Below are 72,089 nucleotides of genomic sequence, written 5' to 3'. Positions count from 1 at the left end.
ATGGATGTCAACGCCTGGTCAGTATCCCATGCGCGAAGTTCCACCAGTGTGGATGCCAGGTAACCCTGGTGCTGCCCCGCCGATTTTGCCACACTTCCAGACGAAATCGGTGCTCTTCGATGGAACGAATGACAACCCTTTTTGGAGGACACTTTTTCTTTTCTGGTCAAGATCTTTTTAGAGAGGTTGTATAAGGGTGACACTGTTAATTTTTGTAGTTGTGTCGACGGGTAGACATTTCCCATGGCTGGTGATTGAATCTTATCTTTCCTCGTGTTTTCGGTTGGCCTCTTCCTAAAAATGGACCCTGATGTTGTTGGTAGAATCCTCTTCTATTGACATTTCTTCGAGGCTCTGAATTGTCGCCTTCATTCCCGCTCCCTGAGGAGGAGGTGTCCGAAAACGTTAACAAATTGCTGGATGATCTTCCTTGATAACAACTGCCATGCCCGAACGTCCCATACCGCCTTCCCCAGACCCAACCCCCCTCCAACTGTCCCCCCCCCTATTTCCACCCCTCCGGTGTGTTCAGCTGCCTTTCCAAGGAACACTGTATAGGTGTTGCGGCTGGGCCTTCAACTTTTGGCCTCTGGTTTCTTGTGGAATTCATCCACCAGGCGGAGGACCCTAAGATATTTTTGGCATGTCAGCTCGTTGAATTCCTGGGTTAACAGTGAGACTAGTGGCTGCCATGTCTCCCTGAAGGAGTCAGTAGTTTGTGTGAGGAAGGCCTGTATCCTTTCCATGCCCATAATGTACCAAAGTCTGTGGAGCCACCCTGTATGCGTGGGCTTTCGTGAGGTACTCCAAAGAGAGAGGATGTGCTGCGTTGCTGCCCCTACTGCCAGACCCATTTGCCTCCCGCATATTGATTTGAGTGGAAACGTGATTTTTTTTGGGAGGCCCAGAACCGTGTAGGCGGGGGAAGCGAGGGATTTCTGTTTCAAAGTGTTGGTCTATATCCCGGAGCACCGCCTCCCAGTATTCCTGCACTTCCGCACATTCCCACACCAAGTGTATCATTGTCCCAGTTTGGCCACAACCCCTCCAGCAGTTGGGATCACAATGCGGGTTACTCTGGTGAAGCCGTGCCGAAGTCAAGCGCCAATAGTATGCCACTTTCACTGCCGCTTCCCAGCTGGTCACATTGCTGGCTGTGTGGTGGGCTCTATAATTAATATCCTGCCATTCCTTATCTGTGAGTGTGCACCCTATCTCTTGCTCCCACCGTCTTTGACCTGCGGATCGTATTGTGGGCGGGGGGGCCAGTAGTTTGTATAGTTCCTTGATAGCCCGAGTATCGGTGTTTTTTATGACGAGCCACTTCTCTTACACAGTGAGGTGCCGGCTAACATGTGGGATGATATCCTTATTCGGGAGCCAGTGTCGGAGCTGAAAGTATTGGAACCGTTCTCGTATGGTGTCTAGTGGCATGAAGCCCTCTGTGTCGAACAGATGCCCGGTGGACCTACATTCCGACCGTCGCCATTGGGGGAATGAGCTGGGGGCCATCCCAGGTGGGAAGGCCAGATTATCTAGTAGGGGTGTCATCGGCGACGGGACAGATGTGAGATTTTTGGCGACCGCCACCGCGTCCCACACCTGAAGGAGTGTCCGGGAGACAGGAGATTTTTTGATGTACACCGGTCTGTCCGGCCGTGCCAGGAACGGGACTCTCCATAGTGGCATGCCTGCCATCGCTCTATCCTGGAAAAACCAGCGTTTCTCCGAAATCGGGCAGGACCATTCCAAGAGGTAGCAAAGCTGTGCTGCCTAAAAGTATCTTTGGAAATCCGGAACACCCAGTCCGCCCTCAGTGGTTGTCCGCATGGCTAAGTCCCGGCGGAGCCGGGGGCGTTTCCCAGCCCAGATAAATTGTTGTATGGTGTTTCCTTGATATTCTTGAAGGTGTTTGCGTGACTCAGGTCTTAAATTGAAATCAGACTGTAGATACGGATAGAATTTTTTAAGGTTAAAGTTTCCTTCGTCCTTTTCAAATTGATTTCCCTTTTGATTGATCGTATAGTCTTTGAATTCCCCAATTTCTTTTTCCACTTTTTCTAGTAACGCTTTCACATCTATTATTTGTTGGTTGGTTGAAGTGGCACTTTCTAGATTTGCGATTTCTTTTAGTTGTAATTTCGACATCCATTTGGCAGTCTCTATCGTTAAGACCATGAGGTCACGGCTGCACTTCGTTTCTATATAGCTATATCCTTTCTTATAGATCGGATCTTCGGTAAAAATTACTGGTACATTTTTTATCTGGAGGCCTCCAGGAATTGTACCTGCTCTAAGATGTTTTAAGAGGAAATGACCATGGAGATCAGTGCATATTTGTTTTTTCTTTAATCTGACTAATTTGTCAGTTTCATTCTGACTTTGCGCGGAGATGCTTAAAGCGGCAGATGCAAAAAGAGGCGGGGCTCCTCTTAGTTTTTAGATATGATCTTCGGTATATGCGAAGGTTTCCTTTTCTGGCATTCCACAATTAAACAAAAACACACCACTGGTTGAAATAATAACACAATCTCAACTCCCAATTCGACCGATGCAGGACCTCAATCCTACTACACCAACTTTAAATTTCAACCACACTGATTGAACAAAGTCACCAGCTAGGGCAACCACGCAGGCCACCGCCTGCTAACTGAACAAAAAAGCACCACTGGGTTTGGGCTCCCAAAAGTAAGGCCAAGCCACTGACCAATATAAAACTGAACAATTGCCAATACTGTTCTATTAAATCCTTCTCTTTTGACAACACATTTGAATTAAACTCAATGTGGGTGTGAGACTTACACTTCACTCTAAATTAATCACTTAGTTTATTTTCACTTTGAATTCATTTTTGGTTAAATTTCACCAAATTTAAATTTTCAACATCTACAATACAAATACAACAACATTTTGATAAAACATTGAGTTATACATATTCACAATCATTCAATACTCACAGTCACTCAAAAATCAAACATTCCACCACTTCACATACACATACACAGCTAACACACTTTATTTACAATTGAATATTAATTACAATTTTATACAACAGCCATAGAAATTGAGTTTGTCTAATTTTCTTAAGTTTGGAGCAATGTTTTTAATTTGAAGATCTTATGGCTCAACAAACAATGGTCTACGCGTTTCGAACTCCTACTTGGTAGGGAGTTATAATCAGGACCCAAAGCTGTGGAAAAACAAAAATCCTTTCTTAATACCTTAACTCTTTCGCAACAAAATATCAAGCGCTTGACCTCTTAGCTACTGCCTCTTACCTTAACTGAAGAAAGCCTGGCTAAATGTTAGCCGACACTCAACACTACAATGAAGAAACAAGACCTTACAATTACTACTTTGAGCAGTACCATTTCATAGAACCCATCCAGTTCACCTTTTGAAAAAATACTTACAATAATCCAACTTCACCCATACACTTCTGACTTTGTACTTCCTGTCAGAGACCTAAAACGACAATGAATGGAAGCCCAATTGGCATACATTCAAAAAACTTGAGACAGCTTAAGAAAGTTATCAGCCGGAATTGGCATTTGGTCAAAAACCTACACGAAACATTGAATAATGTTCCGCTGTTTACATTAAAAAAAGAACGCAGTATTGCCAACCAACTAGTAAGGGCAGCCCTTCCGCAAAAAAAACAAGTCACTGTGAGGTCATTTGTAGGCCTACCACCCATACAAGGACATCATAGGTGTAGAACCTGCATCTGCTGTGCAACTACTGAAGAAGCTTGCGTTTTCAAACACAACAACATCTTTTGGAAACATGAGTCATTCACCAATTGCAAGTCACGGTACGTCATGTATGGAATTAAATGCCCTTGCAGTATGTTGTATATTGACAAGACCAACCAAGAAGTGAGAACGAGAATCACTCAAAACAAGTCGCGAATTTAAAAAAACATCCAAACGGCTCCACTAGTTAATCATTGGCGTATGAATAACCACACCGAAACTGATCTCAAGTGGACGGTCATCTCAAAGGTGGAAAATGATCTTAGAGGTGGCGATTTAGATTAAAAACTATCAAGGAGGGAAGCAATGCTCATTGTAAAATTCAATTCGGCTGTCGATGGCTTGAACGAGCTAACAGAGATCTACAAATTGAAATAATTGGGCGGCCCTATTGAAACACAGGCCTACACACTACTGAACAACTAACAAGCCAACGATTATGCCATCATTCCAGTTTTCACTGGTGTTATCACACACCCTGACTCCACATAAAGTCCAGCCTACTAACTTAAATCACATTTTCCTAGCCTAGAGGCACTCTTTGGGGCCCTACCTCCTGCCACATGATCTACCGTGACTCCAACTGTGCTCACCAAACTTGACAACGAATTAGAGTAAGGACAATGCGATCAGTTCTCTTGTAGATTATAACATCAAAATAAAACAAAAAGATGGCACAAATCGCGAAGGTGCTCTCCATCGGACAACTACAGTTCCCATGGGCTTGCTGATTCTGAGGACCAGTTTGAACAAACTAGCAGTGAGATTTTTTCTCCAGCACCACATGGAAGAAACATTTTACCAAGGAACTGGCAGCATTATTATTATTTTTTCATATTATTCTTTCAATGTCAATCTTAGCTTTATTCGATTTCTATACAAGAATCATAAAAGCAACAGCAGTACATAAATATACACCAGTACATTTCATCAAAATTTAAATAAATCAAATCGATAAAATAAATCGGCTAAACATTCTAGGGCGAGATAATGAGTCAAATTGATCAGACGTGGAGATGAATACAGCCACTTGGTACAAGACCACTCCTGCCCATCAAGTAGTTGTCTGTGGTTTTTGACATTTCAACTAGACATATAATGATCTAGGGTAGAAGTCACTTATGCTCCTGATAGATATAGGACCATCTCCTATTTGAGGCTGCCAAGATTGGAGAAAAAGAACAGCGTATTTAGTCCTGAATTTGACAAGTACCAGATCGCCCGCCAAATCCTTGCGCAGAGGTCCTAGCCAACCCACCCTTCTGACACTTAGTATGGTGCCATCGATGTTGGGTGGTAGAGGTCTATTTTTGGTTAGCCAAAACGTAACCTTGTTTCTTAAGTCCATATGACTTTCGTGTTTCCCCCTTATAAGTTCAGGTACTCCCGAGAGGATGCACACAATAGGGGCGGCCTCTGGAGGCAGATGTAGATGATTGGTTTTGAGCAACATATTGTTGTGATTGACCACTGTTCCCTTATTTGATGTCAATTGTTTGTTTATCCCTACTCTAGGGCGAGAGCTCCGGGCAGTTGTGAGAGGGGGATTAAAAATTTCGACATGTGGAGTTACTAGTTGGTTATGAATGGTCTTGGTTTGTATGGAGGTTTCAGGCATTTCTGTGAAGGCTGAGCGCTGTGATTGAGTGGATACTGCCATTGTTTTGACAAGTAATGAATTGGCCTTAATGGCTTCCTCAACACCCGTGAGCCTGTCCCCTAAACTAGCCATTTTATCCATCAACGGGGATATTATAGTCTTAATCATGTTCTCGATCGAAGCCATTAAAGAAGCATGGATAGGTGCATTCGATATAACAATGTTGGGAGTATTGGGTGGTACGGGATAAGGATTTAGTTTCTGATACTTGGCCTGACTCCCCAATTGTTTGACCCCATCTCTCTCCCTTTTAGCGATAGTGAGCTGAGGGGTCAATGCCGGATGCGAGTTTTCTTTTGGTCGTCTTAAAGGGGGTGCATCATGTATACTGTGAATTGGTTGAGGTTGACTGCAAGGCCGAGGAGTAGTATTTGCTATGGCGCAGATAGGGGAATTAATTTGCACATTGTCTGATTCCACAGGGACGTACGTGGATTTACACATATTGTTTAGTTCCTCCAGTAAAGATATCTCTGGAGCAACATCAGCAGTCTGTAAAGGCGAGCACATAGGGGGCGAACTATCCAGGGCAGGGGATCTCTCTATTCTCTCTAGTTCTCTGACAATGGGGAGCATTACCCTCTTTAAACAATGGTCCATCGTTCCTCTGAACAAGTCACTGTGGGCGGAGATATTTCTGGTACCCCCCTTGTAGGTCATATCATCAGCCGTCTTCCAATGAAACCAGTTCAACAATACCACTATGATGGCGAATGGGAAGGGAAGGACCTATTAGTAAGAGGGGGATAGATAAAGGGTAGCAGTACCTTTAATACTATTTCTTCTTCTCCTCCTTCAGAACTAAGGGGAATGGCCCCGTCCCGGCCTCCTATGGCCTCTGATGGCTGCAGAGGGCCCCACCCTTGTCCCGGGCTTCTCCCGCACGCGATCCCGCAACGCGGAAGGAGAAGCATCCTCTTGTGCGCCTCCCGGCGCGAAAATCAGGTGGTGGGCGGCGTCCCGGTCCAGCAATGACTGCTGGTAATTGGAGTCCTGCTCTCCCCGCTCAGCAGCCGCGATGACCAGAGCGGTGGTGGGGGAGAGCAGCGGAGACTGTAGGGCTCAGGTGAGTAGTGTGCTGCGTGATCCTAGCCCCCTGGTGACAACAAGGAGCTCCCGCTCCACCGAAGGAGCATCGTCCTCTTGTGCGCCTCCCAGGGTGAAAATCAGGTGGTGGGAGGCGTCCCGGTCTGGCAATGACTGCTGGTAATTGGAGTCCTGCTCTCCCCGCTCGGCAGCCGCGATGACCGGAGTGGCGGCGGGGGAGAGCAGCGGAGACTGTAGGGCTCAGGTGAGTAGTGTGCTGCGTGATCCTAGCCCGCTGGTGACAACAAGGACTCTTTCAAATTCCAATCATTTGAATTCAACTACTGTTTTAACAAAATGATGTCCAAGCAGACAGGCGGCACGAACCACAAAGAGGTTTTTCACCAAAAAACTACATCTTCCATGAGCTCGTAGACCCAGTTATGCCAGACGCTAATTACCGCAGCGGCACAAGGGTTTCGATCACACTACAAAAGGATTATTGTTGTACACTTTTTTAACTCTTTCAAATTTTGAATAGGTAATTTATTTTCCAGTCCACAGCAATGGATATTTGAAATAGATGTCGCGAACTACGAAGGAGCCCGCCTACGATAAAACTACAATTCCCATGGGCCCCCCAACCAGGAAGTTCTTCACATAAATCACAGGCATTTGCATGGGCGTCCTTAGTGCGCCATTGAATGCACATGCTGACCCCACTGGGCCGGCATCATGAGCAGTACTTAGAGGTAAGATTGCCTCCCCGGTTCGTTCCTCAGCATTCCTCTTGATGGCCATTCTTCTTTTTCTAAACAGTCGTTTGCCTTTCCCCAGGCTTTCTTGAGTGCCCACATCTACGAGTTATTAAGGAGTGACGATCTAGAAAATAAGTAATTCCCTTTGCGAATACCGCTTTTTGGAAACAAGGCTGTCTCAAGTTTTTTTAATGTATGCCAATTGGGCTTCCATTCATTGCAGTTTTAGGTCTCTGACAGGAAGTACAAAGTCAGAAGTGTATGGGTGAAGTTGGATTGTTGTAAGTATTTTTTCAAAAGGTGAACTGGATGGGTTCTATGAAATGGTACTGCTCAAAGTAGTAATTGTAAGGTCTTGTTTCTTCATTGTAGTGTTGAGCGTCGCTATAATTTAGCCAGGTTTCTTTAGTTAAGGTAAGCGGCAGTATCTAAGAGGTCAAGCGATTGGTATTTTGATGCGAAAGTGTTAAGGTATTAGGAAAGGTTTTTGGTTTTTCCACAGCTTTGGGTCCTGATGAGAACTCCCTACCAAGTAGGAGTTCAAAACGCGTAGACCATTGTTTGTTGAGCCATAAGATCTCCAAATTAAAAACATTGCTCCACTCCTAAGAAAATTTGACAAATTCAATGTTTATGGTTGTTGTATAAAATTGTAATTAATTTTCAATTGTAAATAAAGTTTGTTAGCTGTGTATGTGTATGTGAAGAGGTGGAATGTTTGATTTGTTGCCTACAACTCCCGGCAGCCCTTGAGGTCTCCAGCCACACCCCAACCACGCCGCGCCAGGAGGCGCATAAAGGGCGTCACCGCTACACGGAGCTGTGACACGCTGTTCTGCCCGATCTGATTACTGCTGTTCTGACCTGCATAGCGCCAAAGGGGAAGGCTCCATCAAACTAACTGATCCTCGGGCTGTAGAGACCGCCTACCTGCCACCATCCTGCTGTTTCCCTACATCCGACAGCGGGACCGCCGAGTGGAGCGAGGCGAGGGGCTGCCTACAACTCCCGGCAGCCCTCGAGGTCTCCAGCCACACACCCACCACGCCGTGCCAGGAGGCGCATAAAGTGCGTCACCGCTACACGGAGCTGTGACACGCTGTTCTGCCCGATCTGATTACTGCTGTTCTGACCTGCATAGCGCCAAAGGGGAAGACTCCATCAAACTAACTGATCCTCAGGCTGTAGAGACCCCCCACCGCCTACCTCCCGCCGTCCTGCTGTTTCCTTACATCCGACAGCGGGACCGCCGAGTGGAGCGAGGCGAGGGGCTGCCTACAACTCCCGGCAGCCCTCGAGGTCTCCAGCCACACCCCCACCACGCCGCGCCAGGAGGTGCATAAAGGGCGTCACCGTTCCCTCTCGCGGGACGCGAGCAGGACGCTGGGCGAAGCCTGGGCCAAGGGTGGGCCCGTCCTAGCCTGTCACAGACCGGAGGAGACTGGGCTGGGCCCACCCCCCTAAGAACCTACACAAGGCAAATCCCCGATTAGTAAGTAACCCTGCGAGCATATGTCATCTATGTTCTCAATTTAAATCAAGCTCACTCTACTGGCATTACTGTCTATTAGTACACAATGACTACCAGAGGCTCTAGGAGCAAAACTTTAAAAAACATGGCAACTACTGTAGGCCCCATTGATCTTTTCATCACTAAAGTGAATCAAACCATTGATCAAACGGTAATGCTGATCGACCGACGAGTATCCTACGAACTAGACCAAGCAAGACGCTTGTCAATGGGCATGCTAGCACAAGCACGCACCCCAAATGTCCTACCACAAAACAGTATTAACTTGGAAACAAATGCGGACATTCATGTGATTCCGAATACCGTTGATCTATCAGTATCTTTACAACTGTCAGACTCACAATTGAGCCAAGGTCTCGAGCAGACCCCTGGCATTTTTGCAAGCCCGCAGCCAACACTAACTGAACCTATACAGAGCGAATTAAGAGGGATTAGGGAAGGGGCAATCCCTAAACTGCCGCATCATAAAGAAACACTCCCAAAAAATTCAACTAACACAGCTGTAACAAATTTAGACTCTGATCCACTTCCCAAACTGTGTGACTCAAATAACGATCAAAATCCAAATAGTGGTAAATCTAACGCTTCCACTGAATCTAACAGCAATACCAACTACGATGTACTCTTAGTCGAAGATCATAACGACAGACCTAACTCTAAGCAGATTCACAAGAAGCCGGTGGCTCCCATTCCAACAAAAAATGTCAACAATGCCAAAACACAAGCTTCCTTATTAAAGGAAATAGCTGAAATAGTCAAATATCAGCTACAACCTATCCAAAAAAGTTTAGAAATCATAGAGAAGCAAGTAGCAATATTAGTTGCTACTTCAAAAACAACCTCTAACTTAAGAAACAAAGAACACCTAAACTTACCTGGACTCAACGTCATATCAGGCAATGCAAAGCCTACAGATAAACCAAAACAATCAGCCATTAGCACGGCTACAACAAACAACACAATCGCAAAACCAGGAGAGTCAGCTAAAAAATCTAATAATTTAATTCCTTCACCAAAAAATAAGATCCCGCAAGAAACTCTCAAAACAGCTATAGGTTCACAAAACAAATCACCAGGAAAACTTTCCAGAGCAAATGGCCCTGAAACAAAAGCTCTCCCAGCAAATACCTCCTCCATACTCCCTGCATCAAATACCCCCGTTACGACCAGACACAGAGACAAACTAACAAACCAGAACGATTAAATAAAAAATGGTCCAAACTAGTAAACCTCCCACCGGAAGCAGCACCTTTCGTTGTCATTCTAACTGGATCCCAGAATTAAGCAACGACACAGAGGAACCAACTTGGTCCTTATTAAATAAAACTCGCTATTGGCTAAACATTAACAGACCCAATCACCCAAATAATATCACTAGAATCACTACAGCAAGAAGGGCTTCATGGATAGGTCATCAACCAAAAACAATACCCGGTGACTGTATAATTTTCAACCTTGAAAACCCTCGTGCTGTGGACTACATATGTTCTTGGGATTCATCGGGAAACAGTGGAGGAATAATGGTAAAATGTCTATCCTTCTTCTATCCTCAACAAAACCATCGCTCTGAGGACTTTAACTGGCCCCCAGAATGGTCTTGGAACCACCCTGATCACGAACAGAGAAGCTGGAACCAGGGAGACTGGGGCCAAGGAAACAACCACAGGAGTTTGCACCAGGGAGAATGGGGGCACGATTATAATGACCGGGGTGACTGAAATAACTATGGTAGGAGGGCACGTCAACTACCTCATAGGGATCCATGGTCTGGAATACCAACTTCTAACAGCTATAGCTGCTTAGATATGGTCGACTGACCATCATCAGAGACTCGCATTACGACCTTTCCGTATAACAACAGAGCTCACACTAACAGGCCAGTCAAACATCCCAAGAGCAAGATATCTAACAAAACTCATTGTACATCAAAAACCAGGCAACATGAACTAATAGTAACGACAAAATCTCAAATCATGGTAAAACAGGCTAAAGAACGTCAATGCCTTACTAAGGCCAGTAGCAGACCCTTAATTATGTCACAAATTGCCCCAAAAGAGCGGACATACGCGCCAAACTTGAACCTGGAATCTTCCGTCATTCAATCAAATGAAGAAATCATCGCTCAGCCAAGCCAACCTGTCAATACCAGCAAAAATCACGACAGGATCATGTTATTCTGGAACGTGGCGGGACTAGCAACCAAATACCTGGAAAAAAGTTTTCTAGAACTGGTCCACTTGAATGATATAATCTGTCTTCAGGAGACATGGCTTAACGATCCAATCCACCTTGTGGGATACAGAACATACTTCTCCCAGGCAATAAAATAAAACTCAGTGAGAAGTAAAGGAGGCTTAACTATATATATCTCCAACCTCTGGCCGTGTCGCGAAATAACTCCTGTATTACTCCATCAGAACTATCAGATTATTAACATCAAAGGAATTAATCAAGAGGTTTACACCCTCATAAACTTCTATAACAACATGACCCTAATGGAGATGTCTAAGGCCTTAAATGAAATTTCTGACAAGACTAATGACTTAAAAATAAAATATGCTAGAGTCTCACATACAATAATTTGGGGAGGAGACTTTAATCTTCATATATGTAATAAAAGTGACGCCTCTACCTGTGGGATTACAGACGAATATGGAAATTCCCTACCTCATTTTTCCCACACTGCCGAAGGCACCAACATGCAGGCCATCATGTCTGAATTAGATATAGGGTTCGCAAACATGTTAAAAACGCCTATAACTCAATTCACCTCAACTTTTCATGGCAGAGGTTTTGAAACGTTAATAGACTATGTCCTGATATCCAGTAACAAAGCCACACGCATAAAATCCTTTGAAGTGGATAACAATGCACTTAGCGACCATTCCCCACTTAGACTAACGTTTCTAGAACCAGATCTTCAAAAGAAAACAGATAAGGCCTATCCCGGTTTGCTACATCAAGAAGCATTAACATTGGACAGATTAAACGGATACACCCTTAAATGGGGTAAAGTAGATCAAGAACTTACCAGTGCGAAAATAATCAAAACATGTAGTAACGAAATTGACAAATGCCTAGACCCTTCTACAAACCCAACAGAGATCATGAACAGCTATAACGTAATAGTGAAAACCATAAGCAATGAATTAACCAGGCCCATTAAACAAAATAATACCTCAAGAAATGGCTGGTTTAATACAAAATGCACAAAAGCCTACTCTGACTTAAAGAAAGCTCTAGCAAAAAAAAAAAAGAAACAGAGAAGAGGTAATTGAACTAAGAAGTCTTATACACAGGCAATCAAACAAAGGAAAAAGGAGATACAAGCAAATCGCTGGACCCAACTCCTAAAAAGCAGTACCCTAAAAGACAGTGCAGCCTTCTGGGAAACAGTCAAAACCCCTTTTCTAACAGATAACAACGATGGCCTCTCCTTGGATGTTGCCATAAGCGCAGAAGACTGGGTACAACATTTTTCAGGGGTTTTTGGAGAGGTCGAATCTACAGATCCAACTTCCCTAGATCCTCTCTCGCCGGTGAAATACCCAATAGAAATACATTTCATAATCAACGAAACAATGAACGCCATAAAGGCCGCTAAAATTGGCAAAGCACCAGGACCAGATTCTATTCCCATGGATATTTACAAATTTCTACCAGATCTATGGTCTCCTCTTTTAACCAAAGTGTTAAACGCAGCAAAAGATACTGGCCTTCCTGACTCCTGGTCAACATCGATCCTGGTCCCTATTTTTAAAAAGGGCAACAGAGACAGTCCCTCCTGCTACCGCCCCATCTCCCTCCTGTACTCTATCGGAAAGATGGCAGGGCGTATACTTCTTTACCGACTCCAGGAGTGGTCAAAAGAGCAAGGGGTACTCTCAGACCTTCAATATGGGTTCAGGGCAGGTCTGAGTACCGTGGATCAAGTCCTGAACTTAACACTACTCGCTGGAAAATATGTAACAGCAAAAAAGTCCTGCCTACACATGGTCTACGTCGATCTCACAGCAGCCTTCGACTGTGTGGAACATTCAAAGCTTTGGACAATAATGCTGCAAATGGGGATCGAACCATCCATAGTAGACTTTCTCCGTGAGTTATACACCGGAGCCACGGGAAAGGTTAGATTTGGGACAGCAGGACAATTAACCAACAGCTTTCCAATTCAGAAGGGGGTCAGACAAGGGTGCGTGCTGGCCCCCTTCTTATTCACGCTCTACACGAACGGTCTTGAGGCTGCAATGCTAAAGGGCATTAAAGATCTCCCAGAAGCCGGTCGTCGGCAGATTCCAGCGTTACTTTATGCCGACGACGCGGTAATTCTGGCTCGAACACCAGTCCAGCTTCAGAGGGCTTTAAACAACTATTGCACCTTTATGACCAGTTTAAACTTAAAAGTGAATATAAGGAAAACTTATGTAATGCACGCCGGTAACAAAGGGAAAAAAGTGAAGAAAATCTACGTGGACAATTTGCCCCTTGAAAGAGCCAATACATATCCTTATCTTGGCATCACTATTGATGAGGCGTTCAATTGGAGAGAAGCATTCAATTCCAGAAAGTTAGCCCTCATAAGAACAGTTGGTGCCTTAAAAGCCTTTTCTCTTCGTTTGGGAAAAAGACCTCCGAATGAGATGATTAAGATATATAACGCAAAATGCATCAGTACAGCCACCTTTGGAGCAGTAGTCTGGGGTACAACGAATGTTGAACAACTACAAAAAGTTAAAAACTCCTTTCTAAAGTTTCTATTGGCTGTTCCAAAAAGCACAACCACATTCGGCTGTCACCTCGAACTTGGGGGACATTATATATCTGACATCATCAAGATCCAGCCTATCATGCTATGGCGCAGAATATGGGCCACGGACGAGTGCCATCTCACAAGAACAATAATAGAGGACTGCATGAAACTAGAGAACATGAAAAAGATAAAATGGTTGGTCTATGTAAAATCCTTTTTTACTGATATTGGCTTCCCGAGATTCTTTGATGACCCACTGTCTGTAACAGACATATCAAAAAAAGAACTAAAATCACTTTGTCTGTCGCATTTATCTGAACTACGGATGCTGTGTGAAATAGGCAAGCCATCAGTTCAACAAAGATTTCTTGACACTTGAAATCTCGTAATGAATAGGGTTCACTATTTTTTAACTTGTATCCCCAACCTAAAACTCTGGAAACACCTTGGATATAGGTGCTTATCAGTCCAAATTCCAGTCTAATAGCAGTTGATGGAACTTTCATATCAAAATTGCGCAATTTATGTAAAATCTGTCCTTCAGTCCTATCTAAAAAACTCCAGTCTTTTACAGGATTCAATAGCATAAAGCAAAGTTGGTGGAATTCTTGCATTAAAAACCAGCAGATGTAAAAAATGCCTTCTACCCTTTGTACTATAAAAAATGCACAGACCGTTAGCATGGGACATAGCTTTACAGGAACTGTGTTCAATATGAAGTTTATTCTTCGTATTCCTCACTATTATTTTCCCTAAATATAAATATGAATCAACCACCTCCAGCTTTTCAAGACCAATTTGCCATTTGAAATGTCTTGATTTCCTACTTCTGTTACCTTTCATGATTACAATTTTACTTTTTGAGACATTGATCTTCAAGAAATGTGCCATTGTGTAATTCTGTAATGATATCAGCTTTTCATTTAGCCCGATAGGGGTAAGATCCTTCACTACTATATCGTCTGCATAAAGGAGACATACCAAAGGACGGCTGTCTATCTTTGGTGCATCTCCGTCTCGCTGAGTAAAACAGTCGGGTAAATCTGCTATATATAAGGAAAACAAAAGTGGGGCTAATAAACAACCTTGCTTCAAAACGATTTCTATGGGAATTACAGATGTTAAACCTTAGTTTCCTCCCATTGATACCTGACACCAAGTTTGAGAATGCAATGCATTAATTAAAGACAGCAGGGGAGCAGGCAATCCCATATTATGTCATTTCCTTCATAGTAAAGGCCGGTATACCTTATCAAAGGTCGTTGAAAAATCTATGAAGGCCATATAAACATTTCACCTAGGAGATAACGTGTATTTCTCCTCAATTAATTTCAACATGGTGATGTTATCCAGGGTGGAATGATTTTCCTAAAACCTGCTTGTTCTATAGGGAGTACATTATTCTCCATGACCCATTCTGTGAGGTGATCGAGAATACAGCATGAAAATATTTTCCCCACTGCATCTAATAAAGCTATTTGCCGGTAGTTACCTGGATGAGTTCTAGGGCCCTTTTTGTGCAGGGGGATCAAAATACTTCCGAACCATGATTGAGGTGTTTTCCCCTGAGAGTAACACAAATTAAACAGTGGGAGTAAGTACTTCGCCCACAAGAGTGGCTCCTTTTTAATTACCATCATGGGGATTTCACCCGGACCCATTGCTCCAGAGGATCTCATTTTTTTAATAAATCCAACCACATCATTCAATGAGTGTATATAGTTGGATATAGGAGTTTCCAAGAGGTCAGGTGCAGCGAGGACAAAGCTGGAAGAATTAACATTCGCTGAGTAGAGTTCTTAAAAGATGGAATATCCAATATTTTTCCTTTAAATGGAATGGGGAGAGATTTAACTCTTGTGCCATTTCGTTGCGCACACTACATCACCAAATACGATGCAGTGCGCGCAGCGAAATTCGTTTTGTTTATTTATATGTTTACTTACCTGTTAAACTCCGTAATCCATACATTACTACCCTCCACCCTGCCCCTCCTCTCCCACATCACCGCCCTGCAGCAACTCCTACTGCCTACCGCAGCTGGTTACCCAAAATGCGTGTTTGCGAGATATTCCCCCCCGAGCACGCAAAACAGCAATTGTGAACAGGAAAAAATCATTGCGAACAAGCAATTCCGCGTGTTCACGGAATTTCTGCGTGTTCGCAGAGATTTTTTATCGTTTCGCGGAGATTTGCGTAACGCGATTACGCAAATTCTGCCCACCACTACCAAAACCTCCAGCCTACTCATAATCAGGTTTATTATAAGCTCATCCAATATTACTTGAACGCTGTAAAACATCTCACCACCATAGAATTAGACATTTATTTGACATGAAACCATTACTTATATGCTTTTCTTTGATTATGATAACTCCTACTTTAAAACAAAAGACATAATTTAGGATTTGACAAAGCAAGAGTTGATAGGTTGAGGTCTGAGTCTACCAGCCATGTGGTTACACCGCCTTCCTCAAACGTGACTGTGGAACAGTGAAGGTATTGGATCCTACAACTGGCCAGCCTGGATCTCAACAAGTGAAAAAACAGAACTGAGTGGCTGGTCAGGATGATTAACAAAATTTTTCAAAAATCACGTAGCCAATATGTACTACGTGACCAGTAGACCTAAATTCCAAGCAAAATTTATTATCAATTAAACTTAGATCACATTCGTTTCAAAAGTAACAGACAAAAACGGAAAACTGTCGATACAGGTAGTTCAGCAACATGCAATCGTATATAAAATATATAAAAATATCTACAAATACACAAATGTGTAAACAAGTAAGGTGAAGAATCAGACAAAAAAACATATTACACACCAAAAAAGAAACAAAAAAATACTGTTTCAAATCAATTGCAAAGTACAAAATGCTGTGATAAGCAATGCATTACTTGTGCATGGAAAGAAACGAAACCAGTCCTTAGAACTAGAAACCAATGGGCAGGCGGAACTGAGATGGAAATTGCCTGCCTGCCTCACAGGGCCTGTGGTCGAAAGTTTTTAGGGTTTCACAGCTAGGGCTCGTGGGAGTGGTATGATTTGTAACCAAGCTGCACCCCTTGGTCTTGCCACAGGTTGGGGATGTTGACGCGTTTCGAACCTTGAAAATTGTAGGTTCTCCTCAGGACAGGGACTGGGAAAGGATTAATCTAGAAGAAGATTAATAATTGGTGTCAGATATATACTGGGTAACACTGCATGCACCTACTCTGACTCGGCGTTGTAAGAGGACAATCATTACCTGCACAGCGGGCAAGGAAGCTGCCGGAGTGTAGGTATGCCGCAATTCAAATTGGAAGTCTAGGAGAGAAAATTGGAGAGTGCACAGTGCGGTCAATACCCCTTGTGTCAGATGGGGCAGCGTGCACCTAACAGTTACACACGGTTTAAGAAGGTGGATTTCATACCTGCGTTTGATAAAGTGATAGCCGGGAGGCGCAAGGCCCGTGGCGCGGTGCAAACTCATTAGGGGGGCCGGCTCACATGTTGGGCGCTGCTGTGGTGGGCTGTGGTAAATGGCAACGAGACAGAGAGAGAAATGCTTTTGAGCAATCCAAATTATAAATGGGATCGCAATGGCGCTGCGAAGGGAATAGGAGGTTAGCTCCTACCTGTACATAGAAGTGGAACCGAATTCGGTGGGCGGCTAGTCGGAGGACCTGAATCTGACCAGCAAGCGGGGACCATTCAACCGCGACCCGCTGAAACCAAAAGAGATGCAAATTAGCGGGGGCGTCTGGCAGGGAGTCCGCGCAACAGTGCGGTTCGTGTCAAAAACCGCCGTGGGACTTACTCGTATGGAGGAACTTGTATTCCACTGCCGCACCTCGGGAGATTCAATCGGAGAGTCTGCCGGGGATCCCGCCGCGGTGGTTTAAACAAACCAAGTCAGATTACCAGGAAGTGCGGAGATCGAGGAAGGACTACACTCACATAGTTGGAATGCTGGTAGATGTAATCACGGTGTGACTGTCATTGTCGGAAGAATTACTAACTGGGAGCGTGGATGTATAGGGGGTGATATGGGAGAACCGGCAGGGGCGGGTGCCCATTCTAATTGATGACGGCACTAAATGTTATCTCACAAGATTTTAGGAGGGGGGGCGCGCGTCACAACTCGAGCAAGGGTGATGGGAGCCTGGGTCACCAGAGGTACATCGGAGGCTCGTGTGGGCACTAATATACATTGAATGGGCGCGGCCTGTATGTGCATGGCAAACAGGGGCCAAAGGTATGACGACCCTTAGTGACAGTGGATACTAGCGTTCTATTGGCTGAGTGGCTTATTACAAGTAAGCATGGGCGAATTTTGCGAATCTCGCGTTCGCGAATTTTGCGGATTTGCGAACTCGCAATCCGCAAAATCCGCGAATTCCCGCGAATTTGCGGATTTTTTTTTTTTTTTGTGTTCGCGCGTGTTTCTGCCAGTTCGCGAGGGTTTTTACAATTTCGCAATTTGCGAACTTACCTGTCGGGTCGCAAGTTTTGCGAACTTGTTGTTTCTACGTGTCCAGCCTGTTTGGGACACTCTTCTTCATCACTGCCACTCTCTGTCACCACTGCCACTCTCTGACTACTCATGCCACCCTCTGGCCCACCCATGCCACCCTCTGTTTCATCACCACACCCTCTGGTTGTCCAGTGTACATTATTTTCGGCAAAGCAAAGCACACCTTCCCTGCCTCAAGTGACCTGAATTAATTTGGGGCTGATTAATGTGTCACAGAATATTTTTTTAGCTGGCACCTGCTTCCTTAGTGCTCCCTGATTAGTGATCTTTTGCACTTGCTAAGTGCTTTCATTGTTGCAAAATTAGTTACAACACCTGCCCTGCCCCAACTGACAATAATGAATTAGGGGCTGATTAATGGATTTTAACTTCCAGCCTGGCTCCTGCTTGTCTCCCTTAGCTGTAATTCAGGACCTTTGTGGCATATGTGTAACTATTCTGAGGTTCAGAGCAGGGTCACATAATAGTTGCAACTGGCAACTGAACTCTGGAGGGGCCCCTCAGGAAGCACTACAGGAAATGGCTACTAATGATGAGCCTGAACTTTTGAACCTGGTAAGTAGTTTCAGTTTTGCTAAGATCGCGTTTCTGCAATTTAGCACTTACTCGCGGGGTGCGAAGTTGTACTGGCAAGCCGCGAACTCACGCGAACAGTGCGAGCAAGCCATAAAATCCGCTGCTCGCGGATTTGCGGATTTTGCGGGAGATTCGCGGATCTCGCGGATTGCGAATTTACCGAAAATCCACAAAATCCGCGAGCAAAACGGATTTTCCGCCCATGCTTAATTACAAGGGAAACAGCCTGGTATGTAAGTAAGTGTGGCACAAATGTAACAGTCCTTTTTTTTTAACAGTGTCAAAGTGACCCAGAGCACATAAAATACATAAATCTCACTGCACCCCTGGTTTCCCATTTTCTGCAACAAAAACACTCCTCTCAGGATATAAGATGGACCGTCTTGGCAGTCATCAGAGGGGGTAGTGGAGATCCCAACCTCCGTCTGTCCCAAAAAGAGGCGTATCTTATCCTGAAATTTGACACATCCAATTCTGGTCTCAATGAAATGTCCGGAATTGCCAGTCTATGAGCCCCTTCCGGACTGGGATTCCCGTCCTGCCTAGATCGGTTGAGCTGTGTTTTAACTGTGCTGCGTCCTTTCATCATCTCTGTCTATTAATTCTATCCATTGTTTCATTCAGTTCTTTATGAGCTCATTCTAATTCTCTGTTCCTAATTCCTACATTCCATGCCAGATACAATCGTTACATCCCACTATGAGATAATGTACTGGTGGGGTATATCCACGTGTTCGACACACAGTAGACAGTTGCTGCTTTCTCCATGCAGGTTAAACTGTGGGGCTATTGTTATATCCACGTCTGTGAAATGTTGGTTGTGAGATAACATTTAGTGCCGTCATCAATTAGAATGGGCACCCGCCCCTGCCGGTTCTCCCATATCACCCCCTATACATCCACGCTCCCAGTTAGTAATTCTTCCGACAATGACAGTCACACCGTGACTACATCTACCAGCATTCCAACTATGTGAGTGTAGTCCTTCCTCGATCTCCGCACTTCCTGGTAATCTGACTTGCTTTGTTTAAACCACCGCGGCGGGATCCGCTGCAGACTCTCCGATTGAATCTCCCGAGGTGCGGCAGTGGAATACAAGTTCCTCCATACGAGTAAGTCCCCCGGCGGTTTTTGACACGAACCGCACTGTTGCGCGGACTCCCTGCCAGACGCCCCCGCTAATTTGCATCTCTTTCGGTTTCAGCGGGTCGCGGTTGAATGGTCCCCGCTTGCTGGTCCTATTCAGGTCCTCCGACTAGCCGGCCACCGAATTCGATTCCACTTCTATGTACAGGTAGGAGCTAACCTCCTATTCCCTTCGCAGCGCCATTGCGATCCCATTTATAATTTGGATTGCTCAAAAGCATTTCTCTCTCTGTCTTGTTGCCATTTACCACAGCAACGCCCAACATGTGAGCCAGCCCCCCTACTGAGTTTGCACCGCGCCACGGGCCTTGCGCCTCCGGGCTATCACTTTATCAAACGCAGGTATGAAATCCACCTTCTTAAACCGTGTGTAACTGTTAGGTGCACGCTGCCCCACCTGACACAAGGGGTATTGACCGCACTGTGCACTCTCCAATTTTCTCTCCTAGACTTCCAATTTGAATTGTGGCATACCTACACTGCGGTAAATTCCTTGCCCGCTGTGCAGGTAATGATTGTCCTCTTACAACGCCGAGTCAGAGTAGGTGCATGCAGTGTTACCCAGTATATATCTGACACCAATTATTAATCTTCTTCTAGATTAATTCTTTCCCAGTCCCTGTCCTGAGGAGAACCTACAACTTCTAAGGTTCGAAACGCGTCGACATCCCCAACCTGTGGCAAGACCAAGGGGTGCAGCTAGGTTACAAATCATACCACTCCCACGGGCCCTAGCTGTGAAACCCTACAAACTTTCGACCACAGGCCCTGTGAGGCAGGCAGGCAATTTCCATCTCAGTTCCGCCTGCCCATTGGTTTCTAGTTCTAAGGACTGGTTTCGTTTCTTTCCATGCACAAGTAATGCATTGCTTATCACAGCATTTTGTACTTTGCAATTGATTTGAAACAGTATTTTTTTGTTTCTTTTTTGGTGTGAAATATGATTTTTTGTCTGATTCTTCACCTTACTTGTTTACACATTTGTATATTTGTAGATATTTGTATATATTGTATACACGATTGCATGTTGCTGAACTACCTGTATCGACAGTTTTCCGTTTTTGTCTGTTGCTTTCGAAACGAATAAGATCTAAGTTTAATTGATAATAAATTTTGCTTGGAATATAAGTCTACTGGTCACGTGGTACATATTGGCTACGTGATTTTTGAAAAATGTTGTTAATCATCCTGACCAGCCACTCAGTTCTGTTTTTTCCTCAAACGTGAGACATCTATAATATTTATAACAGTGTAGTCACACCTGGCTCCAAAGTCAGAAGCCTTTGACCTGGTGACTATTCCCCCACTAGACCACATTCTCATATTAATGAAAGTTCCATCCTAATTAGTGTATGGGCCCTGTTGTAAATTGAGTTACTAGTTAAAGGGAAGCCCTATTCAAGCAACAGCCACAATTTCTGCCAGGGTAAAGTCACAAGCAAAACACACATTACCCTGTGCTTAACACTCTGGTAGCTTGGCACAAAAGCAATCAAGCTTAACTTAAAGGCAACATGTGAAGTACTTATGCAGCACTTTAAACAGTAATAAAGTGAAAATACAGCATAAGATTCATCCCACACCAACTTAGAAAAAATTAGTAAAATATAATAAATAATTTGACACCAAAATGACAATATTCCAATCCGTAGAATTGCAGATATACAATTTAAAGGTTTCAGTGCCTAAAAGCACCAAGCACCACTCACAGTTATCTGGTTTTGCAAGACTGGGAGAAAGTCACAAATTGAGGCTGACCGGGACATCTTTAGTCCTGATGCAAGAGTTACCATTAATGTAAAGCATGATGAGTTCTTTTCATTGAGAAAGAGGCTGTGAGGAGCAGGGAGAGCATTGCAGATTGTCATCTAGGTAGTGCAAAGAGTCAGCCTGGTGTTGTTGCCAGTCGTTGTTGTAGCGAAATCCTAAAGGGTGTCACAGACAATCGTTGCTGCATTGGCAGTCACTGTGAGCTGTCAATGCTATAGCTTGAAGTGCAGATCTTGCATTGCAAGGCCTGACTGGTAGTCCTTGTGGCGCAAAAAGTTAGGTCCACTGGAGCTACACATTGGCAGGTGGTGAGGGTGGGAAGAGTTTGGAGCAAACAGGACCTGTCATGAGTTTCCTTTGGGCCCCCCTTAGTTCTCCCTTTTTTTTAGCCAAATTGCAAATTGTAGGCAGCTTTGCTTAGTAAACATTGCACTAAGCACACTTATTTTTATGTCACAATATTATTTTAGCAAAACACTGTTTTTGTTATTTCTTCTTCCCGCTCAGACACAGTCTGAACATCTCAAACAAGGTGAACCAACACTGTTAGCAATGGAGCTTGGCATTTAGACACAACATAAGGGCTGTTTTAAAAAAAGACACCTTGTAACATATACACAGAGATGTGCCATTTGAAAACAGAGTGGGGAATTCTTGCAGAGAGGAGTTACTGTGTAGGCCTGAGTGGAGTTCAGAGAGTCGTGCTCTGTGGAATATTGTAAGTGGTGGAGTCTGGTACATTGTGCTGCTCACAATGGTTTTTAGCTCCAGGAGTTTCTCCCATGCTGTAAAATCATCTCAAATGGTATCACATGAAACGCCATAGGGCACTACTTCTTTCTTTTGCTCAAGTTGATTTTCAACTTGAGCGGCAGTTTCCTCAACATGAGTGGCAGCTTTCTCAATGTGAGTGGCAGTGACCTGCATTAACAAAATCTCACTGAGAGTTGGTCTAGCGCACAATTTTCCTCACTTGCCAACTTCACGTTTGCAAGCTGTACGAGAGAAAAAACTATGCTCTGAGTCACAGAGTTTTTCAAAACTCTGCGTTTCACGTGGAGTGGGAAAAATTCAGCAAAATCCGCTGATGGAGCAGAATTCTTCATTCACCCCTAGTCCTCAAACGAGGATGCCAGCCTTGCAATACCTGAGATGCAGATTCCCTAACTATAATAAAGGTATGGGGTTTGGTTCTAATCCCAGAAATCTGTGATATATCACTGTGCCACATAGTGGGGATAGGTTGAGGTAGATATATCTTTAAACATTGTAGGGTTTCTCATTGTATACAGTTTACTTGTGATATTACTCATTTTGCTAGCATGCATATGTTTTATAGTTGCAGCACAGTTATTTTATAATACAACACATTTGTTTCAATAAATATTGTAAACTGTTCTTGTGTCTTTGTTTTGTTTATTATGGACATGCATAAGTGAGAAACATGTGATGATCTGTTTCCATGGTTCCTTGTTGAAACATTAGTGTTGTGTTCTGGGGTGCCAACTTACCTGTCACTCTGGGATGGTAGGAGGGTAGGTAAAGCCCTATGAGCTAGTCAGGATTGGGGTTCATAGGTACTGATGTGATTTGGTGACTCTGTCCCTACATACTGAGGATCTGTGATCCCAGGCATAATTCTGTTTACACAGAATTCCTGCAACATGGCACTGCAAAGGCTTGGTCTGGTACTTATTGCACAGCTCTCCTGAGTAGTGCTTGCGTGTGTCAATAATAGCACTTACATCTACCACTTGAGACACCCGCGGTGTAGGGGAACAATCCTCCACAGTGTTTAGGAAGCACCAAATTCTATGGTTTTTCAAGCTTGAAAGTTTAAAAGGATAACCCATTTTTGTGTTGCGCGCTTTCTGTCCATTTCTGGTGTATTAATGGCTGCATCCACTTTGTCATTTCTGTTAATTGCAGGCCTGCTGACCTTGCACATGTAATGCATCATGGACTTATAAATGCAAGTGATGCTTTTATATTTGTGGTAAATGCAGATGATGCTGATCGTTTTGAAGTATTTTTTTGCATCAATTTACCAGCTGTGGATGCTAATTAAAACACTTTTTATGCATATACTACTCATGCACCACCAGTACTTAACAGAGCTTATGTGCTCAAGGAAATACCACTCTCTTACTAGGAACACAATACTTGGTTCCTTGGTGCCCTCCCACATGTACCTACACCTGTATGCTTGGGTCCCCTAAGTAATGATGGGTGACCTGGTCAGCACTAGCTGGGTATACTCCATATCCTGATGTCGCAAATCTCAATCATGTACTATCATGTTAATTGTATCTTGCATTTGTTACACTATAGAGACACTTGGCTCAACATGTTTCACACACTTTGTTGGCTCTGCCACCATGGCCTGGCCTTCTTGGACAAACCCAGTTGCCTGCAGTGCCTACAGTAAGTTATATAATTGTTTTTCCAATTATGGGAAAAGTGACCACTAATCATGAGGAAATTTAATTTTGGATTGCCCAAAAAACAAACCACCTTGAAGCTGTGTTTCCTCTTAGGTGACCAAAAGACAAACCCAGAATATTAACTATGTGCTTCCCACATGGAATTGTTCCCAGATTAGGTGACTCCAACTCATGGGGTTCAGTCTTTGCAACTGTATATACCATCAGTGGCGGCATGTCAGTCTTGCCGGACAAGTTAAAAGAAATAAAAAACCAACATGGGACAGCTACTGCCCTGGATTTGGGGATGAACCAGATGGGAAACTTTCCTGTGGTGCCCGTAATGATTCTGGTCAATAATATGGGCAATGTGGCTTCTCTGGCTACATGTCAGAGGCTTTCAGTGGTCGCACAAGCCGACCATGAACAAGAGCAACCTATAATTATTACTGATGTGTACACATCAATAGGATATAATAATTTGGGAATCAGACCTACTAAACCACCTCTTGGCAAACCTATTAAGGACAAGGAAGCCAAGGTAATCCATGAGTTAGTTAAAAAACCATGGACCAAATCTAAACAAACACAAAAAGGTAAACCTCACAAAGGTTCTCCACTCCAAGACGCCCTCTGAGAGATGCTATGATTTTTGTTATCACACTAAAATCAAGGCTTCACACAGGTATCAAAGATCTGATACAGGTTCTTCTCATTCCTTGCAAGACTCATCTGAAAAGCAGTACGAGAGATGAGGGCGATCCGAGTACAGACAAGAAGCGAACCTGATGCCAAAAAGAGACTCACATTGCTCATCTGACATAAAGATAAAGGAGGAGAAATGTCCTCCATTTAAACCCCAATTTCAGAAAAAGAAACTTGTGGCTATCAATGTGGCTATCAATGCTAAATATGTAGCCGAAATTGAGAACCCTCCACCTGAACAGGAGTTGGGCAGTGACTCTCCTCAACAGGGTGGCAGCAGTCACCATAGTGCACCAGAATCTCCAGGAGTTTTTCAGCAGTGAAAGTAACTAATAACTTTGTTACAGTTGAAACCCCAAGATAGGCACTTAGCTCCTCCAGAGAGGATATATGACTTAAATGCACCAAAAAAACAATCTTCTGGGAACATTTTACTTTGTCTTATGATGTCCATTTAGCAGAGGTCGATTAGCCCCCACTCTGTCCAAAGATAAACAGGGTGAGGATGTAATACCTTTGCACAAGCCCCGACTTTATGCTGCGATCATGTTGGATGGGATAAGAACTCTCCTTAACATATCATACCCATAATGTCCCGTCCACAAGTTCAAAAACAATAGCCCATGAAATGAGATACTAAGGTACCCATTAAAGACATACTCTCACAGTTGCAGTACCAGGGTGTAATTGAACCCTGTATCCCTCAGATGAATAATTCTTCTTTTTCCTGTCCGGAAACTGGATCACTCATATCGAAACATGACAGACTAAAGACATTTAAACAGTCTTAAACGCAAATTTGCAATACAAAATACACACAGTACGCTACTAATTAATCATATAGTCCATAGGAAATGCAAAACAACCTAGGATATTTCCAAATATGTTTTTAGTCACAATCTAGCACCTTAAAGCAGGGATTGGGCAGCCTTCCCAGTGCTTGGTTTTCAAAGAAGATATGCAAGGCTCCCTATCGGCTATAGGAATATACTGGGATTATTTGCTTCCCACATTGGGTCAATTCTACATGATATTCCCCCTGAAGCACTAAACCCACATTTGGCCAGAGTTGATCACACAGTGTTAGTACTAACTGCATATGGTTATAAGTTCAACTTTCAGAAATCCCATATCACATTTTTAAGTATGCTTTTCTAAGGAAATGAACATACACACAAGGGTAATAATCTTGCCCCTCACTTTTTGGAAAAGTGTGCCCAATTGCAATCTCCCAAAAAATTAAAGAAACTGAAATCCTTTTTAGGATTCCTTAACTTTGGCAGAACATACATTCCCGATTATGCCTAATATATTAAATCACTACATTAATTAATTTGTCCTGATTTTTCCAATGCACTTTAGACATCAGAGCACACAGATACACTCAGATGTTTAGAATCTTACTTGCATGCCACACTTCACTTATTTACACATATGAATACCCCACACTAAGGGGCCCATTAGGATGGCGGGTGGATCGCCCCTGGAAGGCTGGCAGTAGCCACCGCCGGCCTGGCGGGGCGATCCGCCCGCCATCCATGCCGGAATGATCCCGCCATATTAGCATGGCTGAGGGGTCCTCGTCGGGCGGAAAGACCGTCCACCGCTTTTCCGCCCCGGTCGCCTTGTGACCGGGGCGGAAAAGGGTTCATTTGGTGGCGGTCTCTATCAGACACCCCCAGCCATATTACAATGGGCATTTACCAATGCCTTTCCGTGGAGGCAATGCCACCAAGGAAAGGCATGCGTAGTCTGCTCTGGGGCCCATTGCGGGCCCCCAGGGACTCCGGCGGGGTGTGGGGCATGCGCATGGGGAGTGCCAATAGCATATACATCACATTTATATTCCAATATGGAAATGTGTTTTGCCTCCACTATAAAAAAAATTACTGCATTGCTATTCTTGATGAGTGGCCACTTGCACAAGGGAAACGCATTATTGTCATTAAAACATGGGTTGAACGCAGACACACCAGACTGTCACAGGAGGCTGTCACAAAGGCTAAAGCCCCCATCCTAGATGGTTACAATGGACCTGTCTTTACAGACACAAACATTTTTGTAGTAGGGATATGTTTATCGCATGCCCAATTCGGTCTTACCTCTTGAATGATATAAAAAGATTATTTACACTGATGTTACAACCCAGCCTGCTATGGACTCTAAACAGCAGTATTCAGCGGTGTGTACCACCTTTGCATGGTGCAGTTGGCTGAACTAAAAGTTTCACTTCTTACACTCAAACACATGGATCCTTAATTGCCCACACTTATTGTGAGTGAATCGTATTATTGTGTACGGTCCTGTAATGATACTTTTAATTATTACATCAGAATGGGTTTAAAGATTCTAAAGGCAACACAATCAAGCATAACATGCTTTGAGTTAAGGTGGCAGATCGAAAAAATAGGTGGCCACAGGCTCATGTAATACATACATCGAGTCATCAGTGTTTGGGAGCACACATTGTAGGGAATTCTTTGGCTGATGAAGCAGCCAAATCGGCAGTGCTGCAATTATTGATTTTAAAATAAGAATATACTCTGATATTTTAGCTGTCATTAATGTCATTCAAGCTAATAATGACAACACTTCCTGGGATTTACCTTGAACCACGGAGTGAGATAGTCTTCTGTTTGCTGCTGCCCAGCCTAACCGGATACCTTTCGCGACACCCGCTTCGCGGGTGCCGCTCATTCTGTTTTCTGACTCAGCCTTACCTGGTGTGAGCGGCTCCACAGTCGGTGGAGAGCCATCGCGCTCCCAGGACGAGGCATTTACAATCTGCACAGCGCGTGAAGCCTACCGGGGGACTGCGAGGACCAGCAGCCTCAGCTCACACAGCTGGTGCCTCTTTCCCCGGCGGCCACGCCCCCAGCCTCCGCTGTTAACTACGCCTGGGTCCACTGATCGAGTGGGTGCTTCCTGGGATTTACCTTGAACCACCGAGTGAGATAGTCTTCTGTTTGCTGCTGCCCAGCCTAACCGGATACCTTTCGCGACACCCGCCTCGCGGGTGCCGCTCATTCTGTTTTCTGACTCAGCCTTACCTGGTGTGAGCGGCTCCACAGTCGGTGGAGAGCCATCGCGCTCCCAGGACGAGGCATTTACAATCTGCACAGCGCGTGAAGCCTACTGGGGGACTGCGAGGACCAGCAGCCTCAGCTCACACAGCTGGTGCCTCTTCCCCCGGTGGCCACGCCCCCAGCCTCCTTGTACTTTACTGACACCAGTTCAACCGCGACGCGGGACGCGCGCGGGACGGAGCACGGGGCGAAGCCCGGGCCAAGGGCTGGCCCGTTTAAGCCCGTTCAAGACCGGGTAAGACTGGACTGGGCCACCTTATTGACATTTTATTTTTCCCTTACGTTCAACCCTTTTGCAACACAACAGTACCTTGCTTAAACCGGACATTTTGTATTGTATTCTGATACTGTGTTCATTGACTTTGGAAATATGTCACCCAGAAGCACCAGAAATAGTAAACTTACCCATGCTGCCCAGGTTATAGGCCCAATTGACCAATTTATCGCCAAATCGAACGACGCCATAAACCAGGGTGTTCTCCTGCTAGAAAGGAGGGTCTCGCAGGACCTAGCTGCAGCCAAACGCTCATCTTTGGGTCTATTGGCAGCAGCCAAAACTCCGCAAAGCAATCTAGACCCTGGCTTGCAACAAGAGCATCTAACAGTAGCTGGTACTGTGGACTTATCAGTGTCTATTGACCTTTCAGCAACACAAATATCAAACTCTCCCACATCCCATCTTTCCCCATCAATAGAGAGAACCCCGATCCTCTTTACAAATCCACCAGATGAGGACTTTTCTTCTCCCAACACAAGGGGTCAGAGAGAAGGTGCTATTCCCAAAAAGAGGAAGGGGAAAAAAGGAAATAAGAAATCTCCCCAAAATAACCCCGACACTCGACAGGAATCCTTGACACAATTTATTGTGCACTCTCCCACCCCAGCCCAGCACATTTCCCAACCGCTGACCCTTCAACAGCAGATTACCACCACAACGTCAGATATAATAAACCTTTCCCCCGACACATATGGTAATGTATGTAGTGGGCGGGATCATGCCACTAATGACACTCATACATTAGCCTCTATAGAGACATTGATTAAACTACATCTAAAACCTATCGAACTATCGCTGATAAAAATCAAAAAATCATTAGCTTTAATAACATCTGATTTAAAAGCTAAGAAAAGTCCGATCCCCGCTCCCTCACTTCCTGCGATCCAGCCACATAAGTCAAAATCAAAAAACGTGGGAGGAATAATTCCCCATCAAACGCCCCAAGCTCACAAACAGGTGACTACCACAGCGGCAGTCCATCAAAAACCAACTAGTACATCTGTGCAGCAAACAACAACAAACACAGCTGCAAAAAAGCCCGCTAATTCCTCTGTTCCCGTCCCTCCAGTACCAACAGGCCAACCCTCCATTCCAACAAAAGCATCGACTACAGCAAAAACATCTGCACCAAAAAACGCAGCTTACAACACGAGACGTAATGGAGCTCGACCTGCCCATCTTCCCCCAGAAGCAACCCCATTCGTTATCATCATGACTGGGGTCCCAGCGCTGCACACCAATTCTGAAGAACCTGGATGGTCCTTAAAAAATAAGGTACTCCATTGGTTATCGTTGAATCGGCCACTTCCTCCCTATGCTAATATCAGAGTTGTCTCAGTCCGCAGAGTCCCCTGGGTAGGGAAGGAGCCAAAAATGATCTCAGGAGATTGCATAATAATAACTTTCGAGGATCCCCAAACAGTTGAATATATCTCCTAAAGGGGTCCCCAAACATCTCCTGAAGGAATTGGCACGAAAAGACTAGCTTTTTTCTACCCCCCTGCCAAATTCCTACCAACAGGCCCAGAGTGGAACTGGACCCAGGTAGGAAGCTGGGACAGAAACCCAGACTGGTCAAATTGGACGGGACAAGGAGGTAGAGACACCACGTCACTCCTTGATTGGAGGGGTGTTCCTACGTATAATAGGTTTGACTGCCTGGAGATGGTAGATTGACCACCATTGCCCACCCCTCTGATCGGTAGGAACTTATTTCCACTTGGTCAACCAACAACACTGCCTCCACGTTCTTCTAAAATTCTTACTTCAGCAACTAGACAGACGCTGTCATCCATTTCAGTAGCCTTACCTGATACAGTGGATGCATATTCTTCTCTATGCGATGACATTCAGCCCCGTCATCTTACCATATGTGACAGTCAAGGTGATACCCTTCCCTGCCCTCTTAATACAGATCCCTGTTTACCCTTAAAAACTCCATCTCAAAAAGGCAGTCCAGCACTCACCAATGAAACCTCGTCGACCCTCCTAGTACCAATATTATTCTGGAACGTAGCAGGGCTCCGATCAAAGATCTTAATGAAACCTTGGCTGGAATTAGTTAATACATATCAGATAATTTGTCTGCAAGAAACCTGGACAATTGACCCACTGCATATACTAGGGTATAAAACATTCCATTCCCCAGCTTGCCCATCAACACATGGTAGACCTATGGGGGGTCTTGTTGAAGTATTTCGGGGTTCCCAAGGCCTACACGCTCCAGAGATTACCCACTTACACAAGAACTGTTGGCACGGAAACTGTAAAATGCAAAGAACAAGTTTATTAAGACCCCATGGGGTGGTGGTACACTCAAACAGCACCCTTCGGTAATGCTAGAGGTATCACACCGAACATCGGTGTGACCCCGTTTATATACAATTTTGGGGCAATAAAAGTTTAGGCGGCACAAGTCAAGACACAGTTTTAGAGACATATATGGTCATGTTTTGGAATACTGCCAGCTCATTGGAGAGTTTCAAACCCGCTGGTCAGTTAGCGGCACATTCCTGAGGAGTTACGGGTCAGTGAGAACTGCGCATGTGCGGCTTGACCAGTACTAAAAATAGCCTGTTGCTGGGCAGATGAGAGTGGTCACTGGAACGGACAAAGGACTAAAGGGCACGTCGGCCACGAGGCCGCTCATGGTCTAAGATGGCTGCTGCAACATTCAAAATGGCGCTTGTCGTATATAGCCAAGTTAAGGAGGACAACGTGTAGATTCAACTAATCGCTAATCGAACGGGCCAATTACGACAGACGACCCTTTTAGCGTTTAGCTGAATCTACCTCATAATGGACATAGTCTGGATGTTCGTCCTCAATATCTATTAACATAATTTGTGTCACCTCTTTGTGCAGCATTATTTTGTCATGGGCAAGAGCTCGCCTCGATGGTAAGCAAACTGATAAGCACATTGAACATAAGGTAGGGCCACATTGGACACACAAGCATATAAAGAACATTGCTCCCACAAGTATACAGAGAATTGTCAATAGTTTCCAGCCCCAAGTTGCAATCATGGACCAGAACCATCCTGACAGCGTCCAAGTTCCATTGTCCGGGTGTATCTCGGCAGCTATTTTATGCAACTTGGAAATCGCATCATACACAGATGGAGAATTATCAGGTACGTAAACACAACAGCTGCTTCCGATGATTCTACATGCCCCCCCACGATCAGCCAAAACAACATCCAAAACCATCCTGTTTTGGAGGGTGACAATCCTGGAAATCTGTAGTTCCTCAGTAATATTCCCCAGGGCAACGGCAGTGTCATTCGCAACAGCCTCAACAACGCGAGTCAGACGTCTAATTTTCCGGCTGTTCAATGCAGCCCCCACAAAGGAGAATAGTCCCAAATTGAAATCCACATACTGTTGTAATGCAGTGTCCGTTTGATCAATGTCCTCTAGAGCAACAGTTCGCTTAACTCTGTTTAAAACAAAATCGTGATACAGAGTATAGTCGTTGTGGTACATCGGAGGGGCAATAAACACAGGGGGTAGCACAAACGATACATAGCACGTGCCCAACCACCCTACTGGAAGCTGATGGTACCCCTTCGTTCCACAGATGAAGTAGGTGTTTCGAGATGCAACAAATGAAATGCCATTCGGGCTATCAAACGTAAGAGTAATATTACATTCGCTTTTCCCCACTGCAATCGTGCCTTTGTTTCTGATGCATAAATCGGCTTTTGTGGCAATGACATTTATGACATGAGCACTAGATACATTCACATTTCGCTGATTGCTATATATTCGTGGAGCAGATACATTATCAGGCCTGTACTCTTCCCATTCAAAACGTGTACCCTCAGCCCGGGGAAACCCATCCTTGTCATGGGAACATACTTTATTCAGACGGAAAAGCACCCCCCCTTTTGTTGGCCATCTCAAGGTAAAGAGGAGGGTGTACCAGGCATTGCATGACCCATTGTGCGAAAACGGGAGCGGAATAAGTGGGGTGCCCCCTCTCTTCTGGTGCCCAGGCAACATTCCACACATCCAACAGTTAGAGGTATTAGTCATATTATGCGTGTGGTGAAGAATCTGAATGAAGCTGTTATTTAAATACGTTTGGCGATGGCGCTCTTCATGGAACGGCAATGTAAAATGAAAGTGTTCAGATGGTGCCGGGGTAGTCGGCAGCAAATGTTCACGTACAGGCACCACGAGTTCGACTACCCAGGCCATAACAGCAATTACCACAATGGTCAAGACAAAGAGAAAGGCACCCAATATTTTCTTATCACGAGATGCCGTTGGTGCCATTGTTCAAGAGAGTTTATACAAAGTATCAAATTGCACAAATTGTTCACAGGGCTTTCACCAATTGTCTCAGATACACATGCGTGTATACCTAAAAAAAAAAGAAAAAATGCGGTGCTGAACTCCGAGGTAGCCGTTGTTTTCTTCTCCGGGCCAAGACGGGTGTCTCTACTCTGGCAGAACTGATCCCCCCCCCTTGGAATTCCCGGTTTCCGTTTCACAAACCTGGAGCGGTAACCAACCAGTCTAAAAGGGGAACAAACAAAAAAAATCTTCTTATCGCGGCCGTAGATTGTAGCGCTCTCTTTCGGTAGCAGATTGGTCCGGGAAGGCTCCCTCCACTTCGGCCGACGTCACAGCTGGGCTCTTTTCCTTCTCCAAGATCTCCTTGTAGTCAGTCAGCACAGCAGGAGTCACCAGATCCGGAGAGACTCGGCGACAATGTGTTGAATGCACCCACCGCTTCCTGTTGGTCACTCGTACTGCGGTGCGGGTCGCCAGGAGGACCTGCTCGGGGCCCTTCCACCTGGGCTCCAAACTGCTTGCTCTTTCAAACGAACGGACCATCACATGGTCCCCAGGACGAAGATCGTGGCCTTCTCCAGTGGAATTATCAGGGAGCGCTTCTCGAACCTGTTGATGAATAGAGAGTAAATCATTTGTTAATCGTGCCAAATAATCATTCATCATAACACAAGGCACATCATGTATTAATCGCGGCTTGGGCACCCCCCAGATATTCATAGGGCGGCCAAACACCACCTCATAAGGCGTAAGGCCGGTTCGTGAGTGGGGTACTGATCTAAGAGAGAGCAGTGCTAACGGCAACGCATCTGGCCACTTCAACGATGTAGACGCCACAATCTTAGCCAGCTTAAGTTTCAACGTTGCATTGTACCGCTCGACCAAACCTGCTGACTGAGGGTGGAATACAGCGTGGAACTTTTGCTGAATCCCCAACCCCTTCAGTACATATTCCACAATCTTTCCAACAAAATGGGGCCCATTATCGCTCCACAAAAATTTGCAAACTCCAAAGCGAGGAAAGAATTCCTTAAGCAACACCTTAGCTGTTGTCAAAGCCGTATTGTCTTTCGTGGGGTAGGCCTCAACCCATTTGCTAAAAGCACACACCACCACTAAAACATACTTCAGGTTATTGCAGCGCTCGAGTTGGATGTAATCCATTTGAAGCACTTCAAATGGTGCAGAAGGTGGAACGAACCCTCCTTTCGGAGTATGGGTCCCCTTTCCAGGATTGTGTTGCAAGCATACCAGGCAGGTCTGCACTACTCTCTTTGCAGTATTTGCAATCTCAGGATGTTCCCAAACTCGTTGTAAAAGCCGAGTAATTGCAAGAGCTCCAACATGGGCCAGTCCATGTGTCATCTGGACCATCGCCTGCAAATAAGCCGCAGGCAATTTCCACTTCTCCATGTCTTTGCTTCTCCAACAACCCTCGTCATCTAGTACCCCATCTACTGCCCAAGCCGCAAGTTCAGATTCTGTGGCTGATTTTTGAATATCCCGTATCTCTGCTCTAGCATCGCTCCATCGCTCAGCCTGTGATTGTACCACATACATGGGGGAGCTAGTTCGGGACATAGCCGTTTGCCTTGCTATGCTGTCTGCAAAGGCATTCCCTTGACCCACTTTATCCGTAATCTTTTTATGGGCACTGCATTTTACTATCGCTACTTTCTTAGGGCAAAGCAACGCATTTAGGAGATCACGCACTAGCTCTCCGTGCATAATGTGTTCTCCGTGTGATGTCAGAAACCCGCGTTCCCTCCAAAGAAGCCCGAAGTCATGGGCCACTCCAAAGGCATACCGGCTGTCCGTGTATATGTTCACACATAATCCGGCACTCAATTCACAGGCTCTTGTTAAGGCTATCAGCTCTGCTGCCTGAGCTGATTTTTGTGGTATCCTAGCTGTTTCTACCACTGTCTTAAGTGTCGTGATCGCATATGCTGCGGATGTCGTGCCATCTGGCAGCCTTAGGCACGATCCATCAACCCACAGTTCCCCATCCACATCTGGAAGTGGCACATCCTGCAAGTCAACACGACCCTTTGTCTGTTCCTCGGTCAGGAAAACACAGTCATGATGTTTTTCTTCCTGACCCTCCTCGGCCGGATAGGGCAATAAAGTGGCAGGGTTCAAAGTAGCGCATCTTTTCAATGTAATATGTGGCGCCAAGAGTGTCAGCTCGTATCCTGTAAGTCGTGCACTCGTGAGGTATTGGGTCTTTGTTTGGTTTAACAGGGCATCTACTGCATGGGGAACTAACACCAACAATTTGTGTGATAACACTATGCCCTCACTCTGTCGTATAGCTACTGCTGTTGCCGCTACCGCTCGAAAACACCCTGGCAATCCTCGCGCTACAGGGTCCAAAAGTGCAGAGAAATATGCACATGGTCTCTGCTTATCCCCGTGTAATTGTACTAACACTGACAACGCGCACCCATCATTCTCGTGCACGTACAATGTAAAAAGTTTTGTATAGTCTGGTGTACCTAACACGGGTGCGGAGCAAAGGGCCTGCCTCAACTGCTCAAAAGCTTTCTGACATTCGTCTGTCCACTCAAGAGGCATTGGTGTGGCTTTGGACAGTAATGCTAGCAATGGTTTTATAATATGCGAAAAACCCATGATCCATTGCCTACAAAAGGACGTTAACCCTATGAAGGCACGCACATCTCTCTGCGTGCGGGGGACTGGTGTGTCTAAAATTGCTTGAATTCGATCAGATGTTAATGCCCGCCCCTCCTTAGACAACAGATGACCGAGGTAGGTCACCTGAGGTCTACAGTATTGAAGCTTTTTCTTTGAAACCTTGTGATTGTTTTGTGCCAAAAAGGAAAGCAATGCAAGCGTACTCTGTTCACATTGTGCATGAGAGTCGGCGGCGAGCAGAAGGTCATCCACATACTGGATGAGCGCCACGCCAGACTGCAATTTAAAGGAATCTAGTTGCCGTTTCAAAGCCTGGCTGTAGATGCTAGGGCTTTCAGTATATCCTTGGGGAACACGACAAAATCTATACGATTTATTATTGAGCGTAAAACCAAACAGATATCTGCTATCTGGATGAACAGGGATGGAAAAGAACGCATTCTTTAGGTCAATAACGCTAAAAGTGGTGGCTGTCGGTGGAACCAAAGTAAGCAAAGTCGTGATATCAGACACCACTGGGTATTGTGGAATAACAATTTTATTTATTTCACGCAAATCAATAATAAATCGATAGATCTTGCCATCTGAGTCTCTCTTAAGAATCGGTAGAATAGGGCTGTTACAGACATTATAAGGGACCTCCTCCACTACCCCCGCAGAAATCAAATCCTGAACAATATGTGTCAGTGCAATTTCACCTTCCTTCGAGATCTTATACTGTGGCACTCGTGGTAGAGGGGCCCCTTCCTTAACAGTAATGTGTATCGGTGGAATGCGCATCTCTCCCACATCCGTGTCTGAGGTCGCCCACAGCGTGTGTGGCAGAGAGGCCAAAGCAGGGATATCCAAAATGACATAAAATCTGTCATGTTCAATGCAATCATCAGGGTCAGGGTAGTTGTCGTTCAAGATAACCCGCACTCCCTCTGGAGCGCAGCGTATTGTCGCTCGAAAATATTTAAGCAAATCAATGCCCAGGATATTATCTGGGGTATGGGGCGATAACAAAAATTGGCCAAAACTAAAATATTTGTCAATGCATAGTGCAAGGGGCTTGGACAATGGGCTGGGGGAGGGTGTGCCATCAAACCCTACACACGTAATCATTTCGCCAGACAGGGGAGCCCTTGAAACCAAGTTTTTCGACAGAGCGCTACGAGTAGCTCCTGTGTCGACTAGAAATTGATCAGTAGAACCCAAAATACCTGCTGTTACATATGGACCTTGCTGATCTACCGGTACTTCAACTGATTCCTTACCCCATCCTACGCAATCCTATGCATGCACGTAATCCTGATGTTCCACATTTTCTCCTTCCGAAATCTGATATTGATTCCGTCTATGAAACGTGTTTCGTTCGTCCTGGCCACGGCCCCTCTCCTCAACCTGTCTACGATCACCTCCGCCACCTCTCGTTCCAGTATAACCTCCTCTTGACCTTCCACTACCTCGACCACGCTGACTACGCTGTTCGCGAAGTACCGGACAATCTTCGGCCCAATGCCCAAACTCCTTACAATAAGCACACTGATCCTCCGCAATGTCCGTACGACCATACGATGCATTTCCCCCACCGCGTCTACCTCTATCACTCCCTCTACCCTGTGTTCCCCGAACCTGCGCCAACATCACCTTCGTTTTCAATTCCTTCGTCTTTTTCTCTACACTTTCTTTAGCTTCCACCTCCTGCCGCTCATAATACTGAGCCATAGTTAACACGGACGCAGGGGTCGCCGTGGCCCAGGAACTTTCACTCGATTTCAATCGCTTAGCAATCTCTGGTAGGAGATTAGCTACATACTTATCTACAAACAGATGCCGACCCGTATCGTCTGTTAAAGATTGACCACTGTAATCATGAAAGGCTTCCTCGAAGCGTGTAAAGAAATCAGAGACCGTTTCATCGGGTTTCTGCTTGCACGACGTTAACATGGTCCAATCAATCTTTTTGGCGGGAACAAGCGTTTTCAATTTATGCAAAATAGCTGCTGGAAGATCTAAGATTAGCGGACAAGGCTTACATGCCGGTTCCCTATCTAAATCTGCAGCATTTATTTCTTTCCAGGTCCCCCCCAAGATCGTTTCATCATTAGTCTTACGAATTTGCCTCCACATATCAGGTGGTAAAATTAGCCCAAAAAACAAATCTATATCCACAAGAGTCATCACACAAGACGAAATAGCCCCCTCCACCCCTTCATAAAATGCCGCCGGATTCTTCCGAAGATCAGGTAAGGAATTTTTCAAGGCCATCACATCTGCTCTATTCCATGGCGTATATACCCAATTATACACAAAATACCCTTTCGCATCCTTCGACAACTTATCATCGTCCGTACCTTCCCCTTTTGGCGGAACATACAAAGGCGCAGCTTCACGCATAGGCATAACATGCAACGCAGAACTCTTATCTGAACCACGGAGAGAACACTCCTTAGCCCGCCCATTATTCTCCAATTCGGACTCCTTTTGCCTCCGCTTCCGTTCCTCCCGCAATTGGGTTGTCTCATCCCGCAGCTTGATCAATTGCTTGAACAGGTCGTCAACATCTGAAAGATCAAAATCACCTTTAGCTAAATTTTCACGGTACACCGACAACACTTTTGGCTCTAACGTATCAGAAAGTTCTCGATATGCGCTTACAACCTCATCAGCCAAGGAAGACAAAAAATACATCACTTCAAGATCCGTCCACCCTGCTTTCTCTGATATCAATTGATCCTGAGTAACACTATGCTTATTCACTTTACGAGCCCAACTACGTAAATGAGCGGACCTCTCCGCAGTAAACCTAAGAGCCGATACACCCTTCTTGCCCGACTTATCCCGTCCGTCATCATCAGAATCCACAGCTGGAGCCGTCGGCGTAACGTACGGAGGCGGTGACCGATCTAATAAAGAAAAATCATCAACTTCATTATTAAGGACAGGATAAAGTGGTCGGCGAATAGGAAACTGACCAGTAGTTTGCAAATTACGTTCCCGTTCCTCCCTTTCTTTCTTCTCCTGAGTCTCCTTTTCCTCAAGCTGTAAAGCCTTATCCCGAGCAGCCTTGCGCTGCTCTTTGTCCGCCAAGGCAACCTCACGCTTCATTCGCTCACGCGCCGCTTTCTCCCACATTCGCACACAATCAAACATATTTTGTCTAGACCTTCGTTGAAACATACATTGTTCCACAAATTGGATTTTACTCAAATCGTATGACCCGTGTAGGGGCCATTGTAATTCGGAATCAGCCTTAGTGTACTTATGCCATAATTTACTGTACATAATAGGTGGAAGGCCGAATTTAATATACATATCCCTATTTGGTGTTCCCTCTGGGGGAGCCGGCTGTGATTCCGCTAACCTAATTGAGGTACCATCTCCTAAACAACACATTCCCCGTAATGTACTGAAAACAGGCATGTTCAAAGAGTATCACGAAAGTGTGACACCGGACAAAATGGCACTTACAGTTCTCCACACGATCGTGCCGTTCAAAGGAAAAAAACAAAGTTAGAGAAACATCTCTACATGCCTGCCTATGTGAAGTGCACTACACATATAAGTTCAAAGATCACAAATTCACAATGTTAGCTAACTCAAATCAAAGTTCATAGAATTCGGCAAGCGTCCTCACCGATCACAAAGCGCAAATTTTCAGTAAGCGTCCGAAGACTACCTTACCGAACACAAGTCATAGAACTTCGGTAAGCATCCAAAGACTACCTTACCGACCACAAAGCTTACCAAATTCCCAAAGGTCCAGGTTCCAACTGCCAAGGTCTTGTAAGCCAAATCAGCCAAACGGCACTCTCTCGGCGATGCAGACACTTCGGAAACTCAGTCGGAGACCGGCGCCACCTGGAAGGTCAGATCGGAAGGGAAGGAAAAAACACCGTGGCAGCCAAGACTCGGGTCACTCGTGGCAGCGCGCGCCCATGGCGAGTTTCCAAGCCTTCGTCACGACCTCTCCTTCGGGCATCCGAGTCGCCGATGAGTCCCTTCGTGGTCGCCAATTGAAGTATTTCGGGGTTCCCAAGGCCTACACGCTCCAGAGATTACCCACTTACACAAGAACTGTTGGCACGGAAACTGTAAAATGCAAAGAACAAGTTTATTAAGACCCCATGGGGTGGTGGTACACTCAAACAGCACCCTTCGGTAATGCTAGAGGTATCACACCGAACATCGGTGTGACCCCGTTTATATACAATTTTGGGGCAATAAAAGTTTAGGCGGCACAAGTCAAGACACAGTTTTAGAGACATATATGGTCATGTTTTGGAATACTGCCAGCTCATTGGAGAGTTTCAAACCCGCTGGTCAGTTAGTGGCACATTCCTGAGGAGTTACGGGTCAGTGAGAACTGTGCATGTGCGGCTTGACCAGTACTAAAAATAGCCTGTTGCTGGGCAGATGAGAGTGGTCACTGGAACGGACAAAGGACTAAAGGGCACGTCGGCCACGAGGCCGCTCATGGTCTAAGATGGCTGCTGCAACATTCAAAATGGCGCTTGTCGTATATAGCCAAGTTAAGGAGGACAACGTGTAGATTCAACTAATCGCTAATCGAACGGGCCAATTACGACATTGTGATATACACTTCAAACAACCTTGCAGCAAGGAAAATCTCTACCCTTAGTACCACATCGAACTATCAAATTCTAATGGTTACTTTTAAAAATGGTACGTCATATACTTTTATTAATTATTATAACAACTTATCTCCAGTAGAATGTGCAAAAACTGTGTCTGCAATTTCCCTGTTTTTAAGTGAACAGTGTACCAAGCATTTACCAACAACGTCTAACGTAATATGGGGAGGGGATTTTAATGTTCAACTGTGTCCCAATTACAAGAAAACAAACTGTGGCCTTTTAGATGAGAATGATTGTCCGCTGCCACATTTCACCCACTCCCTCGTAGGAGACTCCTTTAATGACAGTTTAATGTCTTTAGAAATGACTTACGCCAATGAACTTGTAGACCCCCCTGTTGACTTTAATCCTACTTTCCATGGCAGGGGTTGTTCGAGCACTATAGACTTCATACTGTGTTCTTATACTTTAAAGGGTACACTTTGCCAGTTCAATACAGGAGCAGCAATCTCAGGCGATCATTTTCCCAACAGTATTGTTCTTAAGTTATCTATGAATATTCCTCATCTTACTAGGAAGAGCCTGTTGACCCAAAAAACACTGAGTATGGACAGAACCAATGGTTATTCTGTGAAATGATCAAGGATTGATCCACTAGCAACATCAACTAAGGTCATATCTAAGGCACTCCCATGGATAAACATCTGTCTTGAGGAGGATTCCCCCCCCGAGCAAATTATATCTAGCTTCGGGGAAATCCTGATAGTTATCCGGAATGAACTATTCCGAACTCACAAATCCGGTAACCATTCTGAGCCAAGATGGTTCAACACGGCATGTCGGAAAGCCCTAACTGCTCTAAAAAAAGAACTACACAACCCTATCAGAGAAAAAAATAAAGTAGCCAAGCTAAGATCCGAGTACAAGCAAGCCCAAATTAGCTGTAACAAAGACCACAAGAATAAATTATGGGCCCAACTACATGAGAGTTGCTTTAGTAAGGACAGCTCCCAGTTCTGGCAGGTAGTTAAATCTCCATTTTTGCTTGAGGCAAATTCACATCAACATCTGGACGTAGCTGTGACCGCGGACGAGTGGGTGACTCACTTTTCTAAGATCTTTAGTGACTCGCACTCGGTAAACGACGAACAGCCTAATCCAATAACTGCACTTGCCAAAAAAGGGGTCTATCCAATAGATCTCCATTTCACACTCGGAGAGGTCATATGTGCACTATCCTCCTCAAAAATCGGAAAGGCTCCCGGCCCAGATGGTGCCCCCCTTGACATATTTGTTTCTAACATTGACTTATGGTCCCCAATCGTCACCCAGCTTATGGCGGCAGTCTTAAATACTGGCCTTTTGGACTCCTGGTCCTCGTCCATACTTCTTCCAATTTTTAAAAAGGGTGAAAGAAACAATCCTGCCTGCTACAGGCCCATCTCCCTCCTGGATTCACTGGGTAAAGTTGTGGGACGCCTAATTCTGGATCGTCTCCAGGATTGGGCGGCAGACAAGAACATCTTAACCGACCTACAGTATGGATTCCGGGAGGGACTGGGTACTGTCGAACAGGCCCTAAACCTAACACTTCTAATAGGAAAGTACGTGGGAGCAAAGCGGGGTAACTTATTTATGGTCTGCGTCGACCTCAGCGCGGCGTTTGACTGTGTAATCCACGCCAAGCTGTGGTCTATCTTGGAGGAGTTGGGTGTTGATCCTCCCCTCATTACATTTCTACGCGAGCTTTACTCTGACGCCTCGGCATGCGTGAGATATGGCGTGGGAGGAGAATTAACATCTTCCTTTCCAATAACCTGTGGAGTTAGACAGGGCTGTGTCCTGGCTCCCTTCTTGTTTAACTTATACACCAACGGGCTGGAAGCAGCCATGTTAGAAGGGAGCCAGGATTTACCTACCATTAACCATCGCCCTATTCCAGCATTACTCTACGCTGACGATTCCGTAATTTTTGCTAGGACCCAAGTACAGCTCCAAAAACAGCTGGATAAATACTGCAATTACATGCTCTCACTTGGGCTAAAAGTAAACAAGACTAAGACCTTCGTCATGCAAACAGGGCCCAAGGTAAAAAGCTCTAGACATCTCCACATTGAGCATTCTAAACTGGAACGAGTTAGGGAATACCCTTATCTGGGTATTCTAATAGATGAACAACTAACTTGGAAAAGGGCATTGGTAACTAGAAAACTGCTTTACCAGCGTGCAACTTCCGCCCTTGTCTCATTTTCTAGAAAAATGGGAAAACCCACCCCACCTGTATTGCTCAAAATCCACCAAGCTAAATGTCAGAGCATCGCCACATACGGAGCCGGTGTATGGGGCTATGCAAATGTGGCGGACTTGCAAAAAATTCAAAATGGCTTTGCCAAATATCTGTTGGCACTCCCTCAGAGTGCACCCACGTACGGTTGCCATATCGAGCTTGGGATTGACTATTTAGCAGATTACATCAAATGTCAACCAATTCTCCTATGGCACCGTATCTGGACCAAACCGCAATGCCACCTGACACGTGCCTTGATCACAGAATGCCTAGAGCTGACATCTTGGAAAAACATCCCATGGTTGGTGTATGTGGTTAACTTCTTGAAAGACTTAGATCTAATTCAGTATGTTATTGAGCCATCATCCATCACTGAGTTAAGTAGAAAAGCCTTGAAATTCCAATGTCTAAATCATTTAAGGGAATTGCGTTTGTCTGGTGAAGTATCCAAGCAAACAAACGCTCACATTTTGATGGCCCAAGTGTCTCCGGGTATACAGCCCTACCTTACATTTCATTTATCTAATCACGAGAAGTACTTATTGACCAGGTTCCGTTTTAATTTGTTTTTTCGTTTGGTCACCTTCCCAAAAATGTTAAACTGGTCACACAAACTAGTAAAATGCCCTTGCGACAAGGCCTCCCCTCAAACGACTATGCATGTAGTATTGTTTTATCATTATTACGTTGAAGCGCGTAAACACTGGGTCATACCAGTGTTGCGCCAGATGGGGCTGAGGACCTGTCGCCCGGCATTTCTAGCATTACAACAACTTGAAACACAATGCGTGGCAAAGAATGTAGCCATGTTTCTGAAATCTTGTTTAACAATACGCAAAGCTATGGAAATGATGCCCAGTTGAATTTGTGATCATCTGTATTAAGTCTGTTTATGAACTACAGTCCACTCCTTTTTTATCTTTTAAAATTGTAAATGTATAATGTAATAATAATAACGTGTCTTGTTTTAAAACGATGTATTTAAATTTATGATGTACTTTTTATGATTATCTACACGATTAATCGAATAAAAGATTTTGAAATGAAATGAAATGACAACACCCCCTAACCTAAGGGATTTTCATCTCAATACATCTAAATATACCTACCACCTAAGTGAACAAAACATTCCTTTTGTAACTGTTCCACGAGTTGGTGATCGATTGGTTCTAAACTAAGACCACAGACTAGCTTTAGTGATAGCTGCAGACAAATGTGTTGCTTCTGCACCTGCAGGTGTGGCTGCCTCAATTTTGCTGCTACAGCAACGCTAATGGTGGAATGGCTTATATAAATAATCTAAAATGATGTCCTTTATTGTGACATTTGTCAACAGATTAAAGCTTCCACTGCGGCTCATCCACCACAGACACACCTGTTAATTCCTAACAAACCATTTTGCTCCGTTTATTTGTACCACTGTGGTATTCTTATTTCAAAGACAGCCTTTACATTTATCCTAGTTTGCCACAGCGTTCGGCTGATGCTCACACTGTTAATAAGGACATGTCCGTTTTTATCGGCACACATGCATGCAGTACAGTCCAATCAAACCAGGGCCTATCTTTCACTTCTAAAGTACAGGTGCATTATTCTTCTCCATATAGGCCCAAAGGCAATGTTGTGGTGAGGAGGAGGAACTATGACTTAAAGCAGTCCTTAGCAGTCAGAGTATTAGGCACCGGGTGCTGTAGACCCACTATCTTTATGGGGTTCAGCAGGCTTTTAACAATCTCTCAAACAGATCTCTGGGTAGCCGGACTCCGTATGAGGTCCTCTTAAGCCTCAAAATGTTGGTTCCAGACCTTGATGGTCGAGCCATTATGGCATCAGCCTCAACATTTGATATAAATGATCCTTGTGCTATCTTACAGGGCCTACAAATGTTCACTGAAACCCAATCCAATGAGCAGTTAACCCCTTCTGTGCTCATGACGAGCTCAGCTTGTCATGAGGCACAGTGCTCCTGTGCTCATGACGAGCAGAGCTCATCATGACCACACCCGTTTCTATTATGGTCCAGCACATCAGGCAAATATCTCAAGCAGCCAAGTTGTTAAAGATGTCTGCCTCTGCGAGAATCAAGGAGAAACCAGAACCGCCCAGGTAAATTCCACAAGTTGGAATTCTCGTGTGAGAGAAGGTGGTGTTAAAGAAGGAGTTTGGCCTGGTGACAGTCCTTGGTATTCAAGGTACAAGAACTGTAATCTTGCCACTATTTCCTGGTTCTAAAGACAATTTGTTTTGTCTCCAGTGATAACATCAAGTTACATTATGTGGCCGATCTTCAACAATAGGCCATGAGGGTTCCTTGGTAGTTCCCTAACTCCTCTTGCTACCATACAGGAAATCCTCCTATTAGTGAGCACCATTAAAGCTGTTTCTCCCTGGCTGTGTTGGGGTGGCAGTAAATGCCCTTCAATCTATTCCTGCATACGCAATAACAGCCAGCAACTCAACTGAAGTGAGTACTGAACTTACTACTGCCTCTTCTGCACGGATTTTGTTTATACATGATCCACCACTCTTGGATTTTACGTATTCTTTAAATGTACCGATGGCACCAGTTTTTTTGAGAACTGCTTCTGAGTATTATGTGGGTTGAGATGATGTTTCTTTGGATTTTTTTTGATGATTCTTCCATTCTAGACACTCCTCCTGTGTTTTCCTTCCATAGTTGAAACACACTTATCTGGTCCCACCTTGGATAACTCTTTCTATCTTTTTTCGATTCTTGTTGATTTGATTAGTGACAGTCTTGCTGATTAATGGCTATTATCTTCCGGAACGCATGCTACAGAACTGGTCAACGCACTCTTCTTCAAATAAACTAAAAAGAGACTTGTTCTTATCAGTTACTATTCCAGTAACTGATGGAATTGTTTGGGATAAATTTCCTTACAATGTATTCGGTCCTACAGAGATGCTGCAGATACCATAAAAGTTTAGGGTTTCTATGAAGTATTTGATAGTACTCGGGTTATATTCTGATGATTGGGATACTGAAACTGTAAAGTCCAGCTCTCGGATCTAGAATATAACATTGTATTTGCACATTAATTCTGCTAAATATGGTGAGATGCTCTGTTACTACCGCTATGGACATCATTATTTAGATTGAGTTAGTCTTCAATGCACACGTTTTTAATTACACTCAAATGAAACATTGGCCGACTCTCACAAAAGGGAGTTCCAAAACATACAAAGTGAAATTTACATAATTCTCACGATATGAAAAATTAAGTCCAACACCCTATTATTTTAAACTTGTTCCTAGACCACAGAAAAAATATATGCTTACGCAAACCGAATTAATCTAGATTGATTCATTTCTTATAAAAGTAGATGTGAAAGGCTATGTTTGTTGGAAGGACACCATAGATTTGAAATCCGTTTGGGGTACAAAATCTTGGCAGGTCCAGTGTATGAACGCTTTATTTCGAACCTATTTAATTCCAACTCAAGGGATTTTCCTGAATGACACTGTGCAGCAGACTGCATGTCTAGGCTTGGATAAAATTAAACCATTCCTTCCTTTGCACAGTTAGAAAATTTGCAATGGTTAACACATTTTACTGCTGACCAACTCAATAGTATGTACCAGAATAGCACATTGAACACCACACTTTCAGGTCCTAAGGGGTGGTTATTCTGGCCAGCGGAGACAATTGGATGTCAAGGCCATGTTTTAAATTACACAAAGGAGGTTAAGGCTAGCCAACCTGATCCTTGTTATTTTGAATCGCAATGCTCAAGAATTGTAACTACTTATTCAGTGGGAAAAATGTGTCAACAATGGTTAGCGCACTCTACATTATCTGCAGTGAAACAACATCTTTCTCTCCTAATGGAGGCCTATCTGATTTTCTGTTGGGTCCAAAATCCCCATGTTCTAAAAATGTATTCATGCTATGCATAATGATGTATGGAAATTGTCACAAATGGAAGCTGCTGCATGTTTAAGACAAATTGATCAAGATCATTTGGATAAAGTGCTTGCTGTTGTTGATAATAGTATTAATATATTGTTTTCTCACATTTACAATTTGAGCAGCAGTATATCATCTGTTATTGACATCATGCAAAGTGACATGTCTTCATTGTACCATGGGCAAAGTTAGCTTGGATCCATCATGCAGTTTAGCTGCACTTTTCAAACCCTTAAAAATTGTTGCATTACTTGGCATTACGATATTTTGAGCCAGCTATTCATGCCTTTCAATCAGACATGTAAACAATGAAAGCAAGACCTGTTGCACACTTGTGTATGAGTTAAAGCAAAAAGGATGTCGCAGTGGACATAAAGTTCAAAATCCATAAGTAACGATGTGGAACATCAGTGTTTCGGTTCCTCTTTTATTATTCAAGTGAGCCAGCCGACACGTGTTTCGTCCATAGAAAGCACAGTTTCTGCGACTTATCAGGGCTGTGAGCAATGGATAGAAAACCACAGGTCACGGTGCCGGTGATAATTCCGACCCGGCTGTTATGCAGAATACATCAAGGGTGCGTGACCGCACCCGGAACCAACACCAGAAACCCGGCGATCACGTCGCTGGCATGTCCCCGCACCTCGGGGACTTCCTACTCCAGAAGTCGCCACTCCACCCACGCCACACACACGTGGACGGACAGGCACCCTTGATGTATTCTGCATAACAATCTAAAATACAACATTACTGCCTTACAAAGAGTCTCTGCATCCCCGCGAGATAATTTTCCTTCTGGAAAAGTGTACTTGTATAACGACAGCTACATTTACCTGGTCTCGAGCGGAGCCGGGTCGGAATTATCACCGGCACCGCGACCTGTGGTTTTCTATCCATTGCCCACAGCCCTGATGAGTCGCGGAAACTGTGCTTTCTAGCGACGAAACACGTGTCGGCTGGCTCACTTGAATAATAAAAGAGGAACCGAAACACTGATGTTCCACATCGTTACTTATGGATTTTGAACTTTATGTCCACTGCGACATCCTTTGTGCTTTAACTCATACACAAGTGTGCAACAGGTCTGGCTTTCTTTGTAGACAGTGTGTCTTCCTGGGCACACTTTGAGGGGTTCCAGGGAATTGCCCCTTACCTGCATGCACCTTCTACATTACAGCATATTTTTCTACGTGTACACGGAGCAGTGCGCCTAGTACTTCCCTCAAACCTAAAACCCTGTCCTTTTCGCTGCAGACATGTAAACAATGACCCATGGCAAAAATGACGAAACCTATACAGTGTCACATCTTGGGAAGTTAGATCAACTCCCTTTTACTATAACAAAACACCTTCCACTGAACGGTTAATACATGGCTTAATAGCTCTGCCAATTTCAACATTTCAATTTACAGCTTGTGTGACCCATTTCCATTTTAGTAGATGCAATGCTCTCGTAGGCAGCTTAATTCATGAATTATGGTCCCTCCCATTTTCTTATCACTTGGAAGTGCAATTAAGTAGGACTACCTTCCTGGAAAGGAATGGGACTCTTCTGTCGGACATTCACTTATTAGTCAACAAGTTTCCGTTCATGGTGCATGTGATGCTTCAGAAGCTAATTTGGTCTGTTTTTTAAAAGGAATCCCAGTCACCTCCATAATTCTCCTTATTAAAGTCATTTCAAACAGAAGCTATTTAATGTTATATGACAACAAATGTTGTGGAATGAAAACTCAGATCGCGTATATTTTATTGGATTCCTGTATTGTCACTGGCTGCAATAACATGCTCTTCGCATTTCCGGAAGGTGGATTTGATAGCTGGTTGTGACCTTTCATTCCAACTTTGGAGGCAGATTTAACAAGCTAAGCAGACTCAAAGCACTATTGTTTCAAAAAGAAGTAGCACTAACATCTGCTAAAGAAACATCAAACATCAAACTTTCAACACATTTCAGAGAATTAGTTCATCGCATTTTAAATGCGTGTATTACTGCCTGGCTTGCTCACTTTTTCTTGTTTAATTCTCGGTTCTGGCATGATAAGATCCTTCCATAAGATATTTGAAGTAATACCGAATTTCATTCATTACCTTTCTTCTAGCGTGTTCGGAGGCAACCCAGTGGTATTATTCCTTATTTGTAGCATTTCAATTCTATTTTTGCTCCTTCAGCTTAACACCCTCTCAAACTACCACTGGTCTAGTTCTGTTGTGAATGCTTGATAAGGTTTTTCAGAATCTTAGTGCTCCAAGAACTGGATCTTGACTGATCATTCACATTCTGATATGTCTGGTGTGTCTGCGTTCAACCCATGTTTCATTCCCAATGAGGCCCCTTCAAATGAGCACTGGATATTTTCCTGGCTCTGCAAACATGGGTTCCTGTGGACACAAGCCTGTTGATGAGTCTAATGACCCATTTTTGGAGTTGTCCCATTGGCTTGCGGCTCCTGCACAATGGCAGGTATAAGCCGCTCCCTTCAGAGGATATGAGTGCTTTGGCACACAACTAATTTAACTTCAGCTCTAATAACCTGGATGGAAGATGCCCGCATACTTCCTCAGCATCAGATGATACAGAGGATAATGTCTGTTCTTTGGATAATTTGGACTGGACAATGACGGATTACATATCTGTGGAGATTGAGTCCATCTTGGATTCACATTCTCTGAAACTCATTGGAGACATCAGGGATACCTCCAACACACCTTAGTCTGACCACATTTCCAAATTGTAATTTTCTTTTTAATTATTTTTGTAAATTTATTTGTATAACCTTCCGATTGGCAACACATTGAATTCAATTAGCTTGTGTCTTATGGTGTTTATCTAGTTGCTCCACTACTTACCCGATCAAGGGGAGTGTGTTATGAGTTCCCATTATAGCCCGCTTCTCCCTTATTTTTGACTAACTGCACATTTTAGATTGCTCTGCTTTACACATGTTGCACTCAGCATATTTATTTTTGTGCCACAATATTATTTTAGCAAACCATGCACATGTTTTTGTTATTGCTTCATCTCTCTGGCACACAGCCAGAATATCTCATACTAGGTCAAACAACACTCTGCTCGCTTAGCAATTTAGCTTGGCCTTTAAAATCAATAAAAGTTCACATCTGCTGTTTTAGAAAAAGACACCCCCTAACATATACACAGAGTTGTGCCATTTGAAAACAGTAAGGGGAATTCTTGCAGAGGAGAGCTCCTGAGACATATGCACCAGCCTTGCAAAACCTGAGATGCAGATGACCTAACAATAATACAGGTATGGGGTTCGGTTCTAATACTAGAGATCTATGATATATCACTTTGCCCATGTAGTGAAGGCAGGCTTAGGCAGATATATTTTTAAACATGGTAGGGCTTCTCATTGTATACAGTTTACTAATGATGTTACTCATTTTTGCTGGCATGCTTATGTTTAATAGTTAAAGAACAGTTGTTTCATAATAGAGCACAATAGTTAAAATAAATATTGCAGACTGCTCTTGTGTCTTCGTTTTCTTTTTTAATGGACATGCATGTATGGAGAATTAATAGGTTATTATCTGATTCCGCAGTTCCCTGAGTGGACTAGAGTGTTGTGTTCTGGGGTGCCAACTAACTTGTCTCTCTGGAATGGTTAAGAGTCCAGGTAAGGCATTGCAGTCTGAGCTAAGAGCCCAAAACAACATCATATCTCCTTTTCATGAGGCAAAAGCTCAACTGATGCCATACCAGGGGTCCAGGAACTCTTGGGAGTAATGAATTCACTCCAACAAAGACCAGCACGACTTAGGCATGTCCAGTTGCAGGTCAGGGCACAGGTCAACTGGGCAGTTGCATGGAGGCTCTGAAGCTTTTTATGACTCTGTAGCTCTGAACAGGAGTCTGTTTGAAGACCCTTGGAGTCACTTCACCCTGGGATAAAGGGTGCAGGTTGAGTCTTCCTTCTCTACCAGCAGGGCAGTGCAGCAGAGTAGCAGGGCAGCACAGTGGCACTGCTTCTTGAAGTAAAGCAGCACAGCAGTCCTTCTTCAGTAGTATCAACAGGTTCAGAAGTGTACTAAAGAGTTTGATCTGTGCATCCAATGTTAACACCTAGTGCCAACTATAATAGGGGAAGTTTCTAGAGAATTCTCTTAGAAGTACTTGAAGATTCCTGCCTCCCTTGCCGTGGCTCCAGGTTGGCTGCATGAACAATGCACTGATGACAGGCCCTTTGTGTGAAAGCAGAGCACAGTCTATCCAGTTTCAAGTGGAGCTGTGCTTAGCTTTGCTCCCCATCCGGTAAGTTGATGGCGCACCTAGGCAAAACCTTTCCCTCTATTCTGGTGCTGTCTAGGAGAAATAAACAAATCCAACTGCCAACTACATCCAGTCATGTGACCCAGGAACAGTCTGCAGGCACCAAACGGTTGAGAGAAGAAAAGGCCAACTTAGAATAGAGGCATTTTAAAAATTGGGACTTAAAATCTGACTGTACCAACAAAGAAGGCTTTACATTACAATACTTTAGACACCAAACTCAATATTATTACCAGCTCTCAAATGAAAGAGATCACTTATTAAATGTAATCAGTTAACCAAATATTATCCTATGGGAGAGGTAGGCCTGAAAAACAAATATAGGAGTTTCTCCATTCCAGGACATGTAAAACTTAAAAGTAAATGTCCTCTGGCCAGTTTAGGGCCTACCCTACATATGTGATCTGTAACGTGACAATGAAAGCCTTTATCACAAAGTTTTGTACAACACCAGCAGAACAACGACAGTGCCCTAATAAATTGTGCCAGTGCACCAAACATAGCCACTGCAGCACCCTCAAACAAGAACCATCCTGGAATTGATGCCTCACTTTCCCCTGCAAGCCGAATTCGACGCATCACTTCTCCTGCAGGCAGCAGAACTGTTGCATCACCTGCCCAAGGACTCAGGAACTGACACATCACTCTGTTTTCTGATGTTTCCTTCCACTGTGACAGTTTGGCCTTTTGGGTTTTTATTGCTACGTTTAAGGTACTTTGTAAAGAAAACACAAATCCATAGTTTTCTATTGGAAGATTTGCTTGAATCTTTTTAAGTCATATTTTGCATGTTTGCCATTTGGTCTTGGTGTTTTAGATTGTGACATTTTATTTTTCTAAACTAATGTGGCGTCCACTTGTAGTGTCTTCACTGAGTTATTGTGTGTGTTATTTACAAAAAAATTGCCTCTGGGATAAGCCTGCCTGATTGTATCAATCTACCAAGTGAGTGAGCAAGGGTTATCTAATTGCATAATACTCTTATACTGACTAAAAAGAAGGGTACCTACTTGGACAGGGTGCATACCACTGCCAACTAGACCCTATTTCTAACAATATTAAACAAGATCAACATGAAGCAGGCGACCCTAAAGTCTATAGCTTCAGATTTGTGTTGGTTAATTGAAGGTTTGTAAGTCTGTACGATCCTCAAATGAATATGACTTATCCATGAAGGTAGTTTTGAAGAAGCAAGGATGTATTGACCCATATTGGATGTTCATAGATCTCATTTTGGGGTCGTAGAGCAAGAAATTGCTTCCACCGAGCTGCTGTAACAGCAGAGATATTCTGCATAAAGAAAACCTTATGTCTAGACCACTGAAGAATCACAGCCTTTTTTGCTGCAGGAAGGACTTGCATTAGCTTGATGAACTGAAGAAATAGAAGAGTGATTCATCAAGGGTGCATCTTTGAAGCAGAGGAGGGTCTAAGACCAGGATGGTGATCCTGTTGTATAGGGAGAGAAGGAATGTTTGGTATTTGCAATATAAAAGGAATCCCAGTTTGCAAAATGTGATCATGTTGGGGCCCTATGAACTTTCTGAGATACTGAAGAGCTTGAGGTTATTCTTTCTGTTTCTGTTTTCCAAATTATCTGCATGTGTTTTAGTTGATCAATGTCTTTCGTCATTTGAGATATAGTATTTTTATTTTATTTTATTTATTTTGAACGTTTTATAGAGTGTGAACAAGATCCTGGCGGATATCAGAGCGCTATACAAACAAAAATGTTACTTATACAGCAAAAATAAGACAGAATCAAAACATATGTACAAAAACGTATTGTAAAAATCAACATAGTAAGAAGCGACTTACAATCTGTCTTGTAGCATGAGACCGAAGGACGATATAATGCAAAGGTTGCTTAAAAGGGTCTATATCCCAGTCAGGTTGGGATTGCGTGTGTATTTCGTCTCAAGATTTCTTTTGGACTATACTCATGTGAATTTGGCCATGAGGATGGATTTTACTTCCTTTTTAAATGAAGCAGTGGAAGGGTTGAATCTGCTTTCTGGGGGTAAGGCATTCCAAATTTTAGGCGCCATCCTAGAGAAGGTTTGGTTATATGTTTTTTTCTTGTTTAATTTTTGTGGTTTCAGTAGTAATTTTTCTGCATTTATTTATGGTCTTATCCCACCCGAAATCGTCAGCTTCTGTGCCAAGTAGGCGGGTGCATTGTGATGCATGGCTTTGTGCGTCATGCAGGCTATTTTCAGATGAATTCTGGCTTCCAGGGGTAACCAGTTCAATAATTGTAGGTCCGGGGAGATGTGGGAACTTCGTTTAGAACCTATGAGTCTTGCTGCTGCATTGATTGAGGCTCTTGAAGGAGCCGTTGATGCTTTGGGTAGGCTGCATAGAGAGACAGATCCGTATTCTACTCTAGGTATAATTAGAGCTTGTACTGCTTGCTTGAAGTCATTGTGTGGTAGGAAGGGTTTCAGTTTCTGCACTCTTTTTATCTGGAAGTTTGCTTCCCTTGTAGCACTGGTGATGTGTTTTTGCATGTTAAGGTTGCTGTCCAAAGTTATTCCTAGTGACTTCGCTAAGTCCACAATGGTAGGTTGAATGTTGAGTCCCGTAATATGTTTAATCCAGTCTTGCATTTTGGGGATTTGTGCAGGTGGAGCTATTAGAAGGAATTCAGTCTTTAGGGCATTCAGTTTGAGGTGATTTTCTGCCAGCCAGGGTTGGGTATTTCTAAGCGTTGTATTAAGCTATTTGATATCAACTAGGGTGTGGATCTTAAGGTATAGTTGCATGTCGTCTGCATACATGTGATATTGTACGTTAGAAGCTTGTAGAATTTCAGTGAGGGATTCCATGAAAAGATTAAACAGTGTAGGGGATAGTGAGGACTCTTGGGGGACTCCCAAAGTTACTGGGACAGGCTTGTACAGTGATTAATTGACTTTAAACTGTTGTGTCCGATTTTGGAGGAATGAAGTAAACCAACTAAGTACTGCCCCTGATAGACCCATTCTGTGTTCCAGGAGGTTTAACAGGTTCTCATGTTTGACCGTATTAACCCCTTCCATGTTCATGACGAGCTCAGCTCGTCATGAGGCACAGTTGAGCTGTGCTGATGACGAGCTGAGCTCGTCATGACACCAGCAAAATGGCAATTTCCAGCACAGGGGAAAAATAACCACAGCAGCGATGTGGTTAAAGGCTGAGGAGAGGTCTAGCAGGATGAGTAAACATGATCCATTTTGATTGAGGATTTACAGAGCGTCGTCAATTATGTGTGTTATGGCTGATTCATAAGCATGGGCGAATTTTGCAAATCTCGCGTTCGCGAATTTTGCGGATTTGCGAACTCGCAATTCGCAAAATCCGCGAATTCTCGCGAATTTGCGGTTTTTTTTTTGTGTTCGCGCGTGTTTCTGCCAGTTCGCGAGGGTTTTGTACAATTTCTCAAAACGCGAACTTACCTGTCGGGTCGCAAGTTTTGCGAACTTGTTGTTTCTACGTGTCCGGCCTGTTTGGGACACTCTTCTTCATCACTGCCACTCTCTGTCACCACTGCCACTCTCTGACTACTCATGCCTCCCTCTGGCCCACCCATGCCACCCTCTGTTTCATCACAGCACCCTCTGGTTGTCCAGTTTTACATTATTGTGGCAAAGCAAAGCACACCTTCCCTGCCTCAAGTGACCTGAATTAATTTGGGGCTGATTAATGTGTCACAGAATATTTTTTTAGCTGGCACCTGCTTCCTTAGTGCTTCCTGATTAGTGATCTTTTGCACTTGCTAAGTGCTTTCATTGTTGCAAAATTAGTTACAACACCTGCCCTGCCCCAACTGACAATAATGAATTAGGGGCTGATTAATGGATTTGAACTTCCAGCCTGGCTCCTGCTTGTCTCCCTTAGCTGTAATTCAGGACCTTTGTGGCATATGTGTAACTATTCTGAGGTTCAGAGCAGGGTCACATAATAGTTGCAACTGGCAACTGAACTCTGGAGGGGCCCCTCAGGAAGCACTACAGGAAATGGCTACTAATGATGAGCCTGAACTTTTGAACCTGGTAAGTAGTTTCAGTTTTGCTAAGATCGTATTTCTGCAATTTAGCGCTTATTCGCGGGGCGCGAAGTTGTACTGGGAAGCCGCGAACTCACGCGAACAGTGCGAGCAAGCCATAAAATCCGCTGCTTGCGGATTTGCGGATTTTGCGGGAGATTCGCGAATCTCGCGGATTGCGAATTTACCGAAAATCCGCAAAATCCGCGAGCGAAACGGATTTTCCGCCCATGCTTACTGATTCAGTGCTATGACCTGCCCGCAAGCCTGATTGGTGTTTGTTAAGGAGGTCAAAGTGATCAATATGCTTTGTTAGTTGTAGATGCACACATTTTTCCATGAGCTTGGCCAAGGTGGGAATATTGGAAGTAGGGCGATAGTTCTGTAGGTCCCTAGGGTCGGCCATGGGCTTCTTTAGTATAGGTGATACCTGACCTACTTTGAGGGTATCTGGGATGCAACCTTGTTGAAGTGAACTGTTTATGATCTTGGACCAGAGAGGTAGAAGCAGAGGAGTTAGGTCTTTTTGACTGCATTTGCAGGAAGCGGGTCAGTAAAGTGATTGGCAGGGTTCAGGGCACTGAGTATTTTGCCAATGTTTTCTTCAAAGTAGGTCGTAAATGAGGGCTAGGCTGCATCGTTTTTTAGGTTAGTCTCTGATGTGAGTTGGCATGGCGCAGTTGGGAGTGCCGGGGGGGTTTGTGTATGCGGTCTTGCGTGTAAGGTTAGATCCATTAGGAGGTCGTTCTTGATGGTGTAGGTCTTCAGAGTGAAGATGGTGGAGAATTCTTCGCAGTTTGGCTGCGGGCACGCTATGTCTTGTGGACGATGAGGTGTCTCCTTAGACTGGGTTTTAATTAGTTTGAATAGTTTTTGGGGACAATTTCTTCCCTGGTCAAGTTGTAAGCTGAAAAAGTCGGCTTTGGTGCGCTTGATCTATCAGGAATTTGCATTTCTCTTTGTTCGAGAATCTTGAGGTGATTGGCAGATGGCATCGATCTCCAAGCTTTCACATTTTCCTTAATGGCGAAGGTGATAATGTGATGGTCTGACCAATCACAAGGTTGGATCGACTCTAGCTGAATGGGGTCTTTTTTAAAGAGTATTAAGTCCAAAGTCGAACCTTTATCGTGTGTGGGGAAGTTGCAGAATTGGGTTAGGTCTAGGTCAACTAGGAAGTTCTTGAGACTGTTGACCACTGTATCATTGTTATCATACCAGTGGAGATTGAAGTCTCCATGGAAAATTTGGGTTTTTTTGTCACCCCGTGTTCGAAGATACCATGTCCATGAAGTGTTCGGTGAAGGTGAGATTCTCGCCTGGTGGGTGATAGATGATGTGCAGAGAGCAGATAGGTTTTCCAATACTGGTGATGTCAAGGCATATGTATTCACAGGAACATTTATCCTTAGTTTGTTGCAGAGAGGCAGTGGTGTCAATAATACATGGTTTCAGGTCTAGATCCTTTTTAGGGCGCTTAACTGAAGAATAGGGGGATTTTTTTTAAATACTCAAACATGATTGGTTATTTTATAACAATTCCTTTGCTAGAGTTGTGGTACTGAAAATTCTGGACCTGTGTTATAAATATCGTCGTATCATGACAATGTTGGTATCAGCAGACCGAGAATGATTAGAATACTATGCACAAGCATTTTCGTCATATTCGGGAGACGAAATCACCCTGGAATCAGAGTTTCTGTCCTGAACCCTCAGGTTCCATTTTGTGAACGACAGCCATTTTGTGATTGCCCTCACATAGGCCAATGACTAAGGCCAAAAACGAGTCTGAAGGACACATACACCTTTGCTGACTCCTCTGTGACCTGGGCAAGCTGACTCCACGGCCTAAAGCCAAACCTGTTCGGCCAGTTCCTTTCCCAGTGGCCGAATGAGATTAGTATCAAGGCACAACATATCATAAACCTTTCATCGCACACAAACCTTGCCTAATCTTACACACACCTGTCCCTGTTTCTTTCTTTATGACTTGCTTTACGAGGAGGAGGTGCCCGGTTTTATTGGGGGTCCGTCGATATTTGATGAAAATACTGGGCCTTGCCGGGTAATTGATTGTGGGCTGGACCAACTGAAATATGGGCTTGTCATCATGACTCTGCTTTTTCCTTTGTAGTGAATATATGTGAATGGTCAGCTGTAAAATAAGGAATGTTTGCCTAAAGCATAATATTTTGTATACAAAGAGAAGGCTGGCTTTGTAAGAGTGAGCAGTCTCCTGAGAATATACACTGTGTTGTACTTCTAGGATACCTGTTACTGGCTACAGCCAATAAATTCAATCTTTGACTTCACCAAGAAGACTCTGTGTTTCTGTAGTCTGAAACAGGAAGGACTCGAAGTCTTAGGGTGTGTTCCCTGGCACCGCTGGGTTCTAAAAACCTAGTACTTCAGTTGGCGCCCAACATGGGGTGATTTCAGCGGTACCGGTCCAAGCCAGAGGTTCGTGAGGAGCTTCGTGTGAAAATTCTGGAGGAAGGCCGCCACTTCATCGACCCCTGTATGTCGACGTGGTCCGAAAGTCTTTGCTGCGAGGTTCCCCGCTTCCCGACGGCTACGAAGGACTGCTGCCCTGACCATTGCCCTGTTTTGGACAGTTGAAGATTGGTAGAGCGAAACGATAGATGAGTCTTCTGGTGACGTCATCGATACCTCAGTTAAGTATAAGTGGAGCGTCTCCCAGTCCTTAGTTTGGTTCTTAGTTTGGGTATCCCCTTGGGATCTTTGATTTGGAACTTGCAAGTACCAAAGCAGAGGGACTCGTGTATTCACGAGACTATCGTATTCGATAATCCTTTGAAGTTTGAAGCTAGACTAGAGAGCGAAGATGCCTGGTTTTAGCAGACTTGGAAATTTGTTTTGTCTTAGTTGTAATAGGGATTCCCGATTGGAGGACTCACGTCCGGTTCCTCTGATTGGAACTCCAACCTATGAACTTTATGTGAAATATGGCGTAGGCCCCATAACATATAATGAAGTATGGATCCGATACACCAGAAAGGATGGTGTTTTAAAATGGCCCCAATATGGTAGTTTTGACACAGAAATTTTGGATAATCTGGAGGTTTAACTTTTTAAGAAGAAAGCCCGGCCGGCGATGTTTGACTCTTTCCGCCTATGGCGTAAGGAAGCCAAACAGAAGGAAATTAAATTAGCAAAGAGAAATAAGAGAGAAAAGGGTATCTCGATAATGCAAGCTGCTATGCAGTTTAAAGATAACGAAGAAGAACAGATGAGTGAGCAGTTGCACAGGCAACGTAAAATGGTGACCGATAAATGTTATCCAGTATTGCCGCTTCTTCAGCAAGATGCAGCAAAAGAACTTGAGAAAGATCCTTTAATGTCACACTTGTTGAGTTTGCCACCCCCTTATGCGCAGAGTGCTACAGCACCTCCGCAACCTTTAGTTGTGCAACCACCAGTCATTGTGCCTCAGGTTCTTCCACAGCCGCCACCTCCTCTTCAGTTGGCTCCTACTCCTATGGCGCAGCCCCCTCAAGGGCCACCGACTTTGCTACCTGCTCTAGCTGTACTTCCTACAACTTTGCCTACTGCATTGACTGCCTCTTCTGGTATTCTTCCTGATACTGCCTCTGCGTCTGCATCTGCGTCTGCCTTGCCGCCCTCTGTTTTTCCTCCTGTTCTTTCATCAACTTCTCCTTCTGTTCGGCAGAGAATGACTGATACTGTTGCTAGCCTTATATTTCCTCTTTTTGGGTCATCTGGTGTGACCCATGATTCGGAGCGTAAGCAGTCGTGTAGTCAATTGCCTGATTCTCGAGAGAGAGAAATGTTTGACCGTATGGCACGTAAATGGGTTACTTACCCTTTAAGATATGATGTGGAGTCTGTTATGGATGTCTTCCGTCAATGGGAAGCACCGAAACAGAGATAAGATTTTGAGAAAATGTGTGCTTTCCTTTGTGAGGAATTGTAGGATAACGATTTGGAAACCAATCCGCCTGATTTGTGCCGTGTATGGTTTGAGTTTGCCAAGGGCACGATTATGCGTTCCGATGTTGAGAAAGCAGTTGCGACGTTGTTGTCCTTTAGGGATAAGGATCCTTCTCAGTCGCTGTTTGGACATGACTCCTCTTTTAGAAAAAAAGTGCGACAGTACCCAATGAGAGAAGTTCCTCCGGTATGGAAGGACGCCGTTGCGTCTGATGTCGCTAATCAAGTTGATGCTGTTCCAGCTCATTTTCAGCGTGTTTGGGTACATGTTCCTTGGAAGCGAGCTGAAGTTTTAGCCCTTAAGCAGACTTTGCCTGACCCCCGTAAAAACCCTGCAGGGTATTATAAGGAATTATCACAGACTGCAGACTCATGCAATATGAATCTAGCTGACATAGACATGTTATTTGGGGATGTGGGGATTGATTCGCCATACAGATCATGCACAAGAGTTAGGTGATTCATGGGCTAATATTAGTGCTGCAAATGATAGACAAGTTGGTGGTGCCAAGCCTGAGCCTTTGGTAGCAGAACTTCCTGCTAGGATCGTTACTTACATGAAGACTTTAATGCCTGCGATGCGTGTGAATTGGGATAAATTGTCTGCGTGTAAGCAGAAGAAAGATGAAACAGTGTCTGATTTTTTCACCAGGTTTGAAGAAACGTTTATTGACCACAGTGGTCAAGATATGAGTACAGAAGGTGGTCAACGGTTGTTCGTTGACAAGTTTGTGCATAATTTGCTTCCCGAGCTGTGTAATAAATTGAAAGATTCAGAGAGTTCTTGGGCTGTTTCCTCTTCTGCACAAATATTGGCTACTGCACAGTATTACGAAAATAGGGATAAAGATGAGAAGGATAGAGCAGACAAGAAAACAAAAGAATTAAAGACAAAGGTTCTTTTACAACAGGCGTATCCACCACCTAGTGGTCAGAGTAACTATCAGCAACATCAACAGTTTCATAGAAACTCGCAAAGGTTCGAGTTTTCTCAACCACGTGTTCCTGTAGGTCCCAATCAGTGTTCATATTGTAAGGAAGAGGGTCATTTCAAGTATAGTTGTCCTATTTTGTTACAACGTACGAATGGTGCTTCTGGCGCAAAAGGTCAAGGTGTTCAACAAGCTCCTAGAGGTAGAGGCCGTGGAAATTTCCCCCAAAACATGCGTTCCCTTCCGCCTCAAAATTCAATGAATAGTTTCGACCCCCAGAATAACGCGTCTGGTAGGACGGCTCAGTACTATGCTGATGACTACTATGCAGAAGATGAGAATATGGAAGGTAATGATTGCTAGGACAGCCATAGACAAAGAGAGGGAGTTGTTTCAGTTCCAGTAGATCAGAGTGGACCTTACGTTGAGGTGATTACATCAGGTGTGTCAGAGTCTTTTCTGTTGGATACTGGTGCTACAAAGAGTTCTATTATGCACTCAAAACTCCCTGGCGCACCTTTGTCTGGCGAAATGAATGTTTCAGTAGGTTTTTCTGGCGCCCCGGTTAGGAACCCGATTTCTAGTCCTATGTCCCTTTCTGTTGGACCTTGTGAATTTGAAGCACCCCTTATTCTAACCACAGGTTGTGGTGAGAACTTGTTGGGATTGGATCTGTTGAAAAGATTGTATGCAACTTTGTATTGTTCTCCTTCGGGAGTACAACTTACACTGGGTAAGAAAGTGATCTCTCCAATGTATTTGTCGAAAGATAAACTTCCGACCGAATTGTCGTCTCTTCCTAATATTCTTTGGGCTACTGGTCCTAACGATGTGGGTCTTTTGGAAATACCGCCATATGTTGTGACATTGAAAGCCAATGTAGGAATGCCGCTCATTCCCCAATACAAGATCTCTAGCGAAGGTGAAAAGGCGTTGTTAGCGATCATTTATGATCTGATTGAAAAAGATGTAATTGAAGAGACAAGAGGCAACGTTTGTAATAGTCCTGTTCTGCCTGTTTTGAAACGTACTGACCCTTCTCAGCCACCTGTTTACAGGTTTGTGATTGACCTTAGAGAGATAAATAAAATAGTTGTGCCACAATTTCCAGTTGTCCCTGATATCACTGCCCTATTGACTATGATTCCAGCTTCAGCCACTTGGTTCTCGGTGATTGACTTGAAGAATGCTTTCTTCAACATCCCGATTACCAAGGAAAGCAGGGATATTTTCGGCTTCAGTTTAGGAGGCCGAAGCTTCCGCTTCAGACGCGCTCCTCAAGGCTACTGTGAAAGTTCATCGATATACAGTCGGGCTTTAAAAACACAGCTTGATACGATTGTTTTACCTGATGGCTCTACCTTTATTCTGTACGTCGACGATTTGCTTGTCGCTGCAGATACTGAGTAGACTTGTAAAGAAGCCACGTTGTCGTTGTTGCGTCATTTGTCTGATCTGCATCACAAAGTGTCTCTTTCAAAACTACAATATTGTCGACAAGAAGTAACCTATTTAGGTCATCTCTTATCGAAGGAGGGAAGAAAACTGACCCCAGAAAGAATTCAGGCAATTTCAAAATTGATTGTGCCAATGACACAGAGAGAAGTGCGTGCTTTCTTGGGTATTACATCATATTGCAGACAATGGATACCGAATTTTTCTTTGTTGGCCAAACCTTTGGTGGCATTAACTTGTAAAGATACACCGAATCCCATTCCGTGGTCTGAAGATTGTCAGAAAAGTGTTTCCGAATTGCGTAATGCATTGTATTCAGCTCCTGTGTTGGGTACCCCCGACTACAGTAAGCCCTTTACACTGTATGTCCATGAGAAAGAAGGATGTGCATTGTCAGTGCTGACACAGTCTTTCGGAGACAAGCAGCGTCCATGCGCGTATTTTTCGTTGACTTTGGATCCGATAGCTAAGGCGTTGCCAAGTTGCTTGAGAGCCACAGCGGCAGCAGCTGTTTCTATTCGACAGTCTAATGGTTTAGTGATGAATAATATGTTGATTGTGATGGTTCCACATGCAGTGGACACGTTGTTAAACAGGACCAAGACACAGGACTTAACTAGTGCTCGATTGTCAGGTTATGAGTTGACACTGTTAGCAAGTCATGTACACATAAAGAGATGCAACACGTTGAATCCAGCTACGTTGTTGCCGATTGTAGCAGAGACAGATGTTTCTGAACAGCACGATTGTTTTCTCAGGACAGGAGAAGAAACGAAAGGGAGAGTAGATCTTAAAGATACTCCTCTTGTAAAGTGTGATGGTACCTTATGGGTGGATGGTTCATGCTTCAAGCTTCCGAATGGTGATACGACTGCAGCAAATGATGTCACGACTTTGCATACGATTATTGAAACTGCACGTATACCACATAATTCAGCTCAAACAGCAGAGTTCATTGCACTTACAAGAGCGTGTGTGTTATCGAAAGGAATGAAAGTGACTATATATACCGACAGCCAGTATGCGTTTGGTGTGGCTCATAGTTTTGTCCGATTGTGGAAAGAGCGGGGGTCTCTGACTTCGCATGGAGCTAAGATACAGGATGGTCAGTTGGTGAATGAGCTTCTTGAGTCACTGACCTTGCCGTTACAAGTTGCGATTGTGAAATGCAGTGCACACAAGAAAGTTACTGATGATGTTGGTCGTGGAAATGCATTTGCTGACGGAATCGCAAAAGAAACAACAAAAGATGTGATGAATCGAATGTATGTTGCAGGCCCTGCACGATGGGTTGGTGACGTTGGAATGTGTGAAGATACGATAGAGAGTGTGAAGTCTATTCAAGCTGAAGCTTCAGAGAAAGAGTTGAGTGTGTGGAGAGTGAGTACGGGTAAATTGGATGCAAATGGCTGTTGGGTTGAATTGTCAGAACATCAGCGATGGTTGTTACCCAATGCGTTTGTGCTTGCAGTGGTGACAATGGCCCATGGAATGGCTCATATCAGTGTGAAAGGGATTTGTAAGTTGTTAGCTCCAGTATGGCAAAATGCTGGAATTCCTAAGTGTGCAGAGAATGTGGTCAAGAATTGCATGGTGTGTCTGAAATACAATCCTGGTAGGGGAACCCCAACTCCAGCGGGTCATTTTGCGCCTCCAACGTATCCGTTCGAGGTTTTGCAGCTAGATTTCATCCACATGGAAAGGTGCAACAATTTGAAATATGTACTCGTTGTTGTTTGTGCCTTTTCGAGATGGGTAGAAGCATGTCCCCTGAAAGACAACACTGCATTATCCACAGCTAAAGCCCTTGTCAAAGAATTTTTCCCTAGGTTTGGAACACCGAGAATGGTCTGGAGTGATAATGGGAGTGAATTTGTGGGTCGAGTGATGAAGAAAGTATGTGAAGGGCTAGGTATCCAGCAAAAATTCCACGCTGCAAATCACCCCCAATCAGCTGTGCTAGTAGAGTGCTATAATGGCACGCTAAAACTGAAATTGGCCAAGATACAAGCGAGCTCTGGTCTTAAATGGCCTGATGCTCAGCCTTTAGCACTCCTATCAACAAGAATGACTGTGCATTCGCGAGTGGGACTTAGTCCTTATGAAATTGTGTTCGGCCGCCCGGCCAACATATGGGGAGTGCCAAGGCCGACAAAATTCAGTGAGATCGAACACCCTGTACTGCTTGATTATTTGTATGAATTGCTGGCTAAATTGCGTGTTTTACACCAACAGGTTCACGATACCCTGCCTCAGGTCTCTGAAACTCCAGGACATCCTATCGATCCTGGATCTTGGGTGCTGGTCAAGAACTTCCAGCGGACAAAGAATGACCACTCCCGTTGGACCGGCCCCCACCTAGTCCTTCTCTCAGCAAGATCAGCCGTTCGAGTGGAAGGAAAAAAGAACTGGATCCATGGCGTACACTGCAAGAGGGTCCCTTTGCCTCTACCGTACGACCGGTGGGTCCAGGAGGGGATCGCTGACTCCGAGACTGAGACTGTGCCTCGTTTTCTGCCTTTTAGCGATGCACGTGTAAAAGGAACAATTTCTGAACGAGAAAGTGACAATCTTTTGCAAGAAGCTGTACCACCGTCAGTTCGATTATACACTACGAGCCTGAACTCTTGTTCCAGAACCGGAAAGTACCCGGAAAAAGCCTTTATAATTTGAGACAGAGAACTATGGACAAATAAAAAAAAATATCTTTTTTCTTTGCTATTTTTGAAAGTGCAGCTCTCTCATCTGAGAAACTTTCTTATTTTTGTTTTTCGAACCGCCATCCGGGTTCAGCTGTAGGGTCGTGGTTGCCAAAGTCTTTGGAGTGCAGCTGAAGACGTTAGGTCGACAGTTCTGGTCGGTCTAAGGGAGTTGCCCTGGACTGACAGAAGCATTCCTTAGCATAGAACACCCTACCACCGCGAGCAGCAATTATAGAGGATGGAGTTTTTCGAGATGGAGAGACCTGCCAAACAGATGGACTTTAAAGCCAGAATGTGTATAATGATGACAAAGAAACGATTTTTGATATTATGTATTTTCATGTTGCTTAGTGAAATTACGTTTTTAATAGGATATGTTTTATTCTCTTTTCAAGTGACATTTGCACCCACTACACAGCCCATACCTCCTTCTACTGTTTCCTCGCATTCTTTTCACCCTCTGCCTGAACACGAGTCCGCTAGAAGATTAGAATTTGTCAATAATTCATTCGTTCAGTTTCTACACCAACACCAATTAGTAGTGAACACAACTAACTGTTGTTTGTGTGGTCTTATGTCTCATACTACTGATAAAGGTATCCCTTATCTGGTCCTGCCTTTCCGCCATAATGGTTCTGTGTGGGCATACAGGACGATGTTCATATACGCTCATGAAGTCAACCCCCTACGTTCTGTGAAAGATAATCCTAAGAATAGTGCTCTAGTTAAGGGTATAGTAGATATGATTAGGGAAGATATTTCGTATGAGACTATCCCGAGAGATGAGACACTAGCATATATTGGATGGAACGTAACAGGATATGGAGTTATTCTGAGTGAAAACCAGCGAGCAAAGAGATCCTTCCCGATTTGGATTGTACCCCATCAGGGTCACCTATGTCTGCAAGGTAATGGCAAGAATCCCAGAGCTCAGTTAGGGAAAAGTATCTGCACTGAAACATATGTTTTTGCGTCTCAGACTTCCCCTTCTTTCCTAGCAGCTAAGGGCACCTATTTCATCTGCCATGATAGAGCCTATACATGGTTGCCCCCTGACTTCTCGGGCACATGTTTTGTTTCGTTCCTGTTGCCTCTCACCTACACGGCTGCGGCAGATTACCATAAGACAAGGATAGTTAGAGGTGTCATCAGTAAAGAAGACACTGCAGTACAAGAATTTGGAGATTTCGTAAAGGGTTTTCTGCCGTTTTGGGGGCCTATGGTTAACAGCAGGAACATAAGGCAATTGACGAGGGTGGTTGAATCCACTGTAGTTGAAACCGCCGGTGCCCTTAGTAATTTGACTGCTGAGCTCCAGTCGGATCGCTTTATGACTCTTCAGAACAGGGTCGCATTAGACGTCATACTTGCAGACCGAGGTGGGGTATGTAAAGTGATCCAATCAAGTTGCTGTGTTTTCATTCCAAATAACGCTCCAACAGTCTACCAGGCCATTTCCAAACTGCATAAGATCTCTGATTCTATTCACATGGATAAAGGAGATTGGTCATTGATGGGGTGGTTCTGGGAACTGATATCCGCCTTGGGATGGAAGATTCTGATATTCATTGGGATGATCTTAGCCATTCTTTTCCTGTTCTGTCTGTGTGTACAGTGTGCTCCTGCAATATGTGGCCTCTGTGCTACATCGTGTGTAGGGAAACCTGTATCAGGAGACGAACTAAGTAATAGGAAGATGCTAAAGCAACATCTCAATGACTTTATGAATATAGACCTGGACTCAAATTAGCGTGAGTATAGGTTATTGCCTATGTAAGGGCAAAAGGAGGGTCTGTGGTACTGAAAATTCTGGACCTGTGTTATAAACATCGTCGTATCATGGCGATTTTGGCATCAGCAGACCAAGAATGATTAGAATACTATGCACAAGCATTTTCATCATATTCGGGTGACGAAATCACCCTGGAATCAGAGTTTCCGTCCTGAACCCTCGGGTTCCATTTAGTGAATGGCAGCCATTTTGTGATTGCCCTCACATAGGCCAATGACTAAGGCCAAAAACGAGTCTGAAGGACACGCACACCTTTGCTGACTCCTCTGTGACCTGGGCAAGCTGACTCCACTGCCTAAAGCCAAACCTGTTCGGCCAGTTCCTTTCCCAGTGGCCGAATGAGATTAGTATCAAGGCACAACATATCATAAACCTTTCATTGCACACAAACCATGCCTAATCTTACACACACCTGTCCCTGTTTCTTTCTTTATGACTTGCTTTACGAGGAGGAGGTGCCCGTTTTTATTGGGGGTCCGTTGATATCTGATGAAAATACTGGGCCTTGCCGGGTAATTGATTGTGTGCTGGACCAACTGAAATATGGGCTTGTCATCATGACGCTGCTTTTTCCTTTGTAGTGAAAATATGTGAATGGTCAGCTGTAAAATAAGGAATGTTTGCCTAAAGCATAATATTTTGTATAAAAAGAGAAGGCTGGCTTTGTAAGATTGAGCAGTCTCCTGACAATATACACTGTGTTGTACTTCTAGGATACCTGTTACTGGCTGCAGCCAATAAATTCGATCTTTGACTTCACCAAGAAGACTCTGTGTTTCTGTAGTCTGAAACAGGAAGGACTCGAAGTCTTAGGGTGTGTTTCCTGGCACCGCTGGGTTCTAAAAACCCAGTACTTCAGTGTCAGGTGACGAAAGTTAATCTCCACACAGATTCAGATAGTGAGAGGTATATACAAATCTTAGTTTCCCTAGTGATGGAGCAGTGGTATTCCAATTGATAGTCTCTACTCAAGGTAAACAGGAATGCAGGGAGATTCATACTATATCTCTATATATTATACTTCCATGATTCCCAGGCCAACTTAGGAAGAGTTCAGCAGGCTCTAAAAACTTTGGGTGAGGCCTCATGCTATACATAAGTCCTGCCTGCTCCTATTAAAAGTTATACATGAACTGGGTAAATCACTGCTGCCTCAATTTCAACAGATATGGAAACGTGATATGTTCAGGAGTGTCATGGGGACATACACCACCATACATGAAACTTGTCATGATGTGCATATCTGTACAGGCACTGTGCGATCTTAGATGTTAAGCTCTGCATAAACCCACAATTCTAACCCATGTGCATCTGCGTGGCGTATCTGTGTGCTTTCCACCTATTCATCTGACTGTGTGTGCTCTTACCCCATATAGTTTGCGTGCATGAAATTAGTCACCCAGACCGGTCCTGATGATTATACAATAAGGAATTGATTCACCCATCAGCAGCTATCTTAAATGGACCTGGACTATAAAGGCACTTCACACCTGCACCCGGTTGCTAAGCAATCAGGAATAGGTATGGCCTTGTCGCATCTTCAGAGCAGCTCATGTCACAGTTGGACTTCATGATGACAGCATCTAGTGGATCCTGAGTCACAAGCTTGCAGAATTCTGTGTCACAAGTCTGCCGTGATATCATCATCCTGTGTCACTAATCAGCAGTGGATGGCAGCAAGCAATCTTGTGTCACAGACCTTCAGAGGACAAAGGTGCATCTCAATCTGTACATTAAGTTGTACCGCAAGTCAAGCACACCCAATGGGATATCTTTAATGCCTTACAATAGAATCTTGGCAAATGTAACAAGTCAGTACATACAAGACTACAACTGCAAGCGCCTATGACACTTCCCTTAGCATCTCATGTCCAGCTTGCTGCAATGCTGCTAGGGATAGTTGAGGGGTGAAGTAACCCAAAGGTTTACCTTGTTCAGGTCTGGTCAGTTGATTATTGAAGGGCATGTGTGCAAGGTGCCTTACACCACTTTCGAATATGAGACAGGCTCAATTCCTTTAGGCGATTATTCAGTGACTTAACTGAAGGCAATAGCCTGCCATCTTCCTGCAGGAATTACTAACATAGGAGACCCATAAAATGATACTGACTTTCATACTAAACAAACTCTACAGTAGGAACACCCTAAGCCAACATCCTAACATTTAATGTGATAATAAGCGCCTTAAAGGAAGATCTGGCCATAACATACTGAACGACCCCAAGCTACACAGTCGTAAATACCATGCATGACATCATCTGTGCTAGGAGGGCACCTATGGGGTTATACATTGCAGTAACACAAATGAAAAAAAGAGACTTTCGATGTCCGAGGAAGTACAGGATAGCTGATTCAAACAATGTCATATCAGTCAGCCAGTTGGAGTATTACAGAGCGTTTCTTATACTTGAAGAGACATTAGTATTTCTTGACAAGTTATGCTATTGGTTAAAAATGATAGTTTTAAAGCCTTTCTGAAGCAAAGTGGAGAGGTTTGCTTACAAAGAGCAACCAGCAGAGCATTTTAGGAGGAAGCTGGGGCTACTAAGAAAGCTTTATTTCCAAATCTAGTAGTAAATATTTTGATAATATAGTGATAGGAAAAAGTTTCTGATATAAAGCTTCTAGAAAGTCTATACTAGAGGAATTTCATGGCCATGAATTCTGGCGCATTGGAACATGTGGCCCTATGACCTAGGGTCATAGCCTTAAAAATGATTCTGCTATGCACCAGGAGCCAATGGTAAAACATTCTTGTTTCTGTTACCAAATCAAATTCATTAAGGCCACATATTAACAGTGTGCCTGCATTTGTACTAATTTGAGACAACATATGTTTTTCTTTGGAGCAGCCATGAATATTGAGTTACCCCAGTCTATCCTCAACGGATTTAGAGCATCAAATACTGAGATGTTTGCATAGAATTGATAAGATATGCCACAGCATTTTAGATGGAAAAAGCAAGTTTAGATGAATTGGCTATTTAAGTGGCAGGTCCAGACTGGAATCAATATGGACATCAAGAATGCAAATCAATTGTACCGGTGCAGATGGAGGTTTCATAACAGTGGTCTAATGGGAGGTCTTCAGTCCTACTGTTTGAAGAAATTGGCAAGGGCTTTGCTTTGTTAGGATTTGGGGCATGTTAGCAAGAAGCTTGTTAAAATCATCACAGTTTTAGCGGCAGGAAACGCCTTCCCCTTTATTAAAGGGGAAGGGGGCCGCATGGCCCCCCTCCCGGGCCACTTCCGGCCCCGGGACCCCATCCCCAGGGCTGGCCATTAACATTGTGGACCGTGGGGGGAGCCAAAATTCCCCCATGGTCCCAGCTGGCTTCCAGCCTCCTACGGGAGCTGGCATTGCTTTTGCACAAAAGGAGCTGCTGATATGCAGGTTTTTGTGCAAAACCAATCTGCTTTGCTGTTTGGAAGCAAGAGCAGGTTCCCAGCTCTCGTTTCTAAAAAGCAAAGCAGGCGTTTGCTATGGCAGGGAGGGAGCTGTGCTCCCACTCTGCCATTTTAAACCAGAATGTCCCGGGGGTGAGCATTCTGAGACATTGCAGGAGCCAGGCCTGGGGGTGGTGGACCCCAGGGCCATTGAGGCCTCCAGGAGGGTGGCGGCGGGGCCCCCATCCCTACATTTGCATAGCCCAGGGGAGGTGTTGGTCTCCGGATCTTGGGGCGGCTCGCAAGGCACTCCCTAATTAATGAAGGAAGCCCCGGGGAGGTTGTGGTCTCATGGCTTGGGGGGCCTGCAAAGCCCCTCAGATTATAATTATTGTAAGCCCCGGGAGGTGGAAGTCTCCAGGGCAGCATGGCTGGGTCAGACCCCCCTCATGCATTAAATCATCAAGCCCCAGATAGGTGGCGTCCCCAGGGCTGCAGGGGGCCACGAGCCCCCCTCGTTCAATTAACTAAACCCTGGGGAGGTGGCGGTCCCCAGGGCCGAGAGGCAACACGCGGCCCCCGCTAAATAAATAGTGATTGCCCCGGGGACCTGGCCAACCCCGGGGCTTATAGAAAATGAACAACGGGAATCGCACTGCATATTTTTACATAATTTTGGCCGGAATAGCGCACCCAGAGTGAATTTGGCCGAAATGATTAAAGAAAAGGCTCTTTTGGGCTTGGGGGTCCTTGTGCAACCCCCTGAGCAGAAATAAGGGATCACGGTGTTTCTACCCTGCCCCCTTTTCATGTTGTTTAACTTTTTTTTACCTTTTTCTGTGACTCAGTTACTGAGTCACCAGATGGCTGCCCACATTTTCTGGTTCGGAGTGTTCGCAGGCAATTAGAATGAAGCTCTCCCTCAGGAGGTGCTCACATATATACATTTTTATTTTTTTAATTTCTCAGCAACTACTGCAGAGATTTACACCATTTGAGTGATAGGACTCCTTTATCAAATTCAAGGAGGTTCCATTTAACAAATGTGGCGTGCAGCGGCAGCATCAACCTGAGCATCACCTTTGTTAAGGCGCTGAATGCCAGACTGCCAAAAGGAGCGGAGGGATAGGAGTGACTGTTTAGCTCCCGGATCTGACACTGTGGCAAGCGTGAATGACAAGCCTCAAGGTGCTTGTGATTGCACTGGAAAAACTACAAACTCTGCAGCAAGAAATGCAGGCACTTTGGAGGGAGCCTGTCTAAGCTTTGCTCACATACTTAAAGGATACCGGAGCAGGGCTCTGCTCCAAGGCAAAGAAGTGGAGGTGAGTGGTGCCTAATGAAGGAAAGAGAACCAAAAATCTTATGCAGCATATTTTAACATAAAAACTCTCATTGTGACTGTCTGTGCACACTTTGGACATCAGCAACCCTCACCGAGCAGGCTGGGTGTTTTATCATCTACCATTACGTCAGTTTGAAAAAGAAAAGGACAATTAGTTTTGTTTTTTATTTTCACAGAAATGAAACATGAAAATATGCACTGGGAATTTGAGACAGCACATTTATACCCAGATTGGCAAAGGCAGAAAATGCTGAATCGCATCTCTGGGAGACAGCTGCAACAATAGTGTTTTTAACCCCATCCTCCCTTGAGTGACAGGACTCTTTTTTCAAATTTAAGGAGGTTCCCTTTCATAAATGTGGCAAGCATTAGTAGAGACAAACTGAGCACCACCCGTTTAAGGCACTGAATGACAGACCGCCAAAAGGAGTGGAAGCGTAGCAGCAACTGTTTAGCCCCCAGACCTGACACTGTGGCAAGCGTGAATGACAAGCCTCAAGGTGCTTGTGATTGCACCAGGGAAACTAAAAACTTGGCAGTAAGACATGCAGTCACTTTGGATGGAGCCTGTCTAACGTTTGCTCACATACTCAAAGGATTCTGGAGCAGGGCTTTACTGCAAGGCAGAGAAGGGGAGGGTGAGTGGTGCCTAATGAAGGATGGAGAATGACAAAATCATGTGCAGCATTTTTTAACATAAGAACGCTCAACGTGACTGTCTGCGCACAATTTGAATGGGTGCAGGTGCAGGCTGGGTATTTTATCATCTACAATTACGTCAGTTTGAAAAAGAAAAGGACAATGAGTTTTGTTTTTCATTTTCACAGAAATGAAACTTGAAAGTATGCACTGGGAATTTGAGACACCACATTTTTATCCAGTTTGGAAAAGGCAGGAAATGCTGAAACGCATCTCTGGGAGACAACTGCAACAATAACGTTTTTAACCCCACTCTCCCTTGAGTGACAGGACTCTTTTTCAAATTTAAGGAGGATCCCTTTAAAAAATGTGGCATGCATTAGTAGCGACAACCTGAGCCCCACCCGTGTTAAGGCGCTGAATGACAGACCGCCAAAAGGAGAGGAAGTGTAGCAGCAACTGTTTAGCCCCTGGACCTGACACTGTGGCAAGCGTGAATGACAAGGCTCAAGGTGCTTGTGATTGCACCGTTTAGCATTAACTGTTTAGCCCCCGGACCTGACACTGTGGCAAGCGTGAATGACAAGGTGTTTGTGATTGCACCGGGGAAACTACAAACTCGGCAGCAAGACATGCTGGCACTTTGGATGGAGCCTGTCTGATGTTTGCTCACATACTCAAAGGATTCCGGAGCAGGGCTTTGCACCAAGGCAGAGAAGTGAAGGGTGAGTGGTGCCTAATGAAGGCAATAGAACAAAAAAATCATGTGCAGCATTTTTTAACATAAGAACTCTCAACTTGACTGTCTGTGCACACTTTGGACATCAGCAACACTCATCATGCAAGCTGGGTGTTTTATCGCCTACGATTACATCAGTTTGTAATAGGAAAGGACAATGAGTTTGGTTATTCATTTTCACAGAAATGAAATTTGAAAATATTATTATTATTTTTTAAATTCGTAACACACACAGCTACTCTAGGGAGTGTCCCGGCGTAAGCCAGAGATGCGGCTGAAAGTTGAAACGCACCTTAAAAGAGAAAGGTTTGGAGCTTTTTCCTAAAAGTGACTAAATCTTGAATCCTAAGTAGGGCCAACAGGAGAGTGTTCCAAGCGAGAGCAGGTTTCTGAAGAGCAGAGTTCGCACCAAGCCTTTGATGGTCAAAGTGAGCTGTCTGTGCAAACTTTTGTGAAGAAGAGCGCAGTTGATGACCTGAAACATAAAAAGAAAATCTCTTCTGGAGATAAGTAGGCCCCGGGTCGTTAAGAGCACTATGGGTGATTGTCAGAATTTTTTATTTTACTCGAACCTCCCCCGGCAGCCAATGTAAAGAACGCAGATGAACTTGCACACTACTCCTGCTGGAGAGAACCAGCAGGAGTCCGGCAGCTGAGTTCTGAACTATCTGAAGATTATTCAGAAGATGGCTTGGGATGCCAGCATACAATGCATTGGCATAGTCCAGGCGGGAGCGGATCAGAGCGTGAACAACAGTTTCCCTAGCCGCTTTAGGGAGAAGAGGGAGAAACTTCCTTAATGTCTTCAGGATAACAAAACATGTTCCCGTTAGCTTTTTTACCTGGACAGAGAAGGTCAGGTTCTCCTCAAACCATATCCCCAATTTTTTAGCCCAGCCAGGTTTTGTACTAGGCAAGGGGGAGCCAGTTGGCAACAGTTTCTCATGGAAGTTAGCCGGAACTTTACCGTACAAGAGTATCTAGGGTTTCTCCTCGTTACATTTAAGCTGTGCGTGAGCCAGTCAATGAAAAATGGAAGAAAGACAATGTTTGGCAGAGGAGACCGAGT

At 44.3% G+C, this 72,089-nt stretch overlaps 1 pseudogene; it reads left to right on the top strand.

The window, feature by feature from the left end:
• Positions 1–24,147: 24,147 nt before the first annotated feature.
• On the top strand, positions 24,148–63,112 carry LOC147721202 (uncharacterized; annotated as a pseudogene).
• The last annotated feature ends 8,977 nt before the right edge of the window (positions 63,113–72,089 follow it).

The sequence above is a fragment of the Lissotriton vulgaris genome, chromosome 4_1, assembly GCF_964263255.1.
Source record: "Lissotriton vulgaris chromosome 4_1, aLisVul1.2, whole genome shotgun sequence".
Taxonomy (NCBI): Eukaryota; Metazoa; Chordata; class Amphibia; order Caudata; family Salamandridae; genus Lissotriton; species Lissotriton vulgaris.
This window is presented reverse-complemented; position numbering and strand designations above follow the sequence as displayed.